General features: G+C 44.3%; 1 long non-coding RNA gene across 1 annotated transcript; it reads left to right on the top strand.

The window, feature by feature from the left end:
* The first annotated feature begins 21,067 nt into the window (after positions 1 to 21,067).
* Positions 21,068 to 29,187, top strand: LOC109367660. The gene is made up of 3 exons (XR_002114941.1): positions 21,068 to 21,245; positions 26,151 to 26,283; positions 27,565 to 29,187. It is a non-coding gene; the product is annotated as an uncharacterized LOC109367660 (long non-coding RNA).
* The last annotated feature ends 30,946 nt before the right edge of the window (positions 29,188 to 60,133 follow it).

Here is a 60,133-nt window from a genome sequence, read left to right as displayed (position 1 = left end):
GGGACTGTGGGGGTTGTGGGAAGTCTTGGCAGGAAGATAACAGACCTCCGCCAGAACTGCAAGCTGATGCCTGCTCAAGTGCCGTGTCCTCTGAGAAGTGAGACAGCATCTCTTCACTAGATCACAGTGGCTGTTTTGAGACAGTGGGTAAACTCTGCTGTGTTCTGTGAATTATTTGCTGTTGTGGCCAAAACCCAGAGGTGGAGGGTCAAGGAGAGCGCTGCATCTGGGTTACACCGATGAAAGATTTTAACCCATCTTTCAGTCATCTTTGTGTCGCTTCTCTGATCCTTGATGAAGCTTCAGCTCGCCACCAGCATTATGGACTATGGGAGAAAATGTCATAGTCTCTTTTGGATCTTCAGTTTTCATACTCTTTGCGGAAACATGGTTATTGGTGGCCCATCTTTTGGGTCATCGTGCTTGCTAAGAGTTGGGTGAAAGCTGCCTGTGAATAATATGGAAGGCTGCTGGGGGCGACGGAGGGACTGGCAGGCACAAAGAACTGCAGAAATCTCATTTTCTTAAAAACTAAGTAAAAAATGCAACTTCCCATTTTGCAAGGTTTTTGAGAAATGGTCTTCATCTGCTCATTCATGTTTCTTGTAAACTCACTTAACAGTCACGCTTCACATACAGAAGATGGAGAATTACAGCTGCAGCTCAGGCTCCAAGCAGTGGTTGAAAGCACCCCTAAGGATCTCAGTACCTTTAGCAGGCACAGCTTGCGCTGTTTTTGTATCAGCGGGCTCAGAGATGTGTCCTGATTTCTTTGCTGTGTATTATTGAAAGGGGAGATACAGAATAGGAGGGAATACATTTCTTAAAGCACTTTATAGTGTACCCTTGTCCCCGCTTTGAAACTGAACAGTATGTTTCTGATGAGATTTTAAGTGACAGTTGTCTGCTAGAAGAAGTTTCCTTTTTCCTATTATAAAATGAAAGAATTATTCAGTTTTATCTTTTAGTTTGTTTCAAAAGAGCCAAAATGATACATTCAGTCATTTCATAACCACTTACTTTCAACACTCTGTTTATCTGATCTTTTTGCCGCAGTGGATAACTTATTTATACAAAACTAGGTATTTTTTGGTAGCTGTTTTATCTGCTTTTTCACATGTATGTAGCAGCTTTGTTTTAAAAAGACTGTGTCAGAGAGAGGTCATAACTTCAGTTCACAGAAGTGACAGTGTGAATTTAAAAGTAGGGCGCTTTGTTTCCTTTTATGTAGCACAGAGAGGCAGTCAGAGATGTCCGTGTGATGAGAACGTGGGACTGGGACTTGCTGGGAAGATTTCCCATGTAATTAAGTGAAAGTTCTTTGGAACTTTGCTGGTGGCACTTTCTGTTAATAAACATTTCCCTCACTACCTGAAGACGCAGACAGACATTTGGCTTATTATAGGCTACCTGTAGCCATGAGACCCAAAAGGCATAGCCAACCGGTGGCACTTTCCTCCCTTGGGACAAGGCAGAGCTTCTGATGTGCTTGGCCATCGGAACAAGCCGTGCTTATTTTTTCTTGCATTTGCTACATTAATTTGATGGCAGCTTTCTTCCAAAGAGTACAAAAACATAATTTATGTTATTTTTAGAGCTGTATGATTTATACCCTGAGATATGTCTCAGTGGTTTCAAATTACAGAGGAGCATGGAAATACTTGCTGATTTCTCCCTTCCCCAGTCCATAGATTTCAAGCTGTAGGTCCAAGCTTAAAACTCAGCAGTTTGTAATGAAATCATAATTTGGTTTCGTGGCCTCAAGTCTTTCCTTAAACTTCTGCTTCCTTATATCCGATGATCTTCCTTATGATCTTGCTCGTTATTGTAAAGGAAAGCTACTTTGGTTCCATTTAGGTCAGATGTACTATCAGGCAGGTCTTCTGGTGCTTTAGGAATGGAAAAGTTCCTCTGAAGTCAATGAAACAAAAAAAGAAACAACAAACAACAACACAATGAATGAGTCTGTGAGCTGGTATCTCCACCAGTTATGGAGTATTGACCTAGAAAACATCCATCCATCCTTCTGTAAATCACAGCGTTTTACTGTGGTTTCTATTACTGGAGCACACTTGTTGGCAAAAAACATCTTTTTATATTGGAGCTTTCATGTAGCACTTCTCTCCTCTTAAACAATTTTCAGCGATACAGGTCTTTATGTTTCAAGCGCCGCTGCTAATGGAGGCAGCCCTCGGAAGGCACACACTCCAGCCACCACAAAATGAATGTCTGACATGAGATGTTAGTGCTTATTATGCCACAGCTTTGGCATGCCACCCGCTTGTGAAGACAGCTTCAAGGATGCGATCCAGTTCTAGCAGATATGCCATAGCCTGTTGCCGTCTGGTTGTCTGATGCACGTGATTCTCTGACACGGAGTGGTTCCCGCTGGCCCTGCTGCCTAGGGGCACTGGATAAGCTGTCAGCTAGCCCAGAGCTTGTCTCTGTTTTACATGCGTAAATGCAGTGTTGGGAAGAACCAGCTCCCTTGAGCGCACACAAATGAATCCTGTACTTGTAGCGTATATTGTATTCTGAGGATGTTGAGGTTTGCAGTCGCCTTGCTTAAAGCAAGAGAGCACTCGCAGATAGGTGCAGCTGTAGGCAGTTGTGGCACTAATACATATGATGCCTGCATTCTAGTGTCGCTTCAACTGCCTGACCTTGGGAGCTCTTTTCCCTGACTCTGGGGAAGCTGGAAGGGATGGGAAATCTCAGGCTGTGCTCGCTGGAACCGGTGCATTGCAGCTGTGCTTCAGACTGAGCTAAAAGGGATGTAAAGCAGGAGTGGGTGCTGCCTTCACATATGATAATGCCACGTCTCCTGGCATGCCCAGCCTGGCTCCATGCCCCTGCTCCACCCCTGTTCCCTGCCAGGTGGAAGGTGTGCAGTATCTGTACAGCTGTGATCTGTTTGCTGCCCTTTCCTTAGGTGGGAGCCCGATGTACCTGGAAACATTGCCCAGCTTCAGGCAGCTCTGTGGCTGGAAATACCTCTTTCCCCAGCTGGGACGCCCCTGTTGGTGTCTCATTTCTGTCTTTGTTAGCAGGATGCTCAGCTTTAAAGCATTTGGGGAGAGCGTTCTCAGAGCGTAGGGGAAAGCAAAGTCTTAAGAGCTTTGTTTTCTTGATCCTTCTTGCAGAGACAGACTGCTCCTTTCCGACCCGTGCACTGTAAAGCAGTCGGCTACAAAGCCTCACAATTTCCAAAGACCCAGAGCCAAAGCAGAGGGGCTCTGGCAGCCTTCTCGGGGTGACCTTCAGAGCCGCTGCCGGCTCCCACCTTGGCTCAGCAGCTCTGGGAGGCTCCCTGGGAGGTACTTAAGTGCTGAATTGTTTCCAGGACCACAGCAGAGCCTCTGCACAGCAGCTGATCGCACTCAGAAACTCCGCACCTTTTTATGGCAGCAGAGGGAACTAGAAGGCTTAACGAGTGCTGTTGGCTCCTCCAGAAAAGGAAGGAGGGATTTATGTTGTTCTCCAAGCTCTTAAATAAAAACAGTAAAAAGCCAGAAACGTTCTCTGTCTTGTGAGAAGTAAATGTGTAAACTCGCTGGAAATGGGGGAAGTGTTTGTGTGCTGTGTTGCACCTACCTGAGCAGCTTCTAGAGAGGAGGAAATGCTTAAAGGAAGTGGCAAAGAAGGACAGATCCCCACAGGAGTAGAGATTGCATTGCTGTGGGAACACGGGACATTGCCTGCTCTGTTTCTGCATGCATACATTGAATTTCCAAGGTCTATTCAACGCTGCTGGCGAAGATATATTCAGAAAAAAGACAGACACAGGAATAACTTAGCTCTCCTGAGAAAACACAGTTTGGGCATCAGGATCAGTGCCTGTTTGTTTGTTGCTTCAGAAAGAAGCAAAACCAAAAAAAGATTCTTCCCCTCCAGAGAGTCATTAAGGTTGCTGGAAAGAGCGTATGTCTGTAAAGAGTGTGTGTGTGTTTGCACTGTATCGATCTGAATTTGCCTGAGATTTAAATGACCGCATTTGTTTGATTGCTGTCTGCTGTGAGGCAAAGCAGCTGGAGTTGCACATGCTTAAGGAAGAGAAAATGCATCTAACCAGGAGCGCTGTGAGAACTCAGAGGACTGAGTGACCAGCCAAATTCAGTTTTAGTTCCGATTGCTCAGGAACAGCACAGCAAGCAGCTTCCAGAATCTCCTCAAAATGCAGGAAGCGCATGTCACGCATCATGCCTTCAGCGTGGCCAGCTGTTGCTATGCCTCAAAGAAATGCTTGTGGTGGTTAGTTGCACAAGTCTGGCTCTGTCTTAGCTGCCCACGTTTGAAAACCTGGCTCGGCATCTGCCTGCATGGTTTGCAAGGTGTTGGTGGTACCTGAGGCACCGTGTCTTTCCGGCACCTTGCAGGATGTGCTCTGTAACAGATTCAGCAGGAACAGGGAGAGCCAAGACTGTAGGAAATGCAATCATCAGCAAGTGGTTAGGGTCTGCTGTGTCTGGAGTAATTCTGTTGCTGCGGCATTTCAGTGGTGCGTCTGTAATTGCTTTTTTAATTATCATAGATATCCATTGCTTTTGTTAATCTGTAAAGAAAAGGAAGCAGGGAAGAGCAAATAAAAAACCTGAGACAGCAGCACTTGCTGAATTCATGGAGTGAGCTCTGATGCCACCTTTAGTTCTCCTCATCTGTGATCCAGCACTGACTGAGCTCAGCGGGCATGTGCTGTAGCAAGGCTGGAAAGCAAAGCTTTCCTTTCTGTCTCGCTCCTCCTTGAGTAGTGGCCAAACCTCAAGTCTCATCGTTCCATATTTCTTACTGTGATGATGTCGGGCTGTCTAGAAGTGTCTGCAGCTGCAATTCAGTGTGTGATAGGGAACCCCACTGGGCGATTGATCTATTCTGCCCTTCCTGTTAAGGAAGCCAACCTCATTCACTTCTCCTGTTCTTATCAGTTAATTAATGTCTAGGTGGATTTTGAGACTGAAACACAAAAGGAGGGTGGACAAGAACTCTTCCTCTCATTTATAAAGGATGAGGCTCTGAGCACCCTGGTTGAGCTGTAGGCATCCCCATTCATTGCAGGGGAAATGGACTGAGTGGCCTTTAAGGGTCTCTTCCAACTCAAGCGATTCTATGATTCTGTGATGCGATCATCCTAGAGCACCATAGTTAGAACCATCGCTCTCCTCCTACTCCTGTCACAGGTCCATAGGATCCTGCCTAGAGGGAAGGATCCTATTTACACAGTGCCCAGGAAGACTGCGGACATCTGCTCAGTGTTTGAGTGTTTTTGCTGCTATCATCAAGGTCGTTTGCCTATTTTTGCCCATGCACATGCTACACAAAAATAAGAAAGGTGGGTTCTCAGAGGCAGACAGCTCTGAGTGAATGCTCTTCCCAACACCAGTCTCTTTCTTCAGCATTTAAGTAACAGATGCGACAGCAAAGACCAAGTTACGCCAGGTGAAGATGGGATATAGAAGTGCTATCCATTGTTTTGCAATAATGGGAGCTCTGCAGTGCCTCTGACTGGCAGCAATACCAGCAGCTGTGTTTCCTAGCACACCCTTAGCAGTGTCCCTTCTACTGGTGCTTCTCAAAGGCATGCTGCAACAAGGCCTTCTGCCCGCATTTGTACTTGATACCTTCATAACAAATGTACAAAGCAGCACCCCCAGGGAGAGGCTTCTTTGTGAGAGTTCTGCTTTACTTCTAAATCGGAATTGTGAGGTTTCATTTAAAATACAGTCTGCTGGCAGTAATGGGGTTGATTTGGGGTTTTTGTGTCAGACACGATATCCAGCATTGTTGTTCTTCGATGAGCACCGTGAGGCATCCTTGGAATTAACGACTTAAACTGTGTTTTGTCAGGAGGCGTAATCTCCCTCCTCCCTTAATGTCACATATCACATATGATGTAGCATGTTACTAATTATCGCGTACAGGCACAAGCAGCCCCATTCCATACATTCTCATTTCTGTTTGTTGCTAATTAGGAATAGTCATGCTGCTGGTGGGCTCTGGTGCTCCATCTGTATTGTCTGTAGGGTAAGCATCTGCCAGAGGGTGGTGGTTACTTCGAATTAGATCTGAATATCCATTTCTCTCTTGCTATTTTCCCCAACATTACAAGCTTCCCCAGCTTTAAAAATGCTAGATATGGAGAATTAGGGATAGATGATCTTGCTGTCATTCATTACCCGATGCAAAGAAAAGCTGGGAACACCAGGCCGTGCAGTACAATCCTATTTAGCTTGAAAGGATGGCTAGGAAATGGAAAGCAAGTGTGGGAATACACGATGAATTCCTAAAGGCGACCTGCAAAGTGCTTTAAAAATTGAACTGTCCCTTTAGCAATATGCAAACAGCAATAGGAAAGGGAGCAGTTAGTCACATACTTTTTCTTTTAAACCTCTGAAGTTTTCTGAATTGCTGCAGCAGCCTGTCCCCAGTGTGCCATGGTGCCTCAGAACACTGATGTCTCTGGTACCCCACTGGGCGATTGATATACTCTGTACAGGTTCTGTGCTGTGGTGATTTTCTATTATGAGGTGGAACAGTTTAGTATGGCCTATGATCATACTGTCTTATACCCTCTTGGGATAACATAAACATTTTTAAACATTGTGGAAGAAGTGTTGCTCTTTTGTAAGCAGAATTTACCATTCTTCTTTCCAAATCTGTCCTTCTTCCGTTGAGCAGAGAGGTGAAATGAGTGGAGATAACTGCCTTGGCCATATGGGCAAGCCAACCGAGTGGATGGAGTTGGAATTTTAATTTCTGAGTTCCTATCAGTGATGCTGAAAATAGTTGGCTTTTTAAATGCTATCGGTTCTGTCACTTCAGGATGGCATGAAATTTGTCTGTAGCGTTTTGCAGCTTTTTGCTTTCATAGTTCGGCTTCTGATGGCCAAGTTGGCTCAGTTTTCTCTTGGGAACTGCTCTATCTCAAGTTCCAGCTGGGCTGAAGTTCATGTTGTGCTGGGATCAGCAGAGGAGCCACCGAATTTCTTTCCTAATGGGTGCTACAAAACTTAATCAAGTGAGCTGGATCTGCTGAGCGTGGCTATGTCAGTTAGATTTAAACTGTTAACATGTATTAACATCCTACTTGCACAGGGGATTAAGGGACAAAGCAAATTGCCACTGCGTTGCTAGTGGAGGAGATGCAAACAGCCTAGGATTTGCATTTTGGTCTCCTCAATTTAATTCTGTGCTTTGTGGTTTCCAAAGATGTATTGTTTACCAAATTACTTCCAAACATCATTGAACCATGCAGGTGACTAAGAGAATGTTAAGGGAATCTGCAGTGATCGTCTTGACTAAGTCCATGTACTGTCACTAGAAGATACTGATACAGGCCTGAAGCTCTTAAAAGAGTGTTTCCAAAGTCTTTCCCTTCCGCTCAGCACTCTGCTTTCTCAGTTCAATGGCCTACAAGACCCACCGGCACCCTGGTGCACAGGGAAACTGCAAATACTGAGTCATGGTGAGGTGTGAAGGCTGGTGCTGCCCATGGCCTGTGACTCCTTTGGTGCACTGCTAGTGGCATGGCCAGTGGCAAGGCTTACTGCCACTAGAGGACTGGGCTTTTGGTGGCATTGTTCAGTGAAGCCTGCAGAAGCCTGTGGTGTGGCCAGTGTCTTCTGGTGAGAAATCTGGCATCGATGTCCAAGCCTGGCTTTCCAGGAAAGGACCGCTCAACCTCTGCTTCTGGAGAAGGAGGCTCAGCAAGGAAAGAGAAAGGTAGTTTAAGAGAGACATGGGGAGCTGTACAACTTGTGATAATCTCTGGCTAAGCCACCTGGCACCAGGCTTATCCGCCAAGTTGCTGATATAGCAGTTGGAAATCAGTCGCCTTTCTGCAGGTCTTCCCAAGCAGCTCTGGCTGTGTCCTGCTGGACAGGAGTCACCGGGGCATGGGTGCTGCAGAGAGGCCTGGCAGATGGGGGGCAAGTTTGTGTTGGCAGCCAAAAAGTGGCCAATTCTGGCACAGGCCAAATAGCTCTTGAAGTGCTGTTTATTTTTAGCTGACAAATCCGTCACTGAGAATGGATCACTGGGAGAGTTTCTCAAAAATGTACAAACCCTGCATTTAATTTGTCAGCTTGTGCCAGCACCACAATAAGCCTTCATGGCAGTGCTGTTTCTGCACCATACATAGTTTCAGGAGACACACAAATTGAAAGTCAGGTTAAATGCAGATATCCTGGAAATCCTGTCTGGCTATGCCTGTCACCTCTGAGTGGGGAAAGCAAAAGAAAAAAATGGTATTTTCATGAGGGCCGTGAACTCCAGACAGGCTGAGTGAGCCTGAATAAACTTGTTCTTCTGTTCCTGTCTCGACAAGGTGAACTGCCTCCAAAAACACAAAGCACGCAAGAGAAACTCCCAGCATCTGTTCCAAGAAGCAGGAATCACCGTGCTGTGGGCCTTTTGATCTACAGCTGTGGCAGCAGGCCTGGCTGGGTGTTTAAACGCCCGGTGACGTCCTATGGCAAGGCCTGGCACTCACACCCATTCCATCCCAAAGCACAGGATCAGGATGGTGCAGGGATGCGTTCCAGTCTGCACGTGTTGGCTGTGGAGCAGAGTTCCTCCCCAGAGTGGGTGCATCGTTTCAGTGCCAGATCTGCTCCTTGCTCCTTCCTCGTGAGGGACAGGAGTACAGGCTACTGGACATTACAAGGGATATGCAATAAATAGTGATTTTGTGGTATAATGCTGGGGCAGAGCTGTTTGGGTAGGAGGTGAGAAGCCTACACCATGGCTGCTCGGTCTGCTGCTGGCTTACAGCCACCTGCACAAGCCTTTCTTCCGAGCCGCTCACAAGTTTCCATCTTTTGCACTCTATCCATCCTCACTGCCACATACTGCTATTTTTCAATTACATGTAAATTGTCTTCACTTCCTCTTCCTTCCCTGAACTAATTTCCTCAAAGCCTTCAAGCCTCCTCGATCTGCAGATCATTTTGGCAGCCTCTCCAGCTGAGTCTCTCCCCCGGGTGCCTCTGTGACCTCCCCATGCCTCCGGCAGGCAGGATCACTCCAACAGCAAGCACTCTGCAGGCAGCTGTAGGGAGCTGCTGCCAGAGCCCCTGTCTTGCAGCTGCAGAGCCCTGCAAGCCCCTTGCAATTGCCCCTTCCGTGTTCTGGATCCTTAAGGGAGGGCTCTCCATTTTGTGTTTCTGCTGGATATGAGTTTCACCTCTATTACCGTACATTTTGTCCAAATGAAGGCTTCTTCCTGAGTGTGCGTGTTGCCACTGGGCTGCAAGGTTGCTATGTGGTTGCTCTCAGTCTTCCACTGTGCTGATCATGGTCATGCTCCTCTGCCTGCTAACATCCTCAGCACTCATCAAAGCAAAATACATTTTCTTATTAGGCCCTAAGTGGAGAGCTGAAGCAGATGCATATCAGCCCTCTTCCTGTGATCAAGTGCCAGTCGGTGCCATTTGTAAATGTGATCAAAATATTTACGTGCTACTTCTGGTCTTCAAGACCTTTTGGTAAAAACGGTGATACAGCATTTGTAACATGATGGCAGTGGGAGATACAGAAGATCTGCAGGCAAAATTTTCAATTAAAATATGGTAAAAATGGTGTATGTGTACTCACACATTTTTTAAAGAGTGCCAATTGCCTAGTTTATCTCCACTGTAGATATAAGTGAGTTCTTTAAGCTCATAGTGGCCACACCAGCGGAAGATGTGGCTGTTTGGTTCGTGTAGCTGAGCGAATGTCTCTGGGCACGTTCCCATTAGTCATGCTGATCTCCAGCAGAGAGAGTCGGCACTCGGCATTCTGTTCTGAGTTCATCCAAATCATTCCTCCCACTGGCTTCTCCGACCAGCAGTGATCTATTTACTGCCTTCCTCCAGCATGAGAACTAGTGTGCAGGGCACACCGTGCAGCTTTGCTTTCCAAGACAAGCCGAGAAGGTCATTATCCCTGTATGCTACGTTAGCACCTTTCCTAAGAGCATTAGTTCACACTGTGCAGGGATAGGGTCCAAGGCTTGGCTTCCAGCTGTGCTAAAGTCAATCTGTGGCGGCCAATGACTGTTCTCCAAATTCTTACTAGGGGAGATGAGCTCAGACTATGACCTGGGACATGCCCATTCTTCTCTGGTTTTGTAGGGCTGTTCCCAAGATCATACTCTTTCATGGATGTTTGTAATCCTACAGTAAAGACTGTTTAATTAATGTAGAATTAATTCCATCAAGAGTTTTATGTTTGGAAGGCAGTGCGATTTCTCTGGGCAGAATCATTCTTTATTGAACCTCTCTTTTTCTCATCATGCTGTTTTATGCCGTGTATTTTACTTCTTCTAATAAAACAATTGATTGGAATTTCCTAATGCTACATCCTACCCCATCCTGATGTTGTACCTATTTTCTACAAACTGTTTTTCTCCACACTGCTGGTGTCTTGCTAGTTCCATATGAGCTTCAAGACTGCTCAACAGCAGTTTTATGGTCTGTGTGTATATATGGTTTCTTTAGATCCCTTCTGTGCATCTCATTTGGTCTTACTGAGTTATAAAATGTGTGCTAAATTTATCCCTTGTTTAATTCCGCTAACTTCAGTGGATGTTTGCTGTAGAAAGAGTTTGGTGCATTGATTAAATGGTTATACTTCCACATTTCTTCTTCTTTTTTTTTTTTTTTAAAGGCTTATCTAGATCATGAATTTTATCTCCTGCCTAATTATTTCTGTGTGCTTTGTACAGAACACATAGAGAAATAACTACTGAGTGCTTTATCCGTCTGGATTCTTGTTATGTGATCCCCTGCCTGGCTCAACAATAGACCCATTCTCTCCCCTGTATTTTCTTTGGTTTTATTTATAAAAACATATACTTGTTTCTCATTACTCTTTCAAGCTAAAAGCAAAACAAAAACCTTACTGTTTGTTTCCTTAACTTTATACCTTATAATATTTTACCTCCAGCACATATTCAGACTTTGTAACTTCTCTGTTTCCTCTCTCATTTTTTTTGCCTCACTTAAGAAATGAGCTCACTTCATGCCAAGAGCCAGAGGAGCCACTTTTTTTGACCCACTTGTTTCTCTTTAACACTGGAATTATTTTCACATGTATTTCCTCCAGGTTAGCCTTTAGGACATTCTATTCTGTGCATTTTGAAATGCTGTTTTCTCAGTGCTTTTAATTGAAGATAAGGTTGTTTCCCTGAAGAGAGATGGAAAATACCTTTCTTAGTACTCAGTTCATGCAGAAAGGGCACCAAGATTTCTCTTCTAGGTTTTTAGTAAATGCTTCCCAGTTAGCACCAGATTTAGCATTACCTCATGTCTCATTGCATTCCCTGTTGAAACGTGTTATCATTACCTTCACAGTTCACAAGGTCCTCTGACCTATATATTATAGAATGTCAGGTCTTTCCCAAGAGCTGGCTCAGCAATTAAAACTTCCCACTGGCACAGATGGTTATGATAATAGGACATCATATATTTATACAGGGAGAGTGAGAGAGAGAAGGAGAGCACTCCTACATTTTTCAAAGCAGTGTACAAACATTAGCTAATTAACCCTAATAACAGCTCTGCAAAGAAATTAAATGTGATTATTCCCATTTTATAGATGGAAAAGCTCAGGAAAGCAGTCTAAACGATGAGGCAGAGGCCGGCATGAGAGGTCACTGTTGAAAGGTGGGATGAGGTTGAAGATCCCATTGTCATCCTGGCACTGCAGTCCAGTAGGCTGCCAAATGCCGGGTGAGAACTCTCCTGAAACCCAATGGGTTCGCAGATTTTGTATAGTTTTGTGTTGTCCCCATTGGGAGAACTGGTGTGCTCATTTGAGAGAGTGAAACTGCTATTTTTATAACTCATCCTTCTTTGTCACCATCCTCAAGCAAGAAGAGATATTTGGCACTGGAAGTTTATTATCAGTCTACATTTTTGGTGATGAAAGCGAGTAAGTTCATTCTATAGCTGCACTCTGGACCTCCACCAGGTTTCAGGGCAGGTGCTTGGTTCCCTTGTGGCTGCTGTTGGTTCAAGTTCAAATATCACTGTGGCTGCTACTGAAAATGCTGACAAAATGGAGAAGTAGTTCAGTAGAGAGTTGTTCATCAGCCTGAGTGACTTTTTCTGCCATCTTAGTAGTGGACTCAACGTAGACATCACCAGCCCTGGCTGGGCATGAGCATATTCCTACCTGTACAGTGCAGCCGCTCAGGATGAAGTCTCACAGCTCTCATGGAGGCCATGTCAGTATTGGAGTCAGTGGGCAGTGCCCCAGGGCTGTAATGGCACTTCAGCCTTCAGGTGGTTCCTAGGATTTGAATCATAGAATCATAGAATGGCTTGGGTTGGAAGGGACCTCAAGGATCATGAATCTCCAACCCCCCTGCCACATGCAGGGCCACCAGCCTCCACATTTAATACTAGACCAGGCTGCCCAGGGCCCCATCCAACCTGGCCTTGAACACTGCAGGGACGGGGCATCCACAATCCCTCCAGGCAGCGTATTCCAGCTCTTCACCACTCTCACTCATACTAAAGAACTTCCTCCTGATATCCAACCTACATCTTCCTTCAACTTAAAATAATTTCCCCTTGCATGTATTTGAATATAGCTTTGAGTGGTGTATATTTGAATGTAGGTTTGGACTTGGTCTTCCTAATAAGACGTGAAACCCTGTGTTGTACCTCGTGCACCTTCCTCATCTTCTCTCACCTTGTCTGTCACTTCTGGTTTTTGAGTGCTGGGCAGAAGTGTTGTATCATGTTATCAGCTGCTATTTTTAACCCCTGTGACCGGCGCCAGAGATAACCTGCACACTTGCAAACCATTCTGGGAATGGCCGTATCTCAAAGCATAGTAAGTCAGATGCAGAGGTTGCAAGTGTTTTGGGAAAAGATGGTGGAATTTTGCATGTTGTTTGCTTTTTATTTTCAGGTAACCATCTATCTGGCTGAACGCTTGAAGGGGGGTTAGCGATATGATGTTTGCTCTGTCATTATCAGTCACAGGTCAGGCTGTAGCAAAGCTTGTCCCCGGGGAGAATTGTCCTGGTGAGGGCAGAGCAGAAGCATTTGAATTGAAAATGCTTGTTCTATCTGAATTTTTATGTGCCTTATGGAAAGCGTGGGGAGCTGGAAGAAACAAAAAACATTTCTTTTTCCATGACTTCACTATTGTAATTTACAGTATCATGAAACCTAGTGTATATCTAGATAGCCTTCAACCCAGAAAGCAAGGAGGCAGTGCAAAGCTGTGCTGGGGTGATGAAGGGCTCTTACTCATTGTCCCACCCCTCTGCACAATAGAAATGCTTCCTCAGCAGCAGGAATGTGCAAAACCTGAAATCCCTCTGCTGCCCTTGAGCCTGGGAGCTGAAGCAGCATGTGGCTGTCTGTGCCCGCTGTGTGGGACGAGGCCAGGGGCTTTCCTCAGTCCCTGCTGCTGGGCGGACTGAATGGTCTTCTTGCCATTGCCCTGCAAGCTGGTGGAATGCAGTTATCTCTGCATTACAGGCAGAGGGGACCCAAAGAGGGGCTGCCTCACACAGGAACAGGAACAGCCAGGAACTCTGCTCTGCCTGCCCACGGGGCTGAGCCTTAGCTAATGCCTTTGAGAGGAAATTCTGCGTTGTTTTCATTATCTATGTTTTGTGCTCAGGCTTAGTTTTTAAATGGATCAGTCAGTACAGTGGTAGAATTAGACCCAGTAAGGTTTAAAGTGGATTTGGTTTATGAAAGAATGTAGATCTAGCAGTGCTGCTTCCAGAGAAGCCTCTTGGAAACTGACACCACTTAATAAGGCTCTAAATATTTTGGTTTGTTTGCTTTTTTCTTTCTTTCTTTTTTTTTCCAAATCTGGCACCTCTGAATTAATTTCCATACATTAAGAACTATACCAACCAACACCTGCTTGCTGGTGGCAAAATTCAGGAGTGATGCTTATCCATTAGGTGAGCCCCATGCAGTAAGCAGGCCTGGCGAGGTGGGGAGCTGCCCAGTTCTCCAAAGGAGCTGAAGGTTCTTAAGTCTTCTAAAATCCCAAATCCCTCCTTCACCCATGACTTTGGCACGTGGCCCACACCTTTCCTATGTGACTGTCCCACGGAGAGCCTGTTGCCCCACTGAGGTTGTTTTCGGCATGCTACAGCAAGCATACGAGCCAGCTCTATGTAAGGGTGGCGCACTATGAAGCAGTGTCAGAAGAATACATATGATTAGAAATGCTCTCTGGAGTTTCTGTTTATATTCCGAATTAAATTAAGGTTTCTGAAATTTCAAGTCAAGGGGAATAGGGGTTTACTGACTGAGAGGTGTAGCTCACAAAAGCGCATTACGGAGGCTGGGTAAAAAGGCCCTGAGGAATCTGATGGAGCAGTTATACAGAATACTGAGGAAAACCAGGCTGTTTTCCAAATTTTGCTGTTAAATGTACTTTTCTGTCTTCATTAAAGCTGGTGGCAAGCTTACATATACGTCTGGGGTCAGTGTTTCATGTATTAAAAGAGGCAGGCTCAGGGTGTTTATTATTGGTGCGCAGATTGACTCTGTGGGGGATAAATGCAGTTTATTTTCATATGGTGATGTATAAGAATGCTTCAAGGAGCTGCAGGAACCAGCGGGGGCTTAAAGCAAAATCAGGAAAAATGCTCACAGACTTAAAAAATTAAACTACAAATCATGATTTTATTTCCAGTTTAACATGATATTTTCATTCTGAAGGAAAAAAAAAAAAGATTAAAAAAATCAGTTTTCATGTGGCACTAATGGATTGGTTTGAGCAGATCTGTGCTCAAGCTACAGACAATGTCTTGCAACGAGGCTGTGTGGCGTGAAGGAATACAGATGCTGTCTCCACAAAGTTTGCTGTGCATTACAAGCGGCCTGGCTGAAGCAGAGATAAGCTGTGCAATACCCAGTATACCCAGTTACATGGAGAGGGCACATTGGGCATGCTTTTCACACAGCAGCAGCAGAGGGCTGAGACAAATGGGCAGCTGCTCGTGGCGCTGGAATTAGCATAGGTGTGTGGAAACACTAATTTGCTTGGGGTGAAAGTACTATCAGCTAGAAATTGCAAGGAGATTATTAAAATGCAGAGGAGCAGGGGAGGCCTGAGGATACCTCACATAACTCTCTAATCACATGTGAGTATTCAGTTTGATGTGTTGCAGAAAGCAAATGTTATTCGCCTTCCAGGACTACAAGAGAGTATGTCCAAGAGCAAATAATGCTTAATTCTTAAGTGTACCTACTTAGCATTCCTGTGAGCTGGCGTAGCATAAGCTGGTTTGTACTGGGGGGAATAAGAAGGGCCCTCGATTTCTTTCTTGATGGTGGGATCTGCCAGCAGGAACTAGCTGTGGCTGGAAGTCACACTTAAACGCATTGTACATTTGTCTGTCATGCAGGCGGCTTAAAACTGAAATCGCTTTGGCAGTGGTATTTTTCTTCATTTAATACCATTTTTCAAAGGTTCTGGGAAAGTGCAGGAGGAAATAGTGGAGATTTCTTGTTTCTCGGCTGAAGGAGCAGCCTACTGATCCATTGCTTTGGTGTTGGGCATGCTCCCAACCTTAAATGGCCCGTTCTCAACCCGTTAACACAGCTGTAATGGGTTAATTCTCACTGCTTGCACTGTCTGACTGGCCTAGGAGGGTAGCTGCACTTCTGTTTCACCGCTATGATCACATGGCAAAAAAAAAAACTAAAAGGCCTTTTAATCTGCTAGTCAACAGCATTAAGAGACTGTTAAGAATTGAAGGTGTGGTGTTAGAGGGTTGTGGCCAGGCTGCCAGCAACGATGTGCTGTTTGCTTTTCAAACTACCTTCAATTTCAGGCGTATTTGCTGGTAATTTCCGTCTATCTTTGCTTCTTCAGTCATTCCTCTCTGCTTGTATCCTATGAAGGTCATATCCCCATCTCTGTGAGCTCTCAGCTGGTGAAGATGAAGTGATGAATGAGTTCTTTTTAGAGAAGAGTTTGCCTAGTCTGTCATTTCCAGCAGGGTAGTTACAGCTAAACATGGGTTAACAGAATCTGTAGGCTTCTGATTTGGTAGTGTTTATTTTCTCATGCTTGCTGAACAGGTAAGTTTACCCTAATTTCAGTCATGCTATGCTGCAGCCCAGTCCCCTAGAGTTCTGGTTCACGTCCTGTGTTGGCAACTGGAGTCAGCCTTGCTTCTCAGAGACTCCCATGAATGAAGGCTGATTGTGTGTTGTTGCTTTTTTTTCCCTTTCCCCTTTGATATTGCAAAATGTTTTATGTGAATGTCAGCGGAGGTATTAGTAAATGACTGTGACGCTGCTGTTTTGTTGTTCTGCAATTATCCTTATGCTTTTGAGAGAGCAAACTGGAAGGAGTTTCTTTATTCTCCACGCAGTCTAATGCATGTGCATACATGCATAGCAACAGGTGAGCCATGCTCAGCAATGTGCCTTGAGTTCCTTGTGATCAGCCTGTCCCACCAGCACTGCTCTCTGAGCACTAGTTAGTCTGTGGGCTCTGACACTCTGGAATTTAATAGGGGAAGGGGATAGCATTGCTTTCTCCCCAGTTGTACTCCTGATCCGGCATAATGCTCCACTTGTCTGAGGCAGATGTGCTATCTCCCTTTCTCTGTGCCTCCTAAGCCAAGTGCTCCAGCTAGGGTGTGGTGTGCTCATAGCGGCCTACGAAATGCATCCACTTGACATCCACCCTTGCTTGCTGTGTGCTGGGCTGCCTGGTGAGGCTGTGCTGCTGGAGCAAATCAGAATAACAGCAGCAGCAAAACTTCTTCAAACAATGTGATTTATTTATTTGTTGACTGAAAGATGGATTTTGTTGCCGGGCAGCTTTTGTCCAGCACCTGTAAACTCGTTCAGGTTAGCCTGGTGCTGGGCTCTGTGCTCCTCCACCCATAGTTTCTGCACTGCGTTGCTTCCCAAGCATTTTCTCTAGTTGCCATGAATGCTTCATATGTGCTGTCATTTTTCTGAGTTCCTTGATCTCATCTTCAAGGCAAGCCCAGGATGTGGCATCCCAGCTCTATGGAAATGTTTCTGTCTTCCAAATGTGAGTACTTCCCTAGGATAACAGAGGCCTGACTCACTTGCAGAGCACTTTCTGTGGTTTAAGCCATAGAGACAGGGCTGGGGGACCACACCTTCAAGGACATTGTGGAGATGGAGCAATCACCTTGAATTGCTCAGGGCTCAAATACTGTCTGCTGGAAGTGAGGTTGTGTTGAGTCTAGGTCCTGCCCATGGAGCTTGCTGCAGTGACAGCAGCAGAAACTCAATGAGTGAACCCAGGGAGCCCATCTGGACACAGAACAGGGTGATTCGGTTTCTTTTCAGTTACTGTATGTGTGTTTCTACGTATATTGAGGAATGCTCTCTGCGAGAGGTTCAACCTGCTGCTAACATCTATATCCTCTATATCCTGATGCCGTGTTCAGATTAACTCCGTCCACTCGAACCAGATTGCATCCCAAGAGAAAATCTCTTTTCAGGGAATAAGATCAGGCAGCTTGAGTGTATCATTTCATATTGTCGTTTGAAAGAATCCTTTCTCTGCAGCTGGGACTGTTCCTCTGGAAGAAGTGAAGGTTATAATTTGCTTAGCTCCAGCAGGGCAGTGGATGCTGCATGGCTATACTCACATCTTATTGCTTTCGCAGTGGCAAGCTGCACTGCCTTCTAAAATTCAGAGTCTAGGGTTTAATACAGCTTTAGAGAAATGGCAGCTTTTGTGAGAAAACAGAGTAGACGGGTTAATCTGCGTGTTTTTATAATTCCCACATGAAGTGAAAATTAGCTTCCTTCCTCTTTGCAGGTAAATTTTACTAAGTGGGCATCTGAAGGAATGATTGTTTTATTTTTACCTAATACGCTGTATTACATTTTACCTTCCTCTTAGCAGTAACTGCAACAAAAATGTAGTTGTCAAAATGAATATGTTGAGCACGTTTTGCCTGCTTGTGGAAGGCTGTCTCTGTGTACTGAGTTAATGCTTGGTCCTGGATGTGCACAGCTGATAACCGAATGGTCATCCTACTCCCGCAGCCTTTCAGGACAGTGTTCCTGGTCTCTTATGGTCAAGGCCAGCTCCTGAGTACATCACTGGAGAATGTGATCCTGGAGATTTCTTTGAACTTGCACTTTGAAACTCTGTGGGGTTGCTTGCCTGCGGGGAGAGATGGGACGTAATTTTCATGCTGAAATGAATTATTTTAGCTTGACGTCCCAAACTATGTTGCGCTCTTCATTCCTTAGGGTGACAGGAAGTATTTTCTCACCAGCAGTGCCTTGGGGCCAGGGAAACATTCCTACCCTTCCTGCAGCAGCTGGCGGAGGAGAGCACCTGCCGGGGATCCCGTTGCCTGGTGTGCTGTTATTTCTGCTTTAGTCTGTCAGCTGTTGTAACAGGAGTTGCATTTACTGTCTTCTGGTGCCGTGGGGTGAGATCAGCTTGCTTCTTATGGGCTGGAAGACTTTAATGCATTGGTAGATACTGCCATATATAGTGCCTTTCCCATTTGACAGAAAGGCTACCGAAATAGCGCAGGAACAGAAGATACGTGACCAACTGCTCCCTCCATCCACTGTGAAATGTAACGGTGCTGGAGATGAGCTCAGCCATGTCCCATTGGAAAAGTCAGTTAGAAGTCAGGAGAGAAGGGCCCAAGAAGGGAGAATCAACTGTGTGTGGAGTACTGTGGCACAGCTAGCAGCTCCTTGGGGTTCATGAAGTGTTGTTTTGGGCATGCAGGTTGGCTGGAGCTAGGCAGGAGTGAATAATAATCGACTTCCAAAAAATAGATTTTACACAGGCTTATGTTAAACAGACCAGTGTGCGTAAAATCTGATGGCAAATCAACATGTTTTTTTTGATACTGAAAGACAAAGCTATTGTGACTTGGTTTGCCTTTTTTTTTTTCTTCTCCAGTTGGATTTTGCATGAGGTGACTGGGGTGTTGCAAGAGTTCTAAGAAGGCAGTACAGGTAGATACTAGCATCCCTAATGTTCTCATGTAAAGATACAGGAATTACGTATTTTATTTGTATGCCTGTGAACATGCATATTTAGAAAATTGTGATCTTAACTGAAAAGCTGCTTTTTTTTTTGTTTGTTTGTTTGTTTGTTTTAAATAATGCTATTTCTAGTTCCAACTCTTTGAAAGAAGGACTAGCTTTTTTTGGCTATACTTCTCTGGAAAGCAAGTCCAATATTTACATATATTGCTCATGCTAGAAGTGATACAGTCCTTTCGCAGAGCAGTTCAGTCATTGATACCAGTGTAGGTTTACAGAGGTAGATGATGCAAACATAGATCAGCAGAAGTTGGGTTCCAGCAAGAGTTCTAAGTTTTCAGAGCCCTGGAAGGCACTGACAGTCATCTTAATGTGGAAAACTAACACACAGACCATAAATATGCTGAGTGCAGTGGATTTTGTGGCCACGAGCAAAACACATCAACTTTTATTTTTTTTTAAAGTAGCTATTTGTCTATTTTTGTTCAGCATTTGATTGTCACTGCCGATACAGCTTCCCTTTGCCCCTTTCTCAGCTGTAATAAAACAATCCACTCCTCTGTTCTTCCACCCCCATCCTCCCAATCTACCCCTTCGTCTTTTGGAGGAACCCAGATTTCGCTGTACTGTGTTTAGCAGCTGTAAATAGCAATTTGAAACTGAAGCAGCAGCTTAGGAGACATGTTGTTCTGCAGCTTGTACGGTGTACATGCATGCTCTTTGGAGCATGGTTTTGCCCCACCTATCCAGCTGGCTGCCCCCTCCTGTGGTTTCACAGCCCTTTGGCAATAGTGGAAAATAGTTGCACATATCTGAACTAACCATAAATGATTTCTCCACTTTCTTCCTGTCTGTTCCAGTTGCAGTACATTTTCCTATGTAGGTTTTGTGTTTCAACCTTTCCAGGCTTTAAGTCTTGTGGGGGTAGATTGGTTCTTGTTTTCCTAAATTAAGCAAGCTCGAGCCATGCTGTTGCTGTTACGCTCTCAAATCAAACCTTGTAATCTCTTCATAAGCCGTGTTTTGGCCAGATCATGAAGTTTGCACTTAGATAAAATCCATAAGCATTTGCCTGAACAAAATCCTCAGGGTAAGGCTTTTGCAGGATGAGCTCACTGTGTATTTGAGTTCAGCCCTTCTCTTTAAACAAGTGGTCATGCTTTGAAGCAAGTTTTCATTCTTACCTATACAGAGTTTTCTTGTTTCCATTGTGAAGGCTTTTATTTTACTTCTGACTGCTCTCTCATATATGACCATGAAGGTCTTTTCTTGGTGCCACTCTAGAGTACCCAATGTTATATATCTGTGCAATGCCTTTATTTCAGAAATAGTGGAAGACAGAACTGTGGCTACAGAAGCAACAGTTCTTCCTCTTCAAAAAATGGAATGAGGAAAGCACCCATATGGAGCTTAACAAAGTGAGGTAAATCATCTCCTCTTTTATGTCATGACGCTCCAGAGAAGTCAGTGTGAGAATACAGTCATGTGTCAGGACAGAAACTGGGTCCTGTGTTGCAATGTGTATTGTGGAGATAAGCCTGTTGGATGGACGAGCATCCTTCTCTCTCTCCTTTCTTTTTCCTTTCTTTTTTTGCATTCTCAAAAGCTGTCAAAAGTAGCAGCATAGTTCTGGACCTTTTAAAATAGTGGCAGTTATGAGCCAAAAGAAAAGAAAATGTGGTGTGTTAAAATAATGAGTAGCTTTGACAGAAGGATGTAATTATGCTGGGGATTCTGGTGACCTCATAAACCACATGAACAGATTCAGAGTCACTTTTCACCAAATTCCCTAGGTGGGAGACTCCGTGATTGGGAGATTGTATATGAAAATGAAACCAATTGTACTAAAGTTGCCCCGGCTCACTTTTCACACTTCTTGCTTGTGATTGTTTCAGATCTTTCTCTTCTTCCATCCCCGGGTTTGCTCAGCGCAGAGCAGAGGAGCTGAGGGGAGGCCTGATGGCAGCTGCAACTCCTCACAGGGAGCAGAGGGCAGCGCTGAGCTCTGCTCTGTGTGACAGCGACAGGGCCCGAGGGAACGGCATGGAGCTGTGTCAGGGGAGGGGCAGCTGGGGGGTTAGGGACAGGGTCTGCACCGGAGGGCGGTGGGCATGGAACAGAATGCCCAGGGCTGTGGGCACGGCCCTGAATGCTGGAGTTCAACGAGTGTCAGCCTCCATTGTGATCTTCGGGTGGAGTGTTTGTGTGGCAATGGCTCATGAGACACCGTGCATGGGACTTCTTCAGGCGTTCAGAGTTGGGCTGGTGAGGCTTCTGTGCGGGGCTCCCACTAAAGTCAGTGGGATTACCTGGATGTGGGAGTAACAGCAACATTCAGCTGTCATGTATACAGCTTTACTCTATAAATGGCACCTTAGCAAACATTGGTCTGCATGCAATCTATATCATGTTCCTAGGTTCATAATTTCCACTTAACTCTGCTGGTCCCTAATGAAAACTGAGAAAGCTGGAAGGGGGAGCTTGATGACTGCTGCTCATCGCTTGTGCAATAACTTGTGGGTAGTACCTCTCCTACTTGCACATGGCTGCTTGTTAGGTATCCTGTTAAATGTATTTGCTTTATTGTATCTATTGCAAGCATCAGCAGAGATTTGTTATGCTCTCTGCAGAGCAAAGCAAATCAGGAGGTGACCACAGATGTGGAAAGTTTGTAACCTAAAGCCTGACCCCACAACAGGCACATGATGCCCAGTATCCCAGCCTGCGTGCAGTGGATTGTGGTGCTGCTGTGTGATGTGCACTGCTGGTAATGGTCTGCTGGTAGCATGGTGAGAGGTACCTGGAGCGAAGTGGGTCTGTCACAGCTCGTTTTGTTTAATGAGTGGAGCCCTGTGGAGACACGGATTCATTTAGTGGACAGAAAGGCTGAACTTGCTTCTCAATCTATTCCCTGTGCTTTTTCTTAGCACTTAGCTGTGCTTTTCATATTACTCGGAAGACTGAAAAGCAAGATTGTGTCTATTTATTAATCTTTGCCTAATAAAGATGACTACCAGATATGTTCTTTGGCCTTAACAAAAAGGTATAATTAGCGATGAGATTAGACACGACCCAAGAGGAAGCATTTTCTAAGGAAAAAATTGAGCAGTAGCATATAATACAGTCTGTCTGAGGCACCACATCCTCCCTGGGGACATCATCTCGAACCGAGCTGTGACCCTTTCTGGCACTTCGGTGCTGCAGGAGAGCTGGGAAGAATATTAATGATAAAGGGATACACAAAGCAAGCTTCACCTCAGTCAAACAATGTGCCGCCAACCCGAAATTGTTTAGCAGAAGTTTAGTTGGCAGACTTAATAATTGATGGTTCTGGCTGATACCACCACATGCAATAGCCGTGTGTGTAAGAGCCCCAGACCTGATTAAAAATTTATGGACTCATTGGATGCAATTTCAGTGCAATTAGTGTATGAAGGCAGAAAGAGCAGTGTCTTTTATGGAGTTGTACCAAAAGACTTGAGTAGTTCTTCTTTTATAATGTTGTACAGAGTAGTAATTGTTCCACACTGTCTGTATTTAAGTGTGTTGGTGTCTTCCCACGGCATTATCTGTTATAGGAGAGTACAAGAACTCTATGTGTCGCCAGGCTTAGAGGCTGCTTGGAAGTAGCTAGCGTAGGACAAGAGAAGACTTGCTGCTATAAATCTTCCACGTGTGCTGAATTTGGACGTGCTAGCAGCACTGAGCACAGTGTGAGGAAGAGGTTAGAGTGAAGAGGACCATTGATATCATTTGTTTTTCCTTTCTTTGCTGTAGAAACTTGTAATATATTGTACTCATTGCCAGGCCTTCTGAATGCTGGGTGCAAGAGTTTAAATATTTGTAGAAGCACTTCAAACAATAATGGGAAAAGATGCTACTTGGATACTCAACAAACAGCTTTGTCAGCATCTATGTCTGTGTCCTGGCAAAACACCAACTGCTCAAGCTGCTTTGCTCCACCTCTCCAGTGTTTGTGTTTCAGCCCCAGCATGGACAGTTCTTCAGATAGAGATGAGCCTGATCAGTCTGCACCAGCTGGCATCTGGCTTGTTCCTCTCTTCTCTGCAGCTTGCTTCATTCTCTTTTCTCTCTTTTGCTCCCATATTTTCCTTCCTCCTCTGCACTGGCTGCTTTTTCCTTCCCGCTGGCTGTATGCTGTCAATATGCCTGCTTGTGTGTCCACATTTTCTGACGTGATTCCAACTCCTTTAGTTTGCGTGCTTTGGTTAGCATGTAAAACACATCGTTTTACTAGCTTGTCACCAAGCAGCAATTTAATTATGAGAGCCATTGGAATGCCTAGATTAACTTCAGATGCAGTCCCCTCGCTGCAGTCACCTGAATAAGCTTCCTACAGCAGCTGCAAGGGGAATACTAGGCTCAGTAGTGCATGACCAGAAAGGATAGTGAAGGGAAGAATGGGCTACGAACTGATGCATGATCCATAGTGTTTCAGTCCTCACCTGTGGCAAAAGTGTCACAGTGCAGTAGCATTACAGTCACAGTAGAGTTGAGCTTGGAGCAGGCTGATGGAAAGCAGCTCATCTAACACCTGGCTTGAGGAAAAACCAACTTCAAATTTAGGTCACGTTGCTCAAGGGCTGACCAGTCAAGGGTGGTAAGCAGAAATAACAAGAAAAAGAACCTGTGTTTCTGCTCAGCAAATACATTTATAATCCACTTCTTTTGGTTAGTCTGTGTGAACTGTTCATGCTATGGGGATTATTTTCACACTCTTGCTTTTGTTAAAATCCTGGAGAAGTGCAATCTACGAGAATATTTATTGGTACGAGTTCATAAAGATGCTTGCCTGGCTGTTTGATCCCTGCCCTGTGCCTGTCCCGTGGAGGCCAGCTCCATGCTATTTTTAACATGTGACAGTGCGGAGCTTTGGACATTTCCTTCCTTGTATCCCCACAGTGCCATCTCCAGTGCTGCAATTCCCCAGGGAACCTAAGGGAGTGCCAAAAGTGTGGTGGGAATTACATGTTGAGGGCTGACTGGATGCTTAATTTCACCCACGTGCATGCTGGTGTTACCTGCTGGCTGGCTCCGGCTGCGTGATGGCCCTTCAGAAACCTCAGAACCACTGGTTTCTGGGACCTGGGAATTGAGGGCAGCTCATTGCCTCCCTCAATGCCTTCTGGTACCCTTGATTGTTCAAACTCTCTTCTTTGGCTTCAGTAATTTGAGGATAACACAGGTATCTCCTTTTTGGAGGAGCTGGGTAAGCATTTGGAAAACACTATGGAGATGGACATGAGCGCTGGCAGCGTTGCAATGTGGCAGTTGGGATTCACTTGGCGGGCAGGCAGGGTGGCTTGAGACATCCCTGGCTGAAAGTACAGCCCCTAAAAATGTTGTAGTGTGTACTACAACATTTGTTGTACACTGTACTGCACACAGGGCAGCCTGTGCTGCTTTAAAATAAGCGTGTGTCCCAGTTTCCACACCTGCTGCCAGCACTGCAGACACAGATGCAAATGCAGCTCAAAAGCAAGTGCATCCTTTCAGCTGGAATTTTTGCTTTTCAAGACATGTGGTAGAGTTTCCAGTGAAGTTAGAGGCGTCTGTGACCAGAACAGGTTTCCAGAGGGAGGCTAATTCATTTTAAATTATAGCCCGTAGGACAGAGCTCCTCATGTGAGATCGCTCAGCAGAACTCTTTCTACATCAGTCACTTCTCTGCCTATAATGGCTTTCTGCTTGCATTCAGAAGTAGATGTACTTTGTAGGAGAACAGGCACTCCATCTTGTTTGTGGAGCCCAGGAAAGGAGACCACACAGTTAAACACACGCTTCCTAAATCACCTGTCACTCATGCAGTACCCCAGAAAGCCAGACATCTCTATGTGGATTGTGCACTGGAGGAAGTCCATGCAAATAGCTCATTTCACCCCAGGCACTGTGCTATTATTGACCTTTATAAAACACTTGGTGCCTTTCATCACCAAAGGTGTTAGTCTCAGCTGTGTAACAACCTTTTGAAGTAGGTAGCTCTTCATAATGTGCTGTACAGATGCAGCACCTGGGCACTAAGTAGCCTTGGGTACTGCCTGGGAAACTACAGCTGGGCAGTGCTGGAAATTAATACATCTCTGTGATTGCCTGCTGGGCTCATCCCTGTTTTCCGCTTAACTGCTGAGAGGGTGGAGGACTGCAGGTCTGCTTTCTCAGAGCGATTGCTTGTTCTGTTTGGATGTTAACTGTCAAAATGCCATGACAGAATTTCAACGAGTTGCTGTTGATACGGTGAGAGCAGCTCAAAGGAGATTGGAGCACAGAAGAGGGAGGCGAGAAGACAAACTAAAGAAAAGAGAAAAATAGGAGAGGGAATTATGGTTCAAGAGCAAATGTGTTCATGCTCATTTATGTATAAATCCATGTGGAAGGGTCTTAGCTGCTACTTACATGTTATCTCTGTAAGGTGCGTCTTAAGCAAATAGGTAGAAGGAAAACCGTGGCCTGATGAGGAGGAAGAAAGGCCAGAAAAATGAGGGACCTTGAAAATAAGTGTTAGGTTTCTTGTAACTCATAGGGAAATTCTTGTTTAAGTTTCTTTTTTTCTTTTTTAATCATAAAAATCATCTTTTGTTCCCTTCTTAAAAAAATCTGGTTTGTACTCAGTATTTTCTTACTAAGTGTTTTGTTTATGTTAAAAAAAAAACCACCCTTAAAACCATCCTTATAAAAGTTTTCTTCAGAGTCTACAGCTGTCATCTTACTTATTTATATTTTTATTATTTTCCTGAGTCAACACAATTTCCCCACTTTATTTTTCCATGCCTTTATTTCTGGAGGATCTGTTCTTTTCCAAAAATTACCTATTGCACATCCGGCTGTCAGTAGCACTTGTGTCTCGTTGGGTTCATTGCCAACGCAGGAATTTTCCTTGGGTTGTAACCTAACGAAATCAATGTATGCTCTGTGTGTGAAGCTACTGACCTCGAATACTCTGTTCTTGTTCTTCCTCGAAAACAGTCCTGCAGGATATTCTTACAGTGTTTTCAGAAAGGTCCTTCATCAAAGGAGAAATCATATTATCTTCAGTAATGAGCTTTTCCTGGAGTTAAATGGGTGGAGACTCTTTTAAGGCAAGGAGAACTGGGTATAAAATTCCCCATTTTTCTTCGTGAATGAATTGTTTGCTTTCTTCTTTACATGCAGGTTGTGGAAGTACTGAAGTACGTTGCTGAGAGGGGTAGGCAAGACATTAGCCAATGAAATGTTTTACCAAGTGTTTTGCAGTTATTTGAACAGTTGAAGTTCACTTCACAACATTTGTATGTGCTAGCACATGGTATGTAAGGACTAATTTCTCTGGTTAAAAATGGCCTGAGAATTTTCCAGAATGCTATTACAAAAATTAATTTTTGCAAGCCAGATATTCTTTAAGGAAGATAGTAACAGAATAAAGTATGTATGTAGGGAATAGATTATTGCCTTTAAGGCAAAGATACATTCATATTAAGTTTTGCATAAATATAAATAGATACATAATCAACTTCTGCATATTCAGCAGCTCTAAAAGAGAAATTGTTTCATATCTTCCATCAGTCTTCAACAATGGTCGTATGCAAATTATTTTCTCATGAAAATTTTAAGTTAAACATTTGCAGCCTTATTAATCTGATTACTCAAAACAACTTTTCTCAAAAACAGCATTAAGCCAAAGAGCTATTAGTTGAATGTTTGTCTTCCAAAACAACAACAAAAACACAATTTTTCAATGGGAAGTATTGATTAGTTTGGCCATGGGTACAGCTTGATTAGTAGTGCAACTTAACATAGCAGTATTTTAAAATAATAGAGTAGGGAGCATTTAAATACTTTATTATTATTTCTGGAATATCAGCTGAAAATTTCAATGTGAAAAGGAAAATAGGAATTTTTCATCTACCCAAAGCAGGGTGATACTGTCATGTAAGTGAGCTGCGGTTATTGTGGACTGCAAACAGGAATTCTAGATGCATAAAAAAATTTACTGCTAGCTTTGTCTTATCCCAAACCATAGGGTGTTTTTGATTAACTGGTTATTCCTGGCCTCTCGAGGGAGAGTTTGGCAGTTTGGAGTAAGAAGCAGTGGGATGACAAACAGAAGAGATTAACAGTGTTCTGGTTCATATCAGCTCAGATGGTGTTTGGGACAGAACCAGTGTGATTTAAAAGGTGACCACAAAGTCCATGTTTGACTGTGGGTTTCAAACTCGCTTTTCTTTTTGGCAAAGAAAAGCAGCGCTGAAGTTTACTGAGGTCTGGGTGCTGATGCTATTGTGCATCATGAATACAATCACAGAATGGGTTGGGTTGGAAGGGACCTGTAAGATCGTGTAGTTCTAACCCCCCTGCTATAGGCAAGGACACCTCCCTCTAGACCAGGTTGTTCAAAGCCCCATCCAGCCTGGCCTTGAATGCTTCCAGGGAGGGGGCATCCACAGCCTCTCTGGGCAGCCTGTTCCAGTGTCTCACCACTCTAGTGGTGGTAACGAATTTCTTTCTGATATCCAGTTTAAATGCTACTGTCAGCTTCTGTGATTTTACTACTCGTATTTCAGGGTCTGTTTCCTTATTCTCTTTAAAGTCCTATCCACTGCAAGAAGACTTCAGAAGAATTGCTGCGTTCATTTAGCCTTCTTCCTTCCCTCCAAGTTCACACCCACCACACCATGTCAGTTTCTTCATGCTGTGGCTGTGCAAAGAGGCTTGAAAATATGCAGCACGTATACTCCAGAGGCTCAACAGCTTGACAGCAAATAAAAAGAATTATGGTTTGAAAACATATACGTTGGGTTTTTAAAGAGTCACGTTAGGGGGGAAGAGGGCAGCAGACAGATGAATTTCAAATATTTGTGGTTGACTGGTCTGAGCACCTTACCCCACGTACTGCTTATTTGTGTCACAGGAACTCTGTCTAGACAGGCAAGTACAGCATGTTTGAAAAGGTGTTAAATAATGTATTAACATGAACTTTACATTTTGCTATAAATAGAGTTGAAATGTTTTTCAACTTAAATAATCAGCCTTAACATCCTGATGCTTTTGCCACTCTTGCCCCTACAACGTAAGCTTTTTTAGGGATTAACTGATCAAAGACATACTGGAACATCATCTGGTTTACCCAAGTGGATCTTGCAGATTGTTGAGAAAATATACTAAGGGAATTGGCTGTGACTGCTGAGCAGGTTTTGGGTGGTTAGTCTTGGGTCGGAGAGGCCATCAAGATATGTCTGTCTTCAGCGGGTCCAGGACAAGAGTTATGCAGAAGCTTTCTGCATCCACAGCACCTGAAGACTTGATTCCCCATCAACTTGCACATTCACTACTGCTACATTCCTGCTTACTGAGACAACTGACAGAAGGATTTATGTACTACTTAAATTGTATTGGAAATGTCAAAACACAGCTTGATGTTCTTGGTGTCAATAGGTGCATTTGTCATGGACTGCTTTTTCCTCCTAGTTCTTACGAAGTAAGAAGCAGTAGTACCTAGTAATCAAAGATATAAAATACATTTATTATCTAGACCAACCTACTGTAGGAACTGGAGTCTGTGAATACAAGAATTGTACAAGATGCCAGAATACCATTCAGCTCTATAATTAAGTGCTTTTACCTGGGGCTTGTCCTTACTTAAAAACAAACAGGACTCTTGCTGGTAAAAATGTCAAGACGAGTCTGCTAGAAGAAGTAAGCGTTTTCTACCTGTCATGAATACTAAAAATATAGAAAGTTACGGAAGAAATGTGTTTTGGGCTGTAAAGGTTCCGTAGAAAAAGGTAGCTCAAACGCAGCATTAAAAAGGGGAAGATTCGATCAGATGAAAAATTGAAAGAAGGACCACTTCTTGGAATCAGTTGACTGGAAGTAGATACAGTGATACTGGTTTGAGATAGATGAGGTGAATGTGGCTTTCTGGATATAACTATGCATATAGTACCTATTAGTATGGTCTTGTCTGAGTGGACAGAGATGTCACTGGCATAGAGTAGGGTACCCTAGGCTTGGTTTCTTTAGGGTTTTGTGCACTGAGGTCCTCCACAGCTTCCCTGCTATAGCAAGCCTGTGTGATACATGTATTGAGCGTCTGCTCCTTTCCAAGAGAACATGGTCCTTGGTGTGATGCTTTCTGCTTCAGAAGCGTATATTCAGTCTGTATTGCCATTCTGGGTGTGCACTGGTGCTTCTCAACAGGCATGTAGTTTTCTCTTTGACTCATGGCTACAGAGAAAAGGTTTTATCTGTTCTGTCATTTTGGAAGGCTATTTGATTCCCATCTTGCTATGGCATTCTTTTATTAACGTTAGAGAGAGTCCACTTTAATTTCAGATTTTCCCAAATGTGGCCCTTTTTTGTTTTTTTTTTTTTTCTTGTATTCATTCAGGGTGTGAGAAGTAGAAATGCAGCTTGCATATCCTGATGCTTGGAGACATCTCTTGATGACCATCAAGACCATCTCTTGATGGTCTTGAGACCATGTCAGCACAGCACTAAGTTACATTGAATCCATACAGCCTATGTGAACTTGTTGTGTTCTGTGCTTGTTTGTGGACAGTGGACATGCCAACCATTGGTTTTGTTTGAATGAAATCTGGTACAGAATGATTGAACAAATGGCTCAAGGCTTGTGGAGGCGAGTGAGTGCATGTGCAGTGTGATTCAGGCAGGAAGGAATATTTAAGTATACCAAATATAAGGGCATGTTATGTGTGGAGCTAGCATCCCAGAAAAGAGTCAAGGGTGTTGTGCGGGCATTTCCCTGGGACAGTGCTCAGAGAGGGCACAGGCTGGGCCTGCTGCTCCAGCTGTGAGATCTGTTAAAAATATCCAGCTGGTTTTTTCAGAGCGATTCTTGGTACTGGGTACTTCTGACAAAAAAAACACCACCTTGTACTTCAAAGAGAAGATGTATCGTGCTTTCAAAAGCCAAGTCTTCCCTAATTTCTCTCAGAGCTGGTACCCAAAGTCACTTGTTAGTGAGTCCTTTGGCCACCAGCAGCAGAGACTTCAGGTGCCAACTGGGGAAGTTTATTGTACTCTGCTTGCTGCCATTACTGCTTCTTCTGTATTTAGTTTGGGGTACCACTGTCAGTCTAAACTGAATAGTCAAAGTGGATCAACAACAACAAGAAGAGATTTGGAAGCAGAAGACTTTTAACAGAAAAGGCTTAGGGTCAGCCCCATGCAGAAAGGAGATGGAGAGGCCCAATATCTATAAATACATACAAAACAGTTTCAAAGCGGGCAGGGATCAATTCTCTGCCCGTTCGTAAATAGGGATGAATTTAGACTGCAGCACAGAGAAGAAACAGCAGAATAGGTGGGAAGAGGATGAAGACCACTTCAGTAAAGGCCCTGGGAGCTGTGCTATCCATGTGGCTGGCTGGGCCCTCATGGCCCCACTGCCCCGCAGGTGGTTGTGGCAGCCCTGAAGGCAATGGCAAAACCCACCCCAATGACACCTGGTGCTCTACTGAGCACCCTGCTGCTGGTAGGGACTGAAAATAGAGGAGTGGGTACTATAGGAGGACAAAGAGAGCTATGGGAAACTATTTTCAGCCCAGGCCTCAGTATTGAGAAAGTGCTTGGGCATGCACTTGCTTTGAGGCATGACGGTTTCAGCGGTATGTTAGGTGCGTTTTCCTGAGTCACGGCCCCAGTGTTGTTTTTTATTCCACAGAAATGAAACTCTTCAACTTGTGCAAGTCTAGATCATCTCGAAATTATTTTTTAAATGGTTACCGTAGTCCAGAGCACTTAAGAAAGCATTTTTCAGTGGTCACTAAAGCTATAATGCAGGCTATTAGTTCCACCTCAGGGGCTGTCTTTGCAGACCCTCAAGGTGGACTGACATATGAATCAGTGGAGGAACAGGAATATTTGCAATGGGGTGAAAGTTACTCATTACTCTGGAATGAATCCTTTGTGTGCTGAGAGTGTAAATAAAAAGTTACCAGGATGTTGATTTGGTCAGTGGTGAGCATAATGCTAGTGAAAATTAATGGTTCCATTAAGTTTGAGACTTTTGCTTCTGTGAGCATGGCTCCCACAGATGTGCCATCATTTTTAAGAGATCTTTATGGGTAGGAGCCATGCTCAGCACAAACACACACAATTTTTTGGGTGTTATTTTTTTGGAAGCACAGTCTGCTTATAGAAATCAGTGTTGCTTCCTCAGAAACCTGGCCACCTCTCTTCATTGGGAAAACACAGATGCCTTTAATGCTACCAAACTGAAGTTGCATCAGACTCAGTGAGACAGGCATTGGCTTCTCTTGAAGATGTATGCATTCAGGGCTGGTACAGTCAGGTTTTGGTAAGGGCGGTTTGAGCAGATATCAGGTTTGAAAAGCTGTTAGCTAACATAGTGAATGCAAATTTGCTTGTTGGTGTAGTCTTGCCATTTTCTTTGTACCCACCAGGCTAGAAGCAAAGTTTATTGGTGGAGAAGTTGTGTTTACTGTGCCATGAGGTGGATGTGGAGCTCTGCAAGAGTGAAGAGTTTGCATTCAGGTGCCCATGCATTCTGAACATGGATGCTTGGCCACATATGTTTGCACAAACCTAAAGTGCTCAGAAAGCATCCCTCTGTGCTGCTGCTTCTAGGCGGTGAGCACACAAATGTCTGAGGGGTGGTAGTCATCCATCTTCAGCAAACACACAAGTAGAGAGCATCATGTCAGAAACCATGTAGGTTAGTGTGTTTATCAGTGTTGACTCACCACAGTCACAGCCACACTAGTCATTTTACCTGTGGTAATTACCGTCTGTATCACCTTTTATTCATTTTGTTGTAGGCTACAAGGAACTGAGACTCAATTACATGCATTACACGCAAAGCAAACACCCTTGTAGGAGTCCCAGCCTGTAATCTTTAGCATTTCTCATCCAAATGCAGTTATTCTGGTTGTCACATTTCAAGCCTTTCTACAAGTGTTAACCCTCTCCTGCCATCTTTTTGTTCCTTCCCTGCAGATCCTTTAAATTCCAGTCAGCTGCTGCGTCTATGTAGGAGATTTCATGGTCTTATGATTGTGCTTTGATTTAATTTTGATGCACTCCAGCTTTGGCAGAATGGGACTTGGGTAGGCGTGAAGCCTCTGTTGCACTGAGCTCAGCAATGGGGTTTAGAAGAGGGGCAGGCACCCAGCCAGGGCAGATGAGATTGCGGCCAGCTGAGGGAGCTTGTGAAAGAGCCCAGTGCCATCAGCCCAAGGCTTTCTGCAGAGCTGAAATCATCCTTAGGGACCAGGGGAGTTGTGAGTCCCCCTTTCCCATCCGTTGGCTGAGAATAGGGTGAGGAATGTGGCATGCAGCAAGCTACTCCTGCCCGGCTTGTCCTTCAAGCTCCTGGCAGTCTGCAGCTCATATGCAGCGTCCCTGTGAAATAAAGAGGATCTGGGTGCTCTGAAAGGAGGCCTAGGACTGTGTTACAGTCCTTAAGGGTCTGAAATGTTCAAATTTAGCAAAACACTTAAGCATGTGACTTTGTCCCACTGACTTTGGTATGAATTAGTTACGCACATGGACGCTCAAGAAGACTCAGGCGTTCCCTCTGCAAACACATAGGAGATGCAGTTGTAGCCTAGAGGCACTGGAGCTCAGGAAAATTCCCGTTCTTGCATCCACACTGCTTTCATGCCTTTTCTTTTGTACCTATTTTCTTTGGCACTAGAAATTCACAAGACTTCATTATCTTAGAAACAAAAACAAAACAACCTTTTTTTTTTTTATTCATGAAGTGATGCCTGTTTTGAAATCTCATGAAGAAAACACATTTGTTTCTTTATTTGTGTGCTGGGTTGTTTATCTCCGCTCTGTGCTGTGGGTAGAAATCCCGCAATAGGCACTGCAAGGCAAAAAGCGTTTCGGGAGACTGCCTTATTTAGAAATGTGATTCAGCGGGGTCCTAGAGCAGAAGCTTTAGTGCACTGTGGAATTGGGAGCTAAAATCAGACAGAAGGAGAAAAACAGCACAGCCTCAGATGTAAAGCGAGTTACTTGTGATTAAATAACTATTAAGAAGGAGCTATTAAAAGCAGCTTTCTTGGTGGATTTGTGTCACCCAACCACAAGAATCCCAAATCCCCATGCTAGCTTCCAGTGCCCTGTCTGTCCCCACATCCCTAAGCTCCTGCCAGCCCTTTCCCATCCTCCTCACTGTGCTATGCCTGCTGACCTTGCTCATCAGTTTTCATTTGTGGCACAGAGACTCCACATTTTGGGAACCTTCCTCCCTCTGTCAGGTAGATGTGAGAGCTGCCGGTGAGTGAGTGTAGAGGCGGCCGGAGAGGCCTCAGCAGGCTGAGTGAGCCTCCCTGCCCTGGAGGGGAGGGCAAGGATGTCTGTGAGGCTACTCCTTGGATGGAAAGGCAGTGATGGAGCTAACAGCCAGCTATAATCCTATTACGTCTGCTACCAAGAAAATGGAAAATAAAAAAAAAGCAACTTCAGAGCTTTCTGTCCTGTATTGCAAAGCATAATACAGATTTAAAAACGATGAAATTTCATGGGTGAAAGAACATCTAAGAATGGGAGATTTGGCTTATCGACGCTGATTATTTTTCATTTTCTGTTCTCCTGAAATTATGTATAATAACTTTTTTAATTACCTTTTCAATATTGTTGGTTATCATAATGGTTTTACTTTTTGAGGCCATTCTGTGTTTTCCTCTTAAAAATTAATCTTTTCTTTACGTTTCCTCTCTTCTCTCACGCCTGTTAGGTGCTGTTGAGTCAAGTATCAAAACAGATAATTTTTTTTTTTTTTAGGGATTATATAATTTTATGTCAGATACTCAGTTATGCATATGAAAATAGAGCTAAACAAATTTCATGCTTCAGGTTATAGCTGCTTCTCTGGAGATCTGGAGAGATGGTTTGCCGCATTGCACAGCTGCCAGACTGTGGTCCCATGGTGACCAGCATGCTATGCAGGTGGGGGCCCCCAGCACCTGGCAACATTTCTCAGGGTCTTGCAGCAGGCTTTCACCTCCTACTGGAGCACCAAGGCTTGCTCACTGCTGGAGGCAGGAATATCAAACTTCCTGACCCGCTGAGCTTTGCATTCAGGTGACGCATATGCTTCTGCATATCTGATGCAACCCTTCCCTATTTTACAATGGGGATTCCATCTCTGCTTCTCTAAAAGCCAATGTAAGAGGCAGTGCAGATAGCAGCTCCATAAATCAAGGTGCTTGACTGACTTGGACTTTGGGACTTAATTGGCTGCTCACAACTGTGCCAAACTGTAAATCACTGTGCTGAGATTTTCCAAGAAGGTCAGCAAAAGCAATGTGTTTGTTTATTCTAATTTTGGAATGAGTGGGAGTTTCTGCCAAAATAGTTCTGAAAGCGATGTTAGGGGGAAATACACTATATGGCCTAGGTGAGGTGTTCTGGGAGTGGAGGACTGCGGTCCAGCAGAAGAGCTGCACTGTGCCAGGCACATTCTCATGAGGACCTGCACATTTAGGAGAAGTGCAGAACTGTGGAAGGTGTCGTGCCCAGAAGAGAGCAAGTGGCTGCTACTTTCTCCCTACATCAACACAGAATTGTTTGAGTTGGATGGGACCCTTAAAGGCCCTCTAGTTCACCTCCTCTGCAATGAACAGGGACACCTACACCTAGATTGGGTTGCTCAGAGCCCCTCCAGCCTGATCTTGAATATCTCCAAGGATGAAGTATCTTGTGGTGTTGCCATCCCCATTGGAGGAGCCCTTGCTGCCATAATGCTGTGCCTGGTGTTGGCTGTGGGGTGACACAGTGACAGCAGAGCTGCCCCAATAGGATGAACAGCCTTTGCATTGCGCTCCTATTCCCTCAGCCTTCTGCATATTGTGGGTGTTAGTAGGTGAATAAAGTAATGCCCAGGGGATTTTGCATGCATTTTTGAGGCAATTTAGTCCATATTTAGATAATCTGGGGAGCTGTTCTTTATATCCAAAGCCTGTTCGTATAGTGTCACATCTCGGTGTCCTTTCTCAGTTCAGATTTTAATGAGCTCAGGTGTGCAGGGTGCCTTCCAGCCACTGCAGGCATAGCCCTGAACAGCAAGCAAGCCTCACCCTCACCAGGGCTTGCAACCGCAGCCATACCCACTAAGAAACTGAGGTGTCTTTTTGCAGCCTTCTCTTGTAACGTTTCCTGTGCGTGCCTGTGAGTCTGCTCTAGCACCTGCCCTATATTTTCTGTTGTGTTCTTTTTTTTTTTTTTTTTAAATCATGGTTTTCAGGATACATATGCTATCCTCCAGACTGCAGCCTTATTTGAGATTGGGGACAGACTGGTTCTTGGCATCACTTCTTATTCCCAGTGCTTCTACATAAGCAGGGATGGTGCCTGAGGAGAGGGGAGTGTGGGAGAAGGGTGGACAGAAGGGTGAAACAAGGCAAAGGGTGCATGGGGAAGAAGAGGAAAGCAAGAAGGTAGCACAAGGCCAACCAGAACGCTGTGCAGTGCTGACAGATCTTGCGGTGGTGAAAACAGGCTGAGTGCTGTACAGTGTCTGAACAGTTTAAGTCTTGGAAAATTGTTTTGATGGAGATTTGCGTCCTGTTACTGAGAGAGAGAGAGCGGAGTCTGATCAGCAAATTGCACAGGGCCCTGCCGATCCCGGCTCCCACTGGTTCCATCACTGCGGCGGCTGTGCTGGATTAATTTTCTCCCTTCAAGAGAGTTTTTGATAGGTGTCCGCTGCTATTTCATGCTCCTTTTCTCTTGCATTTTAGGGTGTTTTTTTTTATTGTGTAGTTTTCCAATAACTGAGCAATAGTTTACTTTTGCTTCACAGTAAATTTAATTTTCAGTGTACTGGCCTAGTTACATAAGTGATCTGAATCCCTATGGATCTCTCTTGTGGTTGCTTTGTATTTACTACTCCCTTCAGTTTCATGTCATCAGCAATTTAGCAATTTTACAGCTGGTTTCTCCAAGTAATTTATAGACATTACCAACAGGGAGAATTAGATACTGAAAATTTACTGCATAGATCCCACTGACTCTTGATGAACTGCTTTTGCAGGCAGAAGAATAAATGAGAAGGGGGTGACAGCAAATACTCATGTCTCAGGTGGGCAACGTGTGGATGCTGATGTCTGGGATGCAGCCTGGCCATCAATTTTGATGCCACTGTTGGAGAATATGGGATTGATGCTTCTGAACGTTTCCAGCTGGAGGCCTGCACTGATACATAAGCTCTTGCAGCCACACTAACAGCAGACACTACTGTCAGCATCACTTGAAGGGTGCTGGTAGTGAGAGACTAGTTTAATTTCTTCCCCTGGGAGACACAGGTATTTCTTCTGCCGCTCCTTGGGAAGGAGTGCTTGGGGCAAGGATGTTAAATCTCTGCAGTGCCCTCCGCTGAGTGGAAAAAAAAATACCGACAACAAAACAGAGATCCTGAGAAGAACGATGTAGCTGAGAAGTCTCCAACTCGGAATGAAAATTGGAGTGAGGAATGTTCTGTGCAGAACTATCCCTTCTGGGCTCACTGCACTCTCAGGTGTTTTCATGGAATCACTGAGGTTGAAAAAGACCTCTAAGATCATCAAATCCAACTGTCAGCCTTACACCACTAAGCCACTAAACCATGTCCTTCAGTGCCACATCCACACGGTTCTGGAACACCTCCAGGGACGGTGACTCCATCACCTTCCTGGGCAGCCTGTGCCACTGCAGCACCACTTTTCCTGAGAATTTTTTCCTAATATTTAACCTGAAACTCTCCTGGCACAACTTAAGGCCCTCACCTAGAAGGCTGCACAGGCCTGGCCTGTCAGGGATAATACAGCATGCAGGTGCTGGTGCTCAGAGAAACATTACTGTAAACATTTATTCTGAAGGGCAACAAACCAAATCCCTTCTCACGGGAAGTATTAAATGTTGACCTTTAGCAATAATTTAACGGGTGTTAAAATCTTTAGTGAATAATGCATGGGCTTCCCCAAGAAGCCTCAGATTGTCTAGGGGAAATCTGTGTGCTGCACCTCATCTCTAGGTGGTAGGAGAATGCAACACAGAGCGACCTGCTGTCACTTACCACTGGGAAAGCGCTGCTAGCATGGCAAAAATTTGTTTGGAACATGGGCAGGATGCATTTCAGCCTGTCAGGGTTTCAAAAAAATAATCAGACAGAACAGCCCTTGGAAAGTGGTTGGGATATTGGATGGTTTTAATTGCTTTTCTTGGCAGTGCTAACAAAGTGGTCCCTCCCCACCACACATCTGTTATTGCTGTATTTTTCTTTGGCTTATCTGCACATAACTGTTTTATGTTTTTGTGGTGACATTTCCTACCTGGTTTTGACACTCTTTGTTTCACTGCTTCTGCTTTGTTTCTGAAAAGGGATGAGAAGAGCTCAGCCTTCTAAGGTACAAATAAGCCCCTTATCATCACAGAATGAGAAGAGCGATTAAGGTTGAATCTCAGATCTTTTTTCTCATTTCTGTTTGCCTAAGTAATTCCTTGATCCAAAAACCGTCTCTGTTGATTTCTCAACTGATTGGAGCAGTGCTCAAGCAAAGAGCAAGACTGGTAAAATGTGTCTCAGGAAGAGCACCTCAGTAATTTAATTACTGGAGTAGAGTGGATGCTCATTAAAGCCCCTTAGATTTAGTCCAGGAAATTCAGGCACAGGAACAGTCAGGGTGATGATGAGGTTGATGTCTACACGTATATAAAAGCACATGTACATACTATCCAATACTTTTAGGACAGTAAAGGCTAGCGGTGTAGCTCCTGGGGTTTTTCTTTGGAGTTCATTCCCAATGGCTTGTCTCGTGTTGACTTACCTGCCGTCTGTTCATCTCTGTATGCTGTGAACAGTGCAGCACTTGGATGGGGCAGAATCATTAAAATCATAGTATCATCAGATGATTTGGATTGGGTTGCCCAAAGCCCTCCCCACACTCCACTCCTGCAGTCTTGCACATCCCATTCAGCCTTGCAGCTGTCCTGTGCTGGTGGGGATCCATCAGCACAGAGCCTGCACCACTGGTAGGGTTTATGTGACCTCAGGGAGGCTGAATGCTTGCCTGGCCAGCGTTGGACAAAGAAGAGAGGCAGTCAAGGAGCCAAGCTTTTTCTCAAGGGGAGATGGGCTTGCTTGCTAATGGCTGGGTTAATGAAACTGCTGGGGAGAAGAAATGACAGCCTAAATGAGAATGTGCAAAAAGCCAGTTATTGCAGGGCTTCGAGCAGACCGTTTTCAGGACTATGTGCTGTTTTGGTCTTGCAAACAGTCTGTAATAGTTACAAGGGTGACCACTTGCCAATGTAAATAGTTGAATAAACGAATATATAGAAGAGCAACTGTGGTATGAATAAGCCTCTCTTTATTTAGAGGATATGAGGACATGTGTAGCTCTAATCAGATTTGCTGAGGAAGTGGCCGCAGAGGGGATTCTGGTGTGATGAGGAAATGGCAGTGTTAGCCTGGAGGAACAGAGCAGCTGAGCACCGTGGTACAGACCTGGGTCCAGGGGCAATGCCTCTGTCCTTGGAGCTCTGCTTGTCTGCAAGGCTAGGTGAAAATCAAGGGCACGCCAAAGCTCAGCAAAAAGCTCTGAAGTTCTGTGCTAAATATGCAGCCACTAGGACTAAGGGTGCTTTAATTCAGTGAGTTATTGCTTGTTCTTATTAAAGAGTCTGTGGGGACAGCTTTCCTAGTGCACATGGTGGGGTGGAGGTACAAAGGGGAGCTGCTGTTGTCTGTAGCCAAAGAACCATTCCTTCTGAGCAGAAGGAGCTTGGAAAGGCATTTTCTCACAAGGGGTGATTGATAGCCTGGGACCAGAGGAGAGGAAGGCAACTAGGAGCAGCTGAGCTCATCTCTGCAGGGTGGTACAGCAACTGTGTAGCGGGAACATAGGTAATAAGGTTGTGACTATGAGGTGAGGAGAGCTGAATGGAAAAATGAGTTTTCTCCTCCATTTTCTCTTGCTAAGATAGGAAAATACAGGGTTTCAAATGTGTATGCTTTCTACTCATCCTTTTCCCCACCGGCAAATAGAAGCTTGTAGTTTGCTTTGCAGAACCGATGTCTAAGTGTGTATAAATAGCCGATGCCCTATAGGAAGAGCTTTAGGGGATGGTGCTGTTAGCTGTGCTTTCCAGGAAGGTAGCTGCTAGTGAAGTACCTGGCAATATCTCAAAAAATATCAAAAAAATGTTTTGAGGATGGATAATATTTTTCAGACCATGGACGTTGTAGGATGTTGTCGGGGTGCATTACCAGACTCTTGCTGGTGACAGTGCTGGTTGGGTTTCTCCAAATGTCAAAGCAACACCATCAAAGTTGTTCTACCAGGTGCAGCACAGATGTGCTCCACTTACCTTATGCTGTCAATTTAATACAAGACAGAAATGATTCCCTTTTAGCCTGCTTTTGGACTTGTAGCTACTTGATGTAAAACACTTTGCACAGTTACGAGTTGGTAGGGTCTGAAATATTCTTGTCCAGTTGGGTGGTATTATTATTTTTTTAAATCTATTTATTTATTTGTTTGTTTGTTTGTTTGTTTTGAGAGGATAGACAGGAGAATGGGTGAGCAGGGCCCTTGAAAAATGTGTGCAATGTGGCTCTACTCCGTACTTCACGTGACCTACTTCAGATCTAGAGGTGTGGTAGAAGGGATCTTCAAATGGTTGTTTAACATGGTTAGATATTATCATAGTTTTTATTGCATTCAGAATAAGCAAATGGTTGCATGTGCATTCAGTGAAGTTTTATTAGGTAAGTAAAAGGCAAGGTGCAGTGCTGTGAAGGCAGTTTAAAAGAGACATTCACACAGCCCATCATTTTATCCATTATCATTTAGTATGACAATTAATTATATGTAAATACATAAAAAGTTTAACTGTTGCTCACCTAATCTTTATTGCTGATTGGAATTCCGAATGGATCATAGGTTCGTAGAATCATACAATGGCCTGGGTTGAAAAGGACCACAATAATTATCCAGTTTCAACTCCCCTGCTATGTGCAGGGTCATCAGCCACGAGACCAGGCTGCCCAGAGCCACATCCAGCCTGGCCTTGAATGCTCCAGGGATGGGGCATCCACAGCCTCCTTGGGCAACCTGTTTTCATTATGTTACGTTTGGTAGCTGATGGATTAAGCAGAACAAAGCTTGCATATCTTTACAACAGAGGTAGTTTAACTATTTAGATGAATGCCAAAGATGATTATATGTTGTCTCATAGTTCATAGACACTTCCGTCATTGGTAGTGCCCTTAGGTTTCAATAGGTAGCAGTGGGTTTGGTATTAATGTTGCTGTGATTATAACATGGCTTTTGTAGGTGTAGGAATAGATTTAAGGTGCATCACAACACATACTGTAAGTCAGACTTGGAGACCCATCCGTCATTTATCAGTGTGTGTTTTGAAAACTTGAACTAAATTATTTATCAGTGTACTGTTTTTTAATATCGAACTGATGTTCAATATCATCACATATAACAGTAGCATCCTTGGGAAGATGAGCAAGAATGATGGAAAATACAAACTTGTACAGAAATGCCTTGGATTCAGTATATACTGAGTTGAAAGGAAGCATGAGGCCACTGGGCTCAAAGTGATGCATCCCTGTAGGTGGCCCAGAGCAGCAGATTTCAGACAGACACTCAGGTAGTTCTTATTACTTCTTTTCCTTTAGGAAAGTTGTAAGATCTCAGGTACACAAGGTAAAAAGCTCTGGAAGTTCCCCAACAAAGGCAGCTGCAAGAGGATATTAGGACTGAATCTAATTGAGATATTTTTGGCACTTTTCCACTAAATTATAAACGAGGCCGTTTGGCTGAAACTGAGCCATTTTGTAGAGATGTTTTGATTTCTTATTAGCTGGAAGATTCTGAGATCCAAGCTGAACCTCGCATATACCACCGCCCCCATCACTCCCAAGGAGGTGGTAGGAGAGGGGTAGGATTGGGTTGAGCAAGGGCAGGAAAGGGGAGAGAAATAGAAAATCTGACCTGTTCATGCTCTCATGTTCCTGCTGAGTTTCTCTGCTGTTAATTGAGTCTGTAAAGCTTTCAGCTTATTAGACACAGAGGAAATTCCAGAAAGGTAAATTAAGTATAATTCCTAGCTAGAAAAAGTGTTTTATCCTGGGGAAAAAAAAACAAAAACATCTCTACAGAGCAGCTGCTCTTTCTTGGGCTGTTCTAAAACCTGGGGGCCTGTCCTGAAGGATGATATTGAAGTTTGCATGTGTAGAGGCCTGACATGAGAATGTCTTTTTCCATGATGGCAGGAGTGATCCTCTGGGTCACAAGATCTGACGTTAACATCTAAGGGAAATTCATATTTCATGGCCGTGTTGAACTGAACGCAGCACGCAGTGAAGCCCTTCCTACCACAGAGGAGGTTGTAGATAAAATATGTTGTAAGATTACTCCAGCAGCTGAAAGAACAGGACGAGGGGAAATGGTTTTAAGTTTGAGGGAGGAAGATTTAGGTTGGTTGTCAGGGGGAAGTTCTTTACAGAGAGAGTGGTGAGGTGCTGGCACAGGCTGCCCAGAGAGGTTGTGGATGCCCCGTCCCTGGAGGTGTTCAAGGCCAGGTTGGATGGGGACTTGGGCAGCCTGGTCTAGTATTGAATGGGGAAGTTGGTGGCCCTGAATGTGGCAGGGGGTTTGGAGATTCATGATCCTTGAGGTCCTTTCCAGCCCGAGCCATTCTGTGATTCTGTGAAGTCAGGTAGAAGCGTTGCAGTTTGGTGGGTGATGTAGTGATTGGAAAGTACAGCAGGGCTGTTAGCTCTGCGCTTGTCTGAAGACATAGCATGCATGCTTATAAAGTGAGACATCAGAGGCTGAACCCTGAGGATGAAAACTGAGCTGTGACCTGCTCTTGTTTGTGAACCCTCCTCCTGGAGCTGATGGGTTGCACTCAGGAAGGTGGCCCCTAGAAGCCAGGATGTGGCCACGCGTGGGGCCCTGGGTGGACTGGCTGCTAAGTGCTTGATGTCACGTGGCAGACACCTTGTGTGAGCAAAGTAATATCCTCCAGCCAGCTGAGAGCCGAGCGCTGCTGCACAGTCTGTGCATTGTGTGCTGCTAGGTCTCTGTCACTTTGAGAAACTGAATATGTTGGTGCGGTTTCCTCTGCGCCGTTGAAATGAAGCTGCTGGTGAGGAGGCGTTGCTGAGCCACAACTGACAGTGAACGATCCTGGCCGTTGGGGGCAACTGAATCCCAAAAGGCCTTCTTCTGAAGCTCCCGGTGTGCAACAAGTGATTTTAGTCTAACACAACCTGGAAATGAAACTCACAGAATAAATTTGTCTTTTTACCACTGCTGGAGTCTCAATAGCTCATTTATCAAATCTGTACCAGCAGTTTAGTGAGCATGAGGAATGATGGTTTGGGCTGATATCTCCTCTCTCAAACCCCTGTTTGCACTGGAACAGCACCATCGTCTTTCTTATAGGGATGGCAAGCTTGAGTGAGTGCTTGGAGCAGATGCAGCATCAAAGGTAACTGCACTGTCATTCCTTTCAGCTGGAAGCATATTTCTAATTTTAGGATTAGCAATAGAAATTTGGGTCTTTGTCAGATGCTTTCATACCTGTTTTTTTTTTCCCAGTGAGTTACTTATCAATCCTCCTGCTGTATATCAATTTGGGGAAGATGTGCAGTGCCCTTAGATAGTCATTGAGAAGTCAGTGGATTTACATCAGCTGGAAGTCTCAGGGTAAGAGGATTGTGAATGCTTTGCCTGGTGTGTCCATACCTTCTGTCACATTCTGACTGCCCGCAGAAAACCAAGTCAGCTCTCTACGTAAAGCAGGAATGCCAGCCCTTGGAGCAAAAGGCTTGTCCAAGTGCTTTGAGATCTGAGTTGGAAGGATGTATGCTTTGTTATACATCTGTTTGTCAAAATTGTGTTCTTGCTCTTTCACCTCTAATATGCCTGTGTCCGCACTAAACAAGCAGTGCATATATTGTGGATAACCCTCTGTAGAGCAACACAGTCATTAATGAGTCTGAACTATACCAGCCAACAAGAGTTTTGAAGGCAAATGGCAGCCTTCCACTCTTCCTTCCTCCTGTTCTTGCCCACAAGCACAAGGAGCTCTTATTCTATACCTGTAATAACAGCATTTACTATCTCAGAATCAGGCATCTATCACTTAGTCATAAGAACAGTTCTGGAAATTATTTCAGAAACCTACCCTCTTGCCCTTGCTGAGATATCTATGCCATTTTTTGGCAGAATTTGCTTATTGGCTTAGGTAAGTGTCTTCACTATGGGAAATTTACAGCATCCCCCAACAAACCTCTCCAAGGTTATCTCTACCACTGGAAAAAGCTCTCTCCAGTGCCTGAATTAAATCTTCCTTGCTGCACTTTGAATCGTGAGTTCTTGTTTTGGTCACTGTCATTGCGGAGAACGAATCAGTTCATTGCTATTTGCAGCAACCTTTATGAATTTGCAGATCTCTGAACAATTCTGTTCTCTTCAATCTCTTGTCGCAGGTACAGTCCTTTGATTATTTTTATCCTAGTCAAAGCGTTTCCTTTAGCCACTCAATTTTTCTATTCCAAGTACGGATGACACAGATAGATACACAAGTTCAGAGAAGGAGCATGTTTAGTTGACCAAGGGAGTTCATGAGTCTTGAAAACTTTCCTTTATAGACTTAGTACCATCAGTCTAGTTGCTATTCTGGTAATTTCTTATGTCCTTATTTCAGTCTTCCTACACTAAATCTAGTGTTTATTTTAGAAGAGTGAAACCTCGAGGAGTACTAGTGCTCTCTTTTGTTTCCCTTTGAGATAAATGGTATGTTATCTTTCCAATTTCAGATGGCAGCAGGTGACCAGCAAGGACATAACACAGTGAAATAGATAAAAATCATAGGTATGGGGGAAAAGTCTCAATGTCAGAAATGGCACAAACCAGTAAAATCTGGGTCGTACTTTAGTGTTTGTGATAGTTAGGCACTGCTTGACCCCTACCCCTAAAAGTTTTGTTTCTATGGCCGTTTTTTCTTAGCTCCATAGTTTTCAGATGTGTTCAGCAGTTCACAATTGATTAACTTTGAGCTGTCTGCAAAAACACAACTAAGAAAAGCAAGCTGATTGTCACGCAACTGAAATGTGAGTCTGTGGTTTTACTAGAAAGCTTTTAGGAATTGCATAGTGAAAAAGGGTTAAAGCCACTCCTCCTGTTGCCCAAGAGACCCTCCCTTTTCTAAAATAAATAAATGCTATTCATACTCTGTCACTCAGCTGTAAGTCCCTTTCCTGTAGGAGTGCTTTCTTCATTCTTCAGCAGAAAAAACATAATTGATTTCATCTGTCAAGGAGAATAACTGCGAATATTTAAGTTCTTGATGCTCAGAGAGATTAAGATCTAGTCACCTTTATTGTTACCTGTTCATTAAATGCAGTAGAAAGTCCAAGAATATTTTGTAGGATGAGAAAATCAAATTTATTTCAGTAAGATCATGTGTAAGCGGCTAGTAAAATTAACGTAGACTGTAAATGACTCCCTGGCACTTTGAAAGGTCGCTTTCCTTAATCATACAATCAAATAATTCGTGGGGTCATAGAACATTTGCAAATAGTCACAGGTAACCGTTCCTGCAGATAATTACAGAGTCTCTTCTTGGCCTTCAGTGAGCTTGGGATGGGGACACGGTAACTAGCTGCCAAATGAACGGGGAGCTAAACATATTTGCATAAGCTATTTGTTTCATAGTTGTGAATGCTGAACACACTGGAAGCTTTTACAGCCTCCTTGAAGATCATTTGAAGCATATAAATATAAATTATTTAGATAAATAATGCACAAATAGCAATTTGACAAGATTTAGTTTCTACTGTTCTGAAAGGCAAGGGCTTAAATATCATTGTAATGATATTTAAATGAAAAATCCTGACTTATTTATTGTACAGAGTTTTAAAGACTGGGAACGTTTGCTGAGCCTCTGTGAAGCATTATGAATCACCTGTAATAGGGGTCTCGCAGTGACACTAATAAAAAGGCAGTGGCACATCCAGGAAACATTATAGGGCTCATTTATAAGGACTGAGTTTTCAGCTGACAGAAATGAGAGGGCAGAGGAGACCTGAGTTCTTCTTTCCCCTGTCAAGGCAGAATTCGTATTAGAGGTGGTACTCAAGAAAAGCTTAGGAAGTTCAAAAAACCCATCACATTTCTCATAATTTAATTGCTCAGCTCAGTTACAAACCTTGAAAAATATCTCAGTGGGTTTTTTTTGTTTTTTTTTTTTAATTTTGAATCCTAGTGTTGTGGACTGGATGGCTTTCAATAGTAATCGATAATAGTTGGATGTGTTGCTCAGAGGGTGCTTTCTTTGCTGGTTTTCAGAAGGAATGGGAGCAAACAGATGGGTATGAAGAAAGTTCTCTATAGAGAAACTTCAAAGGTCTGTTTAGTCTGTGGAAAGCTAATCTGCAAACTGGAGCTGAAAGCCATCAGGGCTATTTTTTTTGCAATTTTCATAACCAAACACTGGCATGCAATAACATATTTGCTATTCTTTGGGGACTTTTTTTTTTTTTTGGCTTGGGAATTAATGGTGCTGTACCTGTAACTCACTTTTAAGTATGTAATTTCAAAGAATACCGTATTTTTTTTTCTCTTGCCTGTTGGTATATTGCAGACTTGAAGAAAGATTGAACGAGAAATTTTATTAACTGTAGCCATAGCAATTTCAAAGATGCTGGTTGTGCTGGAAGCTTTTCTGACGGGACTTATTCATAATGGCCTGAACGTGTTGAAGGCAGCGTGATCTATAGCTTTTAATCAGCTAATGGATTGAACCTCATGGTGGAACTTAGCTGGATTCAGTTAGATTCAGAACAGAAAGGATTTTGCAATTTTACAGTCTGGGGCAAGTTTCTGAGGAAAGCAGCGGCGTCGTTCCCAGCTGCTAGATGACAAAGCCATGTGCAATACAGAACAAAAGGCTGTGTTTAGATGAGGTTTGCAGAAGCCTTTGCTGGGGCCTTTGCCCTTGTCCTGCTTTAGGATTTTAGATCTTTATTTGGCAGTGTTTTGGTCTTGCTACAAGTAAGAACAAGTAAAACAGAGCACTGAGAGATTATTGTGATTCAAGGATGGATTTCCACCGTAAAGCTTTATAATCTGTCATTTTCCCCTGGGCCTGTGTGTTCAAATAGGTAGAAAAAAGGGACGGTGAAGAGAAATATGCAGTAGTTGATGGGGGGTCTCCATGCCTTATCCTGGTCAGTGCCACGACACAGGTATGTATATAGCATTGGAGGCTGTGTACTGGAGTTTCTAAAAGTTCTCTTGTCAAGGTTTCTTCATGTTTGAGAACTCGTGGTATTGATTAACAAGGTTCCACGTTTCTATTTTCAGTTCTGTCGGCTGTTTCCTTTGCTCTTTTAGTCCAAGCTTCCAAAACTGGTATAAAAGAAAAAGATCAGGTTGCATCAGGCCTTAGAGAACAGGAGTTGCTGAGGGGTAGAGAGGAGAAGTCATTCTGCTCAGAGCAGGGTTCTGGTAGGAAGGTGAAAATTGCCCTGTAGATGTGAATTCATCAACTTTACCATGTGGGTGACGAGGGCCCCAAGTTCTGTATCACAGGCACTTGCCGCATGTAGTTGCAAGGTAAGACAAGTCTTTTTTTTTTTTTTTTTCTTTTTCCTTTAAGAAATATCTGAGGGACCGAGCTGATGATTGGCCAGCGTGACTGCAGTTGATGATGCTGGTGGTCACGCTTACTCTGCATTGGCTAGAGATGTCTTGCCTGCTCTTCCTAGTTCTGTGCCTGTAGGGTAAAACAGTATCTTTTCACTTTTAACAATCTCAGATTTCCTCAGTGTTAAATGTCATCTTCACACCTGGCATTGCACAATGAGAGCTGTATTTTAAATGAGATTTCCTTGTCCCTGAAGAGTGGGGTGCTGTTACAAACATAGCATGCCAAGCTGTCAGGCACTCCCATATCCTGCTTAAGCCACCAGCAGCAGGTGGGAGCATCCCGACTGCACCCTTCCTGCAGAGAGCAAGGCAGGGCTGTGCAACGGGGAAGGATGTGGTCAAAGTAAAAGAATAGGTAGAGGTTCCTCCTCTCCATGCATGATGCCATCTGGGGTGAGTGGTGGAGAGAGCAAGTCAGAGCAAATAGACTTTCAGTTGCTCTTCATGTAATTCTCCGACCTTCTTTGTCCTTGGATGCCCTTCTTCTCTCCTTCCTATCTCTTCCCATCCCTCTTCCTTTCCCAGTGCTCTCCAGCTTCCCCCCTGGCCTCTGACTAAGCTATGCATCGCTCCGAGCTGTCATTTCTTTCATGCTTCAGCCTTAATGGCCATCTTCATGACAAGCCCTGGGCCACAAGCGCAGCTGCTGTGCCCTTGACTCTCAGCCCTGAAGGAAGCAGCAAGTCAGTGCAATCACAGATTTTGGTCTTTATGAGGATGCACACAGCCAAATACATCCCTTTTCTACAGCTGCTCAGAGGAGGCTGTGATAAAGCATGTACTGCAAGGAGAAGCACCAAGAAAGTGAAGGAGCTGTGCTTCAGGATTATCTGCTGTGTCAACATTTGTGGGGCATGAAGCTGAGCAGCGTTGACCAGATCAAATCACCATTTCATCATAAGGTTTCTCTTCTCCTGCAAGCCACATGTCTTAGCAGTGTGAACACCCCATCTTTTGGTCTCTGTCCTTGGGGCTCAAGACTGTGTGTTGGCCCAAAGATGTGTCCATGTGATGGAGACACAGCAAAAGAGGAGGGTAACACTGACAGTAGGTGTGGGACCGTAGTGGCTTTCTGCCTGTTCTCAGCATGGGATGATGGCAGTAGGCCCCGTCTGATTGCTACACTGGTGTGAGTTCCTCAAGCACTTCTTTAATGGGATTATTTCACACGGTGTTACTACACAAGCTGGAACATGACTCAGCCCTTAATTAAAATGCCATAGTTGGTAGCTATCTGCATACAAGCAGTGCCATTTTCCCACGTGTAGAAGGCTCATACTTCAACTTCGCCATGAGACTGCTCAGAAAGGCAAATTTTGGAGTCTTGTGAAGAAACTTTTCTTTTGCAGGGTATTAACTTGAGCAAAGTTTAATCGTGTTTAAGGACTGGCCATGCCAGCACCACAGCTGCTGAGCCTGGCATGCACTCCTGGAGATTGTTGTTTTTGCAGTATGGGTGGAGAAGAATGAAAAGGAGAAATGCAGCCTTGTTTCACACAGGACAGGAGTGATTCACTGCTCACCTTTGTTATTGCTATGACTTAGGATTTGCATTGCCCAGGAGTTATGTGTGTCACACCACGGTTGCTCCTTGCAGTCATGACATGATGTCACCATAGCAAAAAGTGTAATTTTGAATGGGAAGGAAGAAAGCTGATGGACGACAGGGAAAAGGTAGCATTTAATGCATCTGCAAATAGGAGAGTCACAACAAGCAAGTATATCTGCAGCAGATCTTATGTGCACCCTCTCTGTTGTCTGCAAAATCAATCTGCAGGAGAGGTGTTTGATAAAGCTATTCTCTGATATTGAAAGAGAGGGAGTGGGTGAGAGTTTATTTGATTGAGAAATTAAAAAACTGTCCACTATCAAATTTTTTTGAATGCACAAAATGGGCACATTGCTTATTTTGATGAGTTTTAATGAGAATAAGTCTTTGGTCTGTTGCTCTGAGCACTGTTAGCTATTGTTTTGTCTATCAAACCTGATACAACACAGTGTGGACTGATATGCTGAAGTTCCTTCTACTGGGAGAATTATTATTCCCGGACTGTTCCAGTGGTTAGATGTACGAACAAAGAATTATGAATGTGATTTTGGCTTATTAATGTTTTCAGAAAGCCATGCAGAGTTGGGTGGTCCTTGTGGGCTCCTTCCAACTCAGGACATTCTGTGACTGGTTTGCACTTGTCCCTTAGAGCTCCTTAGGGCCCAAGGGAGCCCCGGTGTCCCCAAAGTGTGGTGGTCCCAGCAGGTGCCAGTGCTGGGACTTTGCGCTGCCATGAATTGAGGCCAACTTGCACATTTACATGTAGGTTACAATGCAGCATGTCACGGCTAGGAGCAAGCCTGCTAACGTAGTGCTTAGAGCAGCTCATTTAGCTGCTGCATTCACACCACATATGGGTATGAACATCTGGTTAGGGCACGCAGCTGCTTCACAGCTCCAGCTCCTTGTTTCATTAGATTTCCCAAACTCTTCTTTGCTGCATCCTCCCCAGCTCTTTGTGCTTCCTGAAGAGGAAGTAAATCTCCCAATGAATGGGGAGCAGCCTCACGGAAGATCTGAGTGGGACAGAAGCCTGTCAGAAAGATGCATGTGTGCTGGCAGAACCTAGCAAGATGTGCTCACAGCACTTTGATAGCATGGGAGAAAAAGCAGAAACTATCAGGAGCAGCAAAGCAGATAGCATCCCCAGGTGTGGAGGCTGATGTGCAAAGGGGTGCACAGTGGAGGGACCAGATGTGTCCAGGGCTCTGCTTCAGGCTACTGCATTGAGAGTCTTGTCTTAAGTAGTCCTCCTGGCCTAGTCTCTGAATTTCCCTTAAATACACTTATAAACATGGCAGATGAGTAAGTCTGAGTGCTGGCAGAAGGTAGAGCAATGTCCAGTAAACCTTTCCCAAGCATGACATAAAAACATGGGCAGCAAATAGTAGAGTAGCTCTGTGCAGGAGCTGCATGTGTGTGCAGTGCAGCTCTGTATGTACAGATGGGTTATCTTTCATCTTTGTGTTTGACAAGAAAGCATAATTCCTGAAGTGCAGCAGGTCTTCTCTCCCTGCACACTCCATCTATAAGAGATACACTGGCAATCGGGGAAGTTTCAAATATTTACTCTTTGTGAGGAGAAAATGGTTTATCCTTTTCCTACTACATATACCAATGGGATTGTCTTTTCATGTGATATTTCCGCAGGTGGGACTTTCAGCAGACCCTTTCTGGGGTGGATGTGCTAGCTCCAGCTGTCCCCAGCAGCTTTATTTGAGGGACAGCGTGGAAATCCAGTGCCAAGGGAAATGAGTAGGAGTGGCATTTCTGCCAGGACCATGGGAGGGATGGCTCTTCCTTGCTGCACTGGAACCTTGCTTAACACCATACTCCTTCCCTCACTGAGATCGATAAGGTTAAAGGATACTTTTTCTAGCTCTGTTTTGAGCATAGGGACCTCATGATTACCCTTAGTGGCTATTTGTGTGTGTGGTCTGCAGACCCCCTGCCAGCACCAGCACAGCTGGTTTCATGGGTATTAGGACCAGTTTTAGCAGACAGATTTTTACCTGTTGTTCAGGCCCTGAACAGAGGTAGGTGCTGCTGCTGACAGTGGGAGCTGGGAGGCTGAAATATCTCGGTGGAAGCTGAGCTGGGGGTCAGCGGCACTGAAGAGGCTCCCAGCATGAGCAGGGCCCTCAGCTTGGGGAGGTGGGGTAGAGATTAGTAGATGGTTGTGGCTTGAGGTCCGGCTGTCTGCATAGTTTCAGGCACCAACGCCAGGATGCATCCCATGTAAGTTCAGGAACCTGACCAGAGCTTTGGAAGCAGGAATTGAATTTCCAATCTCCAGCTTCACAAGAAGCAAGGAGTTCAGGCATTAGGTGGGAGAGCAGCTGGAGTAGATGTGTTTTCCTGGTAGCCCACCCTCCCAGGTGGACTAGGAGGAGGGCAGAGGTCTGAGTCTGTCAGAGAAAGGAAGAACAGTTGTTTGAAGTATACCTAATCTTTTTTAATTAGAAGACATGGTAAATTAAAAGGCCTAGGAGTGATCCCATGGATGTCAGCTTACAGGGAGATAATAATTGATCTGAGAATCTCAAAGTTTGCTAAGCTTCATATCTGTATTTGATAGCATTGTTAGGCTTTTATGTACTTTGTTAAACCGAGACAAACTTGACCCAGATAGAGAGCTCAAGTGTTGCATTCTGACTTCTTCAGGACTGGCATTGAACAGATTTACTTAATAATCTAATGTCTGTAATCTCAGATAAAATAACAGCTAGCTTTAGAAGCCTTTGGAGAACAAATCTCTTAATGATTGCAGCTGTGGGCTCAACCTACAGCTTTTCACAGCAGCGCCTTGGGGTGTATTTCCAGGAGGACACATCCGAGGCATGGATGCTGCTTGGGATACACAGGGCAGCGAGCAGCAGGGATGCTCTGGCTCTGCTCAGCAGCAGGCAGGAAAATTGGCTGTCTCTTGATTGAATACAGCAGGGAGATTTCATCTTTTTGGCGAATTCTTCTCCTGCTTTGAGGTGGTGCAAAAAGATGCTTGTAAATTTCAGCAGTCTTTGGATTTGACTTGAAAGCATTTTGTATGAGCAACAGCATTAGAAGGAGTAGAGGTAATCATGAAAACTTTACTGATGTAGACATAGTTACAAAGAAGCAAAGAATGTTCTTTTCAGCCTGGCCTTCCAATACAGTAATACAGTCAACCCAGTGCTTTTCTCAGTAAAACCAATTTTTTTCTAATGTTTACACCAAATGAGATGGAATTATTCCCAGTTTACATTGATAAATGAGAAGAAAATCAATTTTGGTGCATTGATCTTGAAACCCACTAATTACTTGCAGCATGCAGCTTGGTGCACGGGGCAGCAAGGGGCCACTTTCCGTGTTTGGTGAGGCTGCTGCAGCTTTCCTCCTGCCCAGTGCTCTCCTCCTGTGGTTTCACTGCTCAAACAGGCCCCGTCAGATAACATTTTGAACCACGCTGATTCTGAAACCATTTGTTCAGTAAAGGGGAATGGTTTTAAACTGAGACAGGGGAGGTTTAGGTTAGATATTAGGAAGAAGTTTTTCACTCAGAGGGTGGTGATGCACTGGAACAGGTTGCCCAAGGAGGCTGTGGATGCCCCATCCCTGGAGGCATTCGAGGCCAGGCTGGATGTGGCTCTGGGCAGCCTGGTCTGGTGGTTGGTGACCCTGCACATAGCAGGGGGTTGAAACTGGATGATCATTGTGGTCCTTTTCAACCCAGGCCATTGTATGATTCAGTATTCTGCACCATGATAGAGCAAAAATTCACTCTGCTCTCACAGATGTTCACACACACAAGTCCCATATCCTGGGGGAAAATGAAAGCCTCGGACACGCTGTCGGCTGAAATTTGTGTCTTCTGTTTGTTATCCAAAAATGCCAGCTGAGAGACAAAGCAGGATGCTTGAACCAAGATGCTTCTAGGCGCAGCCCTGACAGCAGAGCCCTGTGGGGAGCCGAGAGGTGGGGCTGGGCAGCAGTGAGTGAGATTGGGCTGGAAAATTGGGAGCCTGCCAGGGGCTTGTCCTGATCTCTGATAAACCACAGCACTGTGCAGCTCCGGTCAGCGTGGATGTCCCTTACCCCCATGCCTGCAGACAGAGGTAGAATTTCTTGTGGTTTTTAGGTTGTAGGGTTGTTTTTTTGTTTGGAGTTGCTCTGAACCTTGTTCAAGTGTGAAGTGAAACCCGAAGTTGTACCCTCTGTTATGTAAGTAGTGAACCCCTTTTGTCATGTGCCTGTCATGCTTGTCATCCTTTTGAGGTGCAGAACGGTGCTTTATCTCTCTGTGCTCAAGAGCTTGTGGCTTGGCTTAGATGTAGAGTTAGATAAAAGTAAAAGGAGATCAAGACATTGATTCAGTAAAGCTCTGCATTCAGTCCTGTGCATACCCTTAACAGCAGCAATCATAATTATAGTGTGACTTAAATTTCAGGTGGCAAACACTGATTATAAGTGCTTGCCTTCTTGCTTGGCTGAATCGACACCTGGTGTCTGAAGTATGTGTGGGAAGGGGAGGGGAGTACCAGCTGAAGGGTAGATACTGCAGATGCTCTCACATCTCATCAGGGCAAGGCTTTACACCCGTGTACCTGCACCGATATGGGTATGCTTGCTGTAGAAGTGCCTGGCTGAGTGTACCAGCAGCAAAATGCCATTTTTCAGCTTTTGTATCCTGCAGTGACAGGTGTGAGAGAAGAGCAAGAAAAAACCATTCCAGCCAACGGATAACAAACCCTTTAAGAAAAACTGTTATCAATAACTGTCCAGCCTCTAGAACAAGAATTGCATTCACCCTGTGCTTATGGCAAGGGCTGGTCTCGTGTCTGGAAGGTATGTGCTCCCTTTTGTTTCAAGCACAAGGAAGTCCTTTTTTGTGTGGCAGTTGAGAAGGCAAACCACAGAAGTTTCCTCTTCTTTCAGTGCACTCTGCCCAAAGCATGTTTGCAGGAAGTACTTGTTCCGGCCTTAGAAACAAGAGTGCTGGAAGCTCTGCAGTGCGCAGCCATGATGCTGTGCTCTCCATTTATGTACTCTAATACAAAAAGTGTGACACTGGGTAATTTTACAGGCCACTACTAGAACAATCCATAGTCCTAAAATAAAGGAAATTAAGAGGCTAAATAATGTTGAGTAGCTGTCGATAGTGATTTAAAGATGACACTCCAATAAGCAAGTTCTTCTCTGAAAGACTTCTGAAAAACCTGAAGTACTGTCAGTCCTGCTACTTTTTAGCCAGCTTGCGACTTCTGATTCCTTGTTTTGTTTGTACAGCCACAAAATATCCTGAATCGTTGAGTCCAACTCTCATAACCTTGTTGTGTTATCTTAAAGCATGCTTTACCTTGTTGAAAAGTCTGGCAATCTTGGCCTTTTTATATCGTGCTCCAGGCATAATGGTGTCCATTTTCTGCTGGGTAAAAAGACTTTACAGTTTTTCACTTGTTTAGCTGGCCGCTGTCTTTTCTTTCATTTCTGAAGAGAAGAACAGGTAAATCCATCTCTTTTCTCTTTCAGGCATGAGTGAGACATCTGAAGTGGGCAGAAGCTGTTTATCTGACTTTTCATTAGAGTTCTAGCTCTCCATCAGTTTTATTTTGAGGCCTTTCAGCATTTTGTATTCAGTGAAAAGCCTAGTGTTAAATTATATGAAAACAACATCTCCTTTTTCAGTGATCCATGCAATTCTATTGATTGTTTTGTGTAAGTTTTGTGCAAATGTCAACATTATGAATTGATGGCGCTTGGCTTGTTCATGACAGATAATGATTGATGTGTTTTGGCACACGATATTTGTTCATAATTCATGAACTTGCCTTTCTGCGTGGCTTCATCTGTGGCCGGAGTTTGCAGCTGTGTAAATCCAGAAAGCACTTTGGCACTCGCAGTCCCTGGTGACCTGAAAGTCTTTGTTAAAGACGGGCAAGACTGTCTCATCTCATTGTCAGATTTGATGTTTCCACCACCATAGGGACTGAAAAGGGGCTGGTGGCAAAGTCTCTGTATCTGCTTGCTCATGTACTTGTATTGAATTTGAAGACTCATAGAATGGCTTGGGTTGGAAGGCACCTCAAAGATTGTCTAGTGCTAGCCTCTCAATTAGTACCCAGACCGCTAGCTGAGATGTTTAGGGCTGGGTCTTGATTTCAGGCACCACTACAAATGATGTGCTGCCATATTCTGCTTTCAGACAGACAGATCTGCTGCTTATTTTATATAGAAACTGTTAAAAGGTGATTTAGCAGTAAAAGGAAGTTTTGGCTTTGTAGGGCCTTTTTCTGCTCTTTTTCTCTTTGCAGGACATACGCTGATGGAAAGCTCTGTTTTAAGCACTGCTTTCTTGCTTCTGACCCAGCTGGTGACCTTCAAAGTGCCCTAATCCACACAGTGCTGTCTGTGGACAATATTCCAGCCAAATTATTCATCACTGCGGTACAGTCCCCGAAAGGCTTTAAATGATGCATTAAGTGATGCAGCAGCATCTGCCACATGTGGTTCCTCCTCTTGGGGATGTTTGCATGCAGGGAGCTCTTTGTTCTTCTGTGTGCTCTGGAGGGGATGAGAGGGAGTGTGTATGCATGAGCAGGAGGCAAGAGCACGTTACTTGTTTTTGTGGGGACCATGCTAAGGAGGGATATCTGGTTTCAGAGTTGCAGAGTTGCTCCTGCAAAGCCTTTAAAGATTCAAACAGATGCAAAGAATCCAAGGAAGCGCCTTCAGCATTATCCTGGCAAAGAGCCTGATTACTCAGCACCTTTAATGGGCAGGGAGGTTAATAGCACTGCAGGTGCTTGGCCTGAAAGAAAAGGGAGGTGCCATCTTCTGTGCCTTGGTCTGTGTTGGGGTTGGAACTAGGTAATCTTTAAGTCCCTTCCAACCTAAGTCATTCTATGATTCCTGCACAGATTACTGCAGAATTTAGATACAACCTTGGCGACAGGACTGTGTTTGCAAAGAAATGGTTTGAGCCCATTTCTTTGCCCATTTAGTAACTGAACCAAGGTGTTATCATGGGCTATCACTGATTTTCATAGAATCACAAATTATAGAATGGCCTGGGTTGGAAGAGACCTCGAAGTTCACCTGGTTCTGGCTCTGTGCTGTGGGCAGGGCTGCTCCCCACCAGCTCAGGCTGCCCAGGGCCCCATCCAACCCAGCCTTGAAGCTCCAGGTGTAGGACACCCACAGCTCTTCTGGGCAGTCTTTCCCAGTGCCTCACTACCCTCTCAGTGAAAAAACTCTGTGACGTCAAATCTGATTTATTGTAATGTTATCCAGAAGCTCTGCACTGTGACAGATGCATTTTTATTTATTTATTTATTTTGCATTGAGAAAGAGGTAGCTTCTCTCCTTGCGAGCCCAGTGTCTTGTGGGCAAAGGGAGTAGGCTGGAGATGGAAGGTTCACACAGGTGCCTCATCTAGGGCCTCATTAGGAATCTGCAGAAATGAAGCCTTTTCTTCCTCATTTCAGTGCAGTGCTGAACACTGAGATTGCCATTATTAATGGCCAAGCGAAAAAGAATGACTCAGGAAAAAGCATGGTGTCTGCGATGCTGACAGGTGCAAAGTAATGGTTGTTGGGAGCCAGGGCTTGATATTTTATTGAGTGTAAAGAACCTCAGCATGTTCCCTGGTAAGATTAATACCTGCGAATCAACCTGGTGTACAGCAGGAAAAAATACACAGATTGCTGCTTGTAAATTATCCTAGAATGGAGGCAACATTTCAAATTCTCTTTGGAATTGGTAACGGTGTCCAGATAATCAGTGGAGTGCTTCTGGGTCTCTGCTTCCCTCCTGCAGAGAGAGAAACAGCAAATCAGTGCTCTGTTGAGATTTGGGGTGGGACAGACCTTTGCAAGATTTGGGTTCAGGTGGCAGAAATCTCAGTGCAGCCCATGGGTCTTTCTGGTGGGCACAGCTGCACAGCAGTAGTTGTAACAGCAGAAACCCGGGGCGGATGCTGCCACACAGAAACATCTGGTGGGGAGCAAATCAGAGCAGTATTTCTTCTTCTGTAGTGAAGGGAGAGGAAGATTTTTTAACAAGGTTATGCCATTTATCCATACAGTATTTGAGCTATCCTTCCCCTCTTGGAGGAGAACTCAGCATAGATCCTTGGAGATACCAAGAGCTGGGAAATTTGGAGAGCAAAGGAAAATGTTAGTACCTAGAAGGGGAATTCTCTGGATGCGAACCATCAGAGTAACTGGTTTCCTTTTTGCATCTTGCTGATGGGAGGGCAAGGATGGCCTCCGAGAGCACAGGTGAGATTGCTAACTGCTTTCTCAGCCTACGTGCCTTTCTATTTGCACTGTCCTAATCTTAAAAAAACAAACAGAAAGAACGAAGAAAAAGGAAGAGGACAAGGCAAAAAACACTGGCTAATCCAGCCACATCAGTGCACTGCTATAAACTTTGTGTCAACAAACTGAGTGATTCTAAGGTTACACTTTAGTCCAATGTGGAGATATTTAAAACCTCGTCAGTGGCGATGCTCGGAGAAATAAAGGGTATAGAAACAGAAAATAGCTTCATTTGGCACAGAAGAGGCATGAGCCATATGGAGCCCAGATGTTCCCGGTGCCTTCCGAAAAGGTAACAAATCCAGAGTCAGTGAAAGAGGAATTTCAGACTAAACAAATGAGAAAAATATGTGACTGAACACAACAGGGCTTTTCAGTGCAGCCGTCTCTCTTGCCTCTCACCTCCTCGCTATCGCCCTGTTTTGGTGCCGCCTGTGGGAATTCTTTAAAGTAGCGAAACCTGCGTCTTGATAGGCAGAATTGTGTCTCGGTTTCTTCTCCGGGTCTGTCCCGGCATCTGTATGCAGTTTGAAGTTGGCAGACAAGGCAAGGTGCCCCACTTTGAGTGATAATAAATAAATAAAAAAAAAAAGTTCAACGGGTAGAAATAAATAAAATAAATAGAAAATGTAAAACATAGTCCTTTGAAAAATGAAACAACCCGCTTTCTCTTTAGTGTGTTTCCCATTTTTCTACTCCTTTCCTTCAATATAGGCCTCAGTAATTTCTCTTTAAATCATCTGTGTTGAATTGCAACTTTTTATCAATAATGCATAATTTGCATTTGCAGCACATTGCCTCATTTGCATTTTACTTTTCAAGCAGCTCAAACACAAAGAGGTGGAGGCCCCTGCTCAGCAAACATCTATATGTATGAGTAACGGTTCAATTAAGGAAAGATGTACACATGCATACATTTGCAGGACCGAAGCCTGTGTGTTCCTCCTGAGGTTCTTTTGCAAGTTTGGGGTTTATTCAGGTCGAGAACACAGTCCATGTTTGTTGATAGCCAGAATATTAAGTGTAAGTTGTTTCAGTACGTAAAGGACAAAGAAAGGGCGGTAGAACAATTTGTAATGGGGAGCACTTGGATATTCAGGACCATATTCCTCAAAGAATATGCACTGGCACAGGCTGCCCAGGGAAGTGGTGGAATCACTGTCCCTGGAGGTGTTCCAGAACTGTGTGGATGTGGCACTGAGGGACGTGGTCAGTGGGGATGGCTTAGCAGTTGGACTTGATGATTTCAGTGGTCTTTTCCAACCTTAATGATTCTGTGACTTCGTTCTGGCTTGCAGTGCCTGCATTTTATGCTAAAATTGCCGTATCTTTCACCTTCACGTCTTGTAGTGGCTGGATAAATCCCAGCAGTAGCCCCATGCATAGATGCAGATAAAAAGACAAATGATGTCTATCATCAGGTTTTGCTTGAGGTGAGAAGGAAAAGGAAAGAAGTAGAACTGCTCTTCAGTGAATTGCAGTTGTCCTAACCATTAGGAAGAGCCCACTTCTGTAAGTTACTTGCACATCTGCCTAGGAGAGTGCTGAGTGTTCCTTGGGATACCCTCATTTTTTTCCCAACCTCTGTTTGAGGGACCGATGAGCAGCAGAAAGGGTGAGACCTCTGGAATGGCTGCTGCTGCTAGCAGAGGGGCCCCAAGCCAGAAGCCAGCAACCTCTGTCTGCCATGAGTTCGAACAGCAAAGTAAGCATGGCTGCAGTATCTTCTCATAAGGTTCACCTTGTCCAAATTAAGCAAGGAAATTGGTTTTCTAGAGGCATGCTCCTTGCATTTACCCTCATTAAGACTTCTTGCTAATGTGAGTATTCAGCAGTATATCGCCTTTGCGGATTTCAAAGCTAATAGGTGCGGACTGCGGCTAATGAATGGTCTCCTCCATTCCTGTGAGAGGAGAAAAATACTTGGAGGATTTCGCCTGACAGCAGCACTTAGTGTTTCTGGATAGCTCTTGCTTTGGATGTTAATGAGGCACACTTACTGCAGGCCAACTGCATCCTGGTGTTATGCTGCATGTACGCAGGAGACAAGGTCTGCCCGGGTCCACGCACAGCCAGGTGTGACTGTCATCCACCAGCAGGGTCAAGCCCTTGGCTGAGGTCCTGGTGCTGCCACAGCGCCTTGCTGGGTGTCACAGGCCCTACAGAGCTGTTAGTCTCATTCCCAGGCTGCTCAGTTAACAGAGCGCGGCCGTTTTGGTGGCAGGGTGACTCCACTGGGCGGGTTGGTGTGGGTGAGATTTTAGGGAAAACAGCTGGAGCTACAAGAGGACTTGCACTCCCTCGGATGTGCTAAAATACCAGTGATGAGGTGGTTTTCTCCCTATCTGTGCTGCCTAAATTTCTTTCTGTTTGCTTTGAATGAATTAGAAAACAGCAAATGGAAGTAAAATGGCATGAAACACGAAAGTCAAAGTGCATCTTCTTGTAAGCAAAACACTGTTTTCAAAGGGGCACTTCCTATAATGGCTTAAAACATTTTGCTTTTTAATGTGTGGGCACTGCCTTATTAAGATGCTTTGAGTTTCAAGCTGGAATTTAAGTTCCACTTCCTTGCCTGCTTAAGCAAGGTGTTGCTTTGTTCCTGCTTTCAAAGCTGTGGGTGTCAGCTTTGGCTTTTTGATATCCCAAATCAAGTGTGCCAGCACCGTAGCAGCAGCCTGCTGGTGTTCCTCCTAGAAACTGCTCACTCTTTGTATTTCTTGCCTCATATCAACAGTTTTTCAGACGCTTGGGCTGTTTGTTTGCTATACACCAGCTCAGGTATCATCCATAAAGGTCTGTTTTGCCAGGAGCACTATGAGCACACCTGATTTTGGTCCTGAAGCATTTACTATCCTAAGGTTATGAAGCCTGTATAACTTTTCACTTGTCTTATTGTCAGTGTTATCTGAGCTTGCAAATATGTGTGACACATGGACAGTGATCAGAAGTGCAGTTTAGTATCTGTTGCCTTCTGGGACCAAAAATGGAACTGGTTCTCTGCACAGACTGTATGTTTGTGGCATTCAAGAAAATCAGTTGGGACACTTTGTTTCTTGTCTTGCACATCCTCTGATTTTTTTTTTTCTTGATTCGTGCATCTGTTATTTCAGAGAGGATCGTTGTGCAGGGATAGATGCCACTTAAGATGCAAATAATGGTGTACTCTTATTACTCCCCATTGGTGACATCAAATAAATGGTATGAGATTTGGGGTATGTGGACCTGCAGGCAGTCCTTTAGGTGTTTAAAAACTGACTGCAGCAGTGCTACAGTACTCACCACTCCATGCTGTTAGTGAACCTTGCCCTTGAACCGTGTGCCTTTTGTGCTTCATGAAGTTTCTGTTAAGTAACTCATTATAATGCAAGCGTTTTTACCTGGAATTTGCAGAAGTCAGAAGGATTTCAGCAGTACAGATGAGACAGGTGATTGAAGGGCCCGATTTTATAGCGGGCAGGGAGTGATAATGATTGGAATAATGAAAGACTGCGCTTACCATTGGAGATTTAATGATACAGAGAACAAACTGAAGGCTTCCACCCTTGCCGTCAGGGTCCTTAGAGACACCAGGCAAATCTTTGCTCAGTGCAGAAAAAA

Source organism: Meleagris gallopavo, chromosome 1 (assembly GCF_000146605.3).
Source record: "Meleagris gallopavo isolate NT-WF06-2002-E0010 breed Aviagen turkey brand Nicholas breeding stock chromosome 1, Turkey_5.1, whole genome shotgun sequence".
NCBI classification, from domain to species: Eukaryota; Metazoa; Chordata; class Aves; order Galliformes; family Phasianidae; genus Meleagris; species Meleagris gallopavo.
The sequence above is the reverse complement of the archived record's forward strand: the minus strand, read 5'-3'. Positions and strand labels throughout refer to the sequence as shown.